Consider the following 71742-nt stretch of genomic DNA (forward strand, 5'->3'; position numbering starts at 1 on the left):
AAAAAAAACGAAGAACCTACATATTACCCTACAATTGGTAAGGGTGTCCTACTCTTGGTCCAAAATTATTAAGGTTTATTGCACTTTTAATCTCTTGTATTTTAATTTGATTTGATTTTATTTTTTTATTTATAATCAATTCATTTATTTAGAATTAAAAATAATTTAAACAGAACACATTCGAACTAAATATATACATCATATATAAATTTTTTATTTTATTATAATTAATTATATTTTAATATATGTTCATGTTTTTAGATTTCTAATAACTATATTAAAAATATTAAATTCAAATCATTAAAAAATAATAACAATTTTTAAAAAAATTATTAAAAAATTTAACACAACCAAACTAAACCTAACCAAACCGGTTTGGTTTGGTTTAAACTTCATTGTCCAGTTTTTTTTTTTTTTTTTTTAAAAAAAAGCAAAAAACAACTGAATCGAACCGACCCCTATCCTCTAATACAATTTGTTTCATATTAGTTTAATTCGTAAATTTACTAACAAAGAGTTAAAAAATTGTGAAAATTAACTAAATGTTCCAATTTGTAAACAAGATGCAAAAAGTATTGATTAATTGATGATGTATGAGAAAACTAGTCAATTTTTTTAAATTTTTAAATTTTTGTTTGTTCAATTTGAAAATCAATTTAGGATTTTGATGAATAAGAAACAAATCATAAATTGAAAGTATACTGTGAAGTGTTTTAAATTTGACAATCCAATATACAAATTGGCCAAAATACAGCATATTGAAGTGCAATTAACCCAAAGTTCTAGTTATTTGTGGGGCCATTTTGATCATGGTTAAAACTCACAACTTTAGGACAACTAAAGAAGATGCATCCAGTTTAATTAAAAATTAGTATTTTAGGTTCAAATAAGGTACAACAAATTTAATATATCTATATATATATATATATATATGTTCAAATAAGATTTGATTTTGTTATTTGAAACAATATATCTAAATGATTTCTATAATATATATATATATATATATTACAAATCAAACTAAACATATTCCGGTGCTTGCTTATGCAACATATGGAGGGTTTTCATTAAATTACTTTAGTAGAGGTATATTTCATCCTTTTTTTCCATAAAACTTTATTCATAGGTCGTAGGAATATGTTCTGATATAGAAGAAACATAGTTATTCATTTATAGGATTTTACTATGTAATCAATAAAGCCATATATTCATTAACATTTATATATATATATATATATATACATATATGTAATTCTGAACTATATTTATTTAGTATTATAAATTATACACATTCTGAAAAACGTCCATATAGACATCTGTTGGTTTATAGATGGATTAAACTTTTCCATCTCTCTTCACTATAATCCAATTTATAGACATCAAATTGTACTTAGGCTTACTGGAATATTGTTTTTCAATAAACATATCAATTTATAGATCAGTTTCTACATATAAAGAACATTTGATAGAAGAAACAAAAGTAAAGAAAAAGAAAAAGTTCGATTAACAAACAAGAGGTCCAAAATAAGAATTTTACATAGAAGAAAAAATAAATAAAACTCATATGTTAGGAACAATCCAGTGAGGTAACGGATATTTGATGCTCTTATCCTGTTGAAACAATGGTTGTTTCATAACATCATCATTAATATGTAACTTGTATAGCCCAAATTCACGTTCATTATCAGCGAAGTAAACCGTATTCTCTTCGCATTCCGGAAAATCTCGGGCACATACCGCCATAATCTGGTGATTAGCAATGAAAAAAGTCCGACCGCACAAATTTTCTTGCTCCTCCCACCTATTCTCACTGAAATTGAACTTAGAAATTCTTATTTCATATGCTCTAATACTAGTAGGGACATTGTAAAAAGTTAATAGATACACATAAAAAAGCTCCCCCAATGATTCCACAATATCTTCATAACATCTAAAGTTCATAGAATTGGGTCGGATTTTCCGAAGAGTAATATGTACAGAAAATTCAATGGTTGAAACTAGTGTTGGAAAAGGATTGCCAATGTTCCAAACATCAATTTTTGATTCATATACAGCATATAGCTTGTCATCATGATATGTAATGCTATTGTAGTTTGCTTTTCTACCATTTTTCACCACATCGATCCATGAATTACTTTCACCATGCTTATAGAATGCAAGTAGTATCGTCCTGTAATGTGAATATAGCATTGCAACTTGAAAGTTTTCAGTACGAGAAGGATCCGACATGAGGATAGCTTTGCGAATTCTCCTGGGTTCTAACAATGCGGTTAACAATGCGCTAGTAGTTTTGATGATTGATGGGAGTTTAATTTTAGTACCTGAAAATGGATTGAGGAGAGATGGGTTATCTTTTTCATCCGAAATTACCAACCACCCATATGATGATCCCACACAAAAAATCCAGCCCCGAAAGCCATCGACAACGTTGTCGAGCTTGTAAACCTTTTTCTCTGAGAGACTGAAGAAGCGGCAAGAGTTGGGTTCGTCTACTTGGTCGCTAGGAAGCATCAGCCATGGTGTTTGAGGTGCAGGAGAGTAAAATGAAGATGAGATATAGGATTTCTGAAGCAACAGAGATGACGTAGAGAGTGCTTTGAAACGGAGGAGGTCAACAAATGGAAGCTTTTTGAGGATTAATTGCACGACTTCCTTCGGAAGATCGGACCACTTTGTATTCTACAAAATTTCAAAGAGGAAATTCATCAAACAGTTTATATGCATCCAAAAATAAATAAACAAGTAACTGTAATTCCTAGTAATTTCACAGAGGAAATTTATCAAAAATTTATCAAACAGTTTATATGCATTTAAAAATTAATAAACAATTAATATAATCTACAACAAAAGAGCATAGGGATTTTGTACGCAATTCAGATTGTCACTCTTGGGCTTCTTGCTTATCGTCTCCATCTGTTTCTCCAACACAAAATCGCTTCCTCTTCTAGTTTTTTAATTCAACCAACCCTACTAAGGGGTGGTTTAGGAGGAGTAGGGGACTCTGCGTAATTAGGGTTAAGTTAAAAGGTTTAAGCCATAATTTGTCATAAAATTGGTATCCAGCACTATTATTCTTTGGAAACAAAATAAAGGCAAAAAAAAAAAAAAAAAAGCTAGCATTATTATTAATAAATATAGATATTTACTAAAAAAAATCTTTTAATTTAATTCTACAATATTTTTGTATAATTCCTCTCAAAGTATCGTTTAGATGAGATTTATTTTTATTTTTTGGCAATTATATGAGCTATGATTTTTATTAATTATTCAAATATAAGTGACAATGTTATAGTTTATAGTTAGATAATAGTAAATGCTTATTTCTAAGTAACAATGTCATTTTAAAATCCCATTTATTTAATTGTAAAATCCTCCTTCTCCATTTGAAAAAATAATAATAATAATATAATATGGTAAATATTATTTATCCAACTTTCAAAATAATAGCCAAACCTAATTCAATATGGCAATAATGATCGATGATAATTTCAATTTTCAAAATAATAATGTCAAATTTAATTAAATATAATAATAATTATTGATGATAACCTTCAAATCTGATAATCATGAGATACAGTTCTCTAAGCTTATGATAAATCGTCTTAACCAACTTATAAAAAAAAATTAATAATTATCTAATATGTAATTTTGCAAAAAAGATAAAATAAAATAAAATTATCCAATGGGTATAGAAGTGTTGACACATTGATATGATCGACTATAATAATAATAATAATAATAATAGAAGAACAATTTCTTTGACATATAAACAATAGAGTATTATTATTGAATTTAACATGAAAACTACGTACCAGTAAAAAAAAAAAAAAAAAAAAAAAAGTATATAAATTTAAAGTATTAAAACTCATACGTTAGCTAGGAACAATCCGAAGGGGAGAGCGATGATCGATATGCTGCACTAAGTACATTTGCATCCAAGGGGTACCTGTACCTTCCAATCCAAAGACCACCCTCTTTACGGCCGGTCATAATCCGAATAGTATATGGAATTTTCTTGGCATCCTTGGATAGAAGGAGCAGAAACTAAAATAGACTGGAAGTGGTCTAAAAACAAAGCTTTACCACCTGAGCTCTTTACATGGTCCCAATTTTTGTTCCTATAATTCAACTTTGAGACGATGAACTCGCTTGATCTCCATGTTGCTCCAAGCCTCAAGACATGAAAAATAACTCCCTCTGATACGAACCAATAATAAATCGAAGGGAATCGACCCATATGTCAAGGTTTGTAAAAACTCTCAACTTTCGTCGGAATTTGACTCCCAAAGTCCCAAACTTCAATTACTGGACTAATGATTGCATAGAGCTGATCATTATGGCGTGCTATTTTTGTGACATGGTTTTATGAGCATGCACATAAGTCCATTTGTTGCTGCTTTCTTCTCCATATCCACGCCTATAAAATGCAATTCGTCCCCATATCGATCTACGTCCTACGGTACCATATAGAATCACCACAACTATGTTTTTATTACGAGATGGATTTGACATTAGAATTGCCTGCTTAACAAATCCAGATCTAAGAGTAGCTTTGGTCGATGGAAGTTGAATTCATCGTACACCGGAAAATTTGCTATTTCATCATCGGAAAATAACGACCAGCCATATGAAGTTCCAACACAAAAGAGCTTGTTCACAATCCCTTTTAACATATTGTTGTTGTTGATGTTGCATTCTCTTTGATCTGCGAGAGTTTGTTCCTTTCCTTAGTAGAAAGGATGAACCATGGAGTTTGAGGCTATGGAAAGTAATCTGGAGATGAGGTATAGGACTTTGCAGCCAAACACCATGAAGGAAAAACTGCCATGAAGCTGATGATATCTACATAACAAAGCTTTTGGAGGATTAATTCTAGGAGTTCCTGTGGAAGCTAGGACCAGTTTGCTTGTAAACATGAAATCTCGGCCATGTTTGTTTCTCTTTTTTTAGGACAGAAATCTCGGCCATGGTTGCTAGAGCCTATAGATCTTTTTCTCCTTCGTATATTAAAGAACCAAATTAGTAAAGTTGTAGCACTATATTAAAGAACCAAATGAGTAAAGTTGAGGAGATAGAGCTTTGCTATTTCATCATCGGAGAATATCAACCACCCATATGAAGTTCCAACGGAGCGAGCTTGTTGGCGAATCCCTTCGAACATGTTGTTATAATTGTTGTTGATGATGATGTTTTCTCTTTTATATGCAACACCGAAGAAGCCGAGTTTGTTCCTTTCCTTGGTAGAAAGATTAATGAATCATGGAGTTTGAGGCAGCAGAGAGTTCTAATCTGGAGAAGAGGTAAAGGAATTTGCAGCCAAAGACCATGAAGGAGGATGATATCTTCTATACAAGAAAGGTTATTTTTGAGGTCTAATTGTAGAAGTTCGTGTGGAAGCTCTGACCAGTTTGCTTGTAAAGATGCAATCTCGGCCATGGTTGCTTGATTCAGTTATTTTTCTCCTTCTTTAATATTTAGAACCAAATTAAATATGTATAACTTATAGGAATAATATCTGCCTGCAACCATTGTGTGGATTTATATATAAAATCCTTAGGAAGGCAAATTTAAGGAAAGAGGATGTTATTTGAATTTATAAAGATGTGTATCTTATATATATATATATATATATACAACTCATCCTAATTTGAACTAGCCAATACTCCCCATTCTCCAATATGAAAAAATAATAACAATAATAATAATAAAATAGTTATGCCCTGTTGCGTGATGAATTTTATCATCCTCTTAATATTCAATCAAATTTAAATTATCCACCGGTCCTATCTGTATACGAGTATTTTATATACATATATAATATATATATATATATATATATATATATATATATATATATATATATATTATCTTCATAATAAATCTTAATTCTAGTAAAATCGATATGAGAGGTTTTACAAGTTATTTTGCTGCTTATGAGGCAAAAATGCAAAATATAGTATAAATGATCAGGTGATAAAAATGTTGCTACAACTATTTTGTTTGTTTTTCCTTTAATCAGTATTTGACCACATATATGTTTTTCCTTTTATCAGTATTTGACTACATATATATATATATATATATATATATGGGTATCATTGTGCTGACGAATATAAATGTATCTAATAAATGATAAATGATGTGTTAATATATTAATTTAGAAATGATGTGTTTTTCCTTTAATCAGTGTTTAACTATATATATATATATATATATATATGGGTATATAAATATATTTAATAAATGATAAATGATGTGTTAATATATTAATTTAGAAATTAATATAAATTAAATGAATAAAATAATATCAAAATATAAGTCAAGAAAATATTGACATATTATTTGATATTTTATTTATTATTATTATTTTTTTTTTTTTTTGTCCCTCGTCTTTCACCTAATATATTTTTATTAAATTAATATCGATTGGTTTTTTTGATAAAATTAATATCGATTGGTTATTTCAAAACAAAGTCGATCCACCACATAAAACTCTAAACTTTTTTTTCCCATTTTTTCCTCCATAAACAATTATGATAATCTGAATAAAAAATGTTCACGCGTCGTTAATAGTTTATCTTGTCTTTCACCTATTATAATATTTTTTTTCATTAATATTATTCGGGCTGGAATGATATGGTTTGGGCTGGTTTTTTTACAAAAGGGTCATAGATTGTCTGGCCCATCGAAGTAAACCCGAATCCATAAAAGGTGATTAGCCCGACTGGCACCAAAACGACCCGATCCTTCGTGGTGTCGCTGACGCGGAGGCTGAGAGAGAGAGATTGGGTAATATGATCATGTGAGGCGCGGTGTATGATATCATCGTCCTCTCAAAACCTTCGTCTTCGATTCGACTCCGTGCCTTTCTCTCTCTGTTTTCGGGTTTTTTGAATCGCCGACAAACACAGTCAGGTATTTTATTCCTTATTTGTATGATTTTTATTTTTATTTTTATTTTTCTAAAAAAATTGATTTTTATTTTTATTTTTATTTTTCTAAAAAAATTAAATTTTTTTTTTTTTTGGTTTTGATTTTGAAATCCATGAATTTTTCAATTTTATTTGGGTCTTTTATTTTTTTCTCGCTGGCTTGTGCGTCTACTTAATTCTTCGTTCCTTTTTGTTTTCTGTAATCAGATTGTCTTTTTTTTTTTTTTTTTTTAATGGGGTTTGTTTATGAGTTTGGAATTTTCTTGTTTGTTCAAGATTTAAATTCCAGTTTTGCTTTTTCATTTTCTAAGATTCGATGATATAATTTCTGATTCAGAGTATTAAGTAATATATATATATATATATATATGTATTATATAATGTATATTATGTACGTATTTAAACATATATTTGTATATTATTTTAAATTTCAAAGTTTTATCTTTATATGATGGATCATAAATATTCGATTCACGTGCATTCATTTCTATTCAGTTCTCATTGAAATTCCTTGTTTCCCTTTTTCCAATGCCATGGAATTTTATCCGCTGCTTGCTTTGATAAGTTAATTATCATTTTTTGTATTTCCAAGCTTTTCTTCAAATTTGGTATGATTTTCTTCCAATAATAGTGAATGGAGAAAAAAAAAAGAAAAGCATCTTTAGCATTCTGTTTTTAGTGGAAATTAATACACTAGTAAATTATGGTTGACATCTATATACAATTATTTCTAACTGAAACTTTGCTGGTTTTAGCTACTTGTTTTGGAGAGGTGCTTGATAAATTGATTGGATGTGAAGGTGGGTTTTGATTGATTGATGCAGAATATGGAGGACATGGACATTGATCAAGTGGTCGACGTGCCGGACACACCTGATAGATTAGCTTCCAGACATATTATTGGCAGGGGTTCTGTTAAAGACTGTAGTTCACCTTTAGCTGGAAATTTTAGGAGTTTGGAGCCTATGAATGGGCTGAGGGGCAAGGGTAAGCTGGTCACTGAAAATGGGCATGGTAGAAAAATGGTTTTCCGTCCACCAAAATTTGGCAATCCTGAGAGACAGGATTGCAGCAACTCTAATGGTTTTTCCTCTGTAGAGAATTCATCTGCTTCCCAACATGGTCACTTATTTAGGAGAGCAGCAGTGGAGAAAATCCATGGTCACAGGTCCAAGCAGCCTATTGGAGCTCAGAATACGGACCAGATGTCTGGTAAATTTCCTTCTAAATCATCCATTGGCCAAGAAGGCACTGCATTTTTTGATTTAACCAAACAGAACGGTCATACCCAACATCCAAGAAAAGCTTTTCCACTTCGTGAATCGAAATATCCTGTGGTCAAAGAAATACCTGATTCTATAAAGATGTCCAGAAATGCCTTTAAGGGGAAGGGAAAGATAGATGATAATACATCTAAAGGTCCTGCTTTTGACATGGTTGATGGAAAAGGGATTGATCTGTCCTCTGATTCTCAATCTAAATCTGGAGAGCAGATGTATGTTTCTCATTCTGTTACCTCACCTAGAGTCAGTGGGCAAAAAAGATTGGTCAGAAATGGGTGTATCTCTCCACTCAATATAGAGACAAAAGCTAAACAATTAGCTGAACAACAAAGTAACAGCTCCAAAAACGTTGAACAAAATCAGGCAGGAAATGCAGGTTCGAATCATCCCCAATATGTAGACATAAGTGATATAGTTACTGAAGATGATAATAGTGAAAGAAGGAAAGGAAAAACAATTGTAATTGATCCTTATACACCAAAGGAGCGCAACACAAAATATGTCCAGACATCTAGCAGGTCAGTAAACAATTTTCATTACTTTCGCATATTATTAATTCATCCACAAAATCCCCTCTAAATAAAGATAGGCTTTTATAGATTTTGAGGTATAAGCTGTGTCTTACCTATGTTTTGCAGGCGTATTTGCTATTAGGCATATTGGGTTTAAAATATGTTCTTCAAATTTTCTGAATTATTGATTTGGTTCTCGAACTAATTGATATATTAAAATATGCTCTTTAAAATATCTCTTAATGCATATGCACATTATTATTAATTCATAACTCTTATCTAATTTATTTATTATTTCGTTTTTGCTCATGGATCATGTGTTTCTTAACTTTGTTAGCAATATCCTATAACCTTATGCTTCTTACGTTTCTTCAGTAGCTCTGTAACTGAAAATGGAAAAGCTAAAGGAACCAGTGATGCCAGTGGAGATGCAATTGGATGCTCTACAGAAAATGGTGGTTGGAGAAGTATACGTAACCCTATGAGGAAAATAAATCCTGCATTGCCTGATTCAGCTAGGCATCTTTCCAGTAGAACAGATCATAATGGAATAAACTTTAGGACCGAATCTGATCATACAGATAGGAATGCAGTTCAAACAGTTTCTTGGCCAGTGTCGGAGGTTGAACAGACAACTGGACCACCTCGTGCTGGAAAGATAATCATCAAGAGGCAAAAGAACCAGGGATCAGCTTCTAGGAATAATGATGAATGTTCTACATCCATTTCTGATGACTCCGATATTATGTTTATTGGCTCATCCAGAGGATCCTCCAATTCAAGATCATCCAGCATTCGGAGCCCTCAATCTCGGGCTACTTTAGGTCCAGTGATTGAAATTGATGAGTTGTCACCTGTAGTAAGAAACACTAGATCACAAAGTATAGATGATATGCATGAGGATGATTTAGATGCCAGGGCAAGACAAGTAGAAGCAGACGAGATGTTGGCACGTGAACTCCAAGAACAATTATATCATGAGGGGCCTATAGTTGGAGGTGGAGAGGTAGGTTTCTTTACATGACTCTTATCAAGATAATTAATACTTATTCTTTTATGTGTCTCTTATTTCTTCATGTTCTAGCAGATTGATGAACATATAGCATGGGCATTGCAGCAGGAGGAAAATGGTATTCATACTTCTGCTGGAAGTCAAAATGAGTCGCATCCTGTGAGTGGACCCTTTTTATTTATGTGATTTTCTGTTAACATGAGATCCATTATGATAACTCTGGTTATATTGTTGCTATATTCATTTTGAGAAATTTTTTTATTCTGCCATGTTGGAGGTCCTGGGCCTTTAGAAGCTGAATGGAAGAGTGTTGACAGCTCGGGCATGTTGCTTGCCTTGCTATTGAGCAAATGCTGCAACTTTTGGATTCAGTGATGGAAATAGAAGTGCCTGTTGTGTCTCTGTGTTTCTTTTCTAATCCCTTTTGTCTTCTTTTTGGAGATTGGGAAGTTGTGCAGAAATGAGTATATTAGTTATTTCTTCAAATATCTATTGATTTTAAATTTCAATACTGGCTTTGTTTATGTTATGTATAAGCCTGACCATAACTACGATTTCTTTTGTGGGACAAACTTGATTTCAATTTCCATTTTTTTTTTTTTTTTTTTAGGGAAAAAAGGAAAAAGAAGAAGAAGAAAGAACTTGATTTAGACTTCTTTTTTAAGCATGAAAATTGTTAAGTCAGGCCAATTTATGGAGTTCTTCGTAAACTGGCCTTGGCAACGTGGTAGAATGATAAAAAAAATTAATAATTGAGAGATTTAGTGGGAGATAATCTTCAATTGAAAGTTCAGGGATAATGGTTTACTAACTGTAGAGTAGAGTCTAAGGGGTTAAATTCTTAAAATGTGTATCTAATTCTTCGTTATTATGGACCATTCTATTAATCTACTGAATTATTTTGTCTCCGTTTTAGAAATTCTCAAAAATAGTTTCAATTTTTATGTTGCAGAGAGGACCAACAATGTCTCATCTATATAGACAACCCCGGTCACGATCTTCTCCAAATCCCTCAAGTAGGAGAGGGAACCAAGGTCGGGTCCCTACATCTACTAGAATGGCACAGTTGAGGAATCGCTTTCACAGGCAGTCTGCTGCTGCATCAACTAGAGCAAGGAATCTACAATTTCCTTTGGACATGGATCTAGACATGGTATCTTTTTCTACTCCTTCATGTTGTTACATTTTTCCTTCTTCAAGCTCTTGTGCATGGTGCAATTGATTTTTTTGATTGGTAAGTATGCTCACAGCCAGGATTGAACCTGAACTGGGACAGTTAATGGGAATGGCCCTACCGTTCCCTAAGGGGCGTGCATGGGGTGATTGATGATGGAATATGATTTGAAGAGATAGGTGAAGTGTAGTTGGCCTGATTATAGTGATGCTAGTATGAAATTTTTATTACCCATGCAATCAATAATTGTGTTTTTCTGTTGCTTCTGGGCTTTTACTAATTATTCTAATAGCATTATATGAAATTGAATGTGCTTAAGGTTTTAATATATGATTACTTCTACAAGACATTATGGTTATGTAGTTGACTTACAAAAATAACTGGAATGTTTTTTTGATACATACTACTATTTGGAATGCAAATTGGGAACCACACATTTTAAAAATAAATTTGTAGATATGGAAGGATGTTTCTATTTTCAAGAAACTCAATAGTGACATCTGCTCCTAGGTTGTTGTGATCCTCTTTCATATTTTTAAGCTAATTTTACTAATATAGTGATGTAATTATCGGGTAAAATAGTTCTTCCTAATTTTTTGAAATAAACTTCTAGTTCTAAGAAAGTAAAGAGAAATCTGCTAAGACAGGGAGAAAAGTTGTACTTTGTTAGTTTCAGTTACAGCTTCTGGATTGGTACTTTGGATATGTTGAAGCACCCTTTGGGATTTGGTTGATATTTTTAGGGACTATAGTTAGGTGGGATTATTGGAGATTATTGCTTTCTCCTAATTTTTTCATGAGGATAAATATCTAGAATTTTCTCCTTGAGATTTGTTTTTTATTCCTTTTCAATTGTAATTTTTCTAAGTATAGTGAGTGTTAGAAAGCCTAGTTTACTGTCAAGGTGCATTTTATTTTTCTGTTTCTGATGCAGAGACTCGATATATTGGAAGCTTTAGAAGCTGCAGCTGGGGACCTTAGTGATGTGGGAAGGGGGCGAAGAGCCAATCAAGTTTTTCAAGCTCAGCGTGATTTTAACGAGTAATACTTTTAGTTTTCTTCGTTCAGTAATCTAAATTTTCTTCTGAATCATTTCTGAACCCACTCCCTGTTGTAGTCGGAAATTGATGTTATTTAACTTATGTATGTTATTTCTGTCTCACTCTTTAAATGGACGGTAGGAGAACAAAAACTCTAATGGCATTAATCCTTCTTAAATTTATCCCAAAGGATGGATAGAGTACAAGTTATTATATTCTTCACATCTGTAGCGTGTCAAACAGTATTCTAAAAGCTGTGTATCACCTCTTGAGAATGGGTTATCTAAGATAAAATTAAATTTGATTTAGGATATGGTATTAATGTTTTCTTTAAATTTCTAATCCAGATCTTTTTTTTTTTTTTTTTTTTTTTTGGCCTTTTTTCAGGAATGATTATGAGATGTTGTTAGCACTTGATGAGAACAATCATAGACATGGTGGTGCATCAGCTAGTCAGATTAACAGCTTGCCTCAATCTACAGTGCAGGTAGTTTTTGGCCTCCTGTGATGTTTGATGCTTCATGCACAAAGCTAAGAAAATCAGCTGATTTATCCGCTATTGATTACTGTTCCCTTTCTCTGTTGTACAGACTGATGCTCTTGAAGAAGCTTGTGCAGTTTGTCTTGAAACTCCCACTATGGGGGAAATTGTTCGCCATCTTCCTTGCTTGCACAAATTTCACAAAGATGTAAGTGGTCATGCTTGTGAAAGGGGTAACTATATATATATATATATTTTTTTTTTTTTTGGGAGAAAAATTAAGTCATAACCATAAATCTGACTTATGTTGCTCTTCATTGATTGTCACTTTCTTATTCAGTGTATCGATCCCTGGCTCAGCCGAAAAACGTCATGCCCGGTTTGCAAGTGCTCCATTACCTAGATTGGCTGTATAATTCCAGTTTCTAGGCCATCCTTTTGATTTTTTTTGGTATACATGTGTTTAGGCCATCCCGCTAAAGCAGATTATTTGAATTCTGCAAAGCATTTTTATTTTGAAGGTCTTTTTTTTTTTTTTTTTGGTTATTATTTTAAGTAATCACAGTTTCAATTTTTTGTCCTCCCAATTTTATAGCAAGAAGAATAACATTAGCCATCCAACTGATTAAATATTAAAGTAAAATGCTTTGGCATTTATGTGATGAAGTTTTTGAGTTTTTCTTTTGAACTGGTTCTAAACGAGGTGAATTATCTCTTTTTCTCATCAAGGCTTTGTTTGGCCTTTGCTTGTTGATTGTCGGGTTAGCTGAAAGAAACTCTCAAAACTCTTAGAAATTAAAATGATCAGTATCCTATTTTTGTGAAATTCATAAAATAATAATAATAATAATAATAATAATGTCAATATGCGGAGTATAAATGGCAAACAAATACAAATACATCCTACAAATTTTATTTTACCAGGGTTGTTTTAACATGGAAAAAGATATATTTCAGTCCCAAAAAAAAAAAGGTGTTCCTGATTAAATCCATGTGCTAAATGTAAGTTTTCAATTTATCAGTTTAATTTTGATATTCACACTTTCTACATAAGCATCCATTATGGTCTTTGTTAATTTGTTCAATATTTATACATAAAATTTTGTAATGATGCGCAACACCATCCATTTTATGGTGAGTGCGTAACGAAATTGTCTGTATATACTATGTATATTTTATTGCGCTCCTTGGTTGGCTTCTTCACTCTCATCCCACCCTTTTTGTCTTCTTTGTTTTTAATATTTGGTTTGTTGGTATTTGGATGATTAATTTGGAGATCTAACATTTATGTGTTGGCATCTCCTGTATTCCCTGGGTTCTTTCTAGAATATACATACCCACCCGGCTATGGAAAAGGAGCAAAAATTGCATAATTCTGGCACTTGGCGATCACTACACACAGTAATCATCACATTCCACACGTGTGTTTCAAATACTTTTGTATCGAAGAACCACCAATTTCAAGTCCATTAAATTTTTTTGACTATGGAAAAGGAAAAATATATGATTTTGGTTTGCTAAGGGAAAAAAAAAAATGGACCTTTTTAAAGAAACACGATCTTCAATGATATACAAGATTAACATGCATGCATAAAAAATCATTTTTTTTTTTTTAATAAGCAAAAAAGGTTATGCATAAAAAATCTATACAAAATGCTTTTAGCTAATTTCTCTTCTCAAAAAAATAACAAAGTATATAAAAAGAAAGAAAGAGACACAGTGTACGTGTGTGTGAAAAGAGAGCCAAAAAAATATTTAATTTGAAAGCAATATTTCTGATAACTATCTAAAATCAAATTAGTTCTCAAAAATATGTTCTAAACATATTTTGGCATCATTAGAATGTTTTGATAGAGTGTGTATGAGATATATGGATAAATAAGGTAAAAGTTTTCCTTAGTAGGGAGATTGAACAAGTGTTTGGTTATTTTGCTGTTTCATGCTCATTTAGATAGCCACGATGATCTTATGGATGCAATTAATGGTTGATACTCAAGCCAATAAAAAAATGAACAAAAGCTCATGAATTTGAAGCCAAAACTAGTATGGCTAGAGGAATCACAGATCAACGTGTTTATCAACGTACTTAGAAAGTAATTTTTGTTCGTAAATTAATTTCCTGGATATTTATGAGTTTTTCATTCAAAAAACATTGAAAATATTATTTGCAAGCAATAAATGAAGTAAAATTGAATTTGCTTGTTAATTTCATGCTTGATTAGCCTACATATATATGTATATATATATATATATATATCAGATTGAAAAAATAAAATAAGATTTTAGGTAACTTGTGCCTTTTCAAAATGAGAAAAAACGAGAGAGAAAAGACACAGAAAGTACTATGTGTCTGAAGAGAAAAAAACAAAATTGAAAGTATATTCCAAAAAATTGTTCTAAATCAAAACTTCAACCATTTGAAAACATACTTCCCGACCAAAAAAGAGATCATTTGAAGACGTACTTGTTTGCATATCATTCATCAGCGACCGCTTTAAAAATATAAAATGTTGTCGTTGGTGTAAACATGTCTAATTATAAAGGGTTACTCATGGACGCAAACTAGTCGATCGAATAGTTTTGGATGAAAATGAAATTAATATTTCTGCATATTAAGCTTAAAGTTTCGGATATATTAGAAGAAAGTAAAAGATTAAATAAACTAAACTTATACGATCCAATCCAATATCTATTACTAGCATATGCATATATTCTTTGACAGGAGAAATTTTTCTCTACTATTTCGAAGTTTTACTCCCTTTTTTTATAAATTGTTTGGAAACTATCTATCTGGATCTTATATGGATCCTATCAAAAGTACAACTTCTTATAATAGAGTAGATTTTTTACTATAATAGATTTAAATATGAAATAGATTTATTAATCTCTTATAAATAAGCGCGGTCAAGTAACAGCTGAGTTGGCAAAGACCATACTTCTTTATCTTTTTCTTTTCAAATTCGAATACATGACAAAACAATAGTGTCGATAATTACCAAAAAAAAAATCTCTTACAAATAAATGAGGCGACACATGTAGGTCTATCTGTTCAATCTGTTTGTAAGAGCCCAAAGTTGTACTCCGGAATTACCAAAAATTTACCCCATACATGGTTCTCACAGTTTTGGTTAAGTAAAGAAGCAACTGGGGTAGACCAGGCAAAGTTGTCTATCCAATCAGGACGAGACTACAGTTTTAAGAAAACATTCTCCAAATTAAATTGGATAGCATTATATTATATGCATATAATTGCTATTACCAAAAAATATATATATGATTTTTCTGAGGATGTATCTCGTTTTAACTTCATGGTTGAGGAATTTTTTGACGTTTTTTGTGGTTCTAAGGCTTTTTCTAAAAAAGATCTGCTCACCTGGCAGCCGTCCCCTGAAGGTTGGTGGAAAATCAACACTGATGCTGCTTTTTGTAATGGAGAAGCCGGTTTGGCTTTTGTGGTGAGAGATTGGAAAGGAAACCTTCATTCTTAGCTTCTAAACGTTTCAGCTGTAGCTCTTCTTTTGAAGCTAAGCTCCAAGCTGTGAGTTGGGCTGCTACTGAAGCTTCTGATCAAAACTGGGGGAAGATCTCTTGGTCTACAGATTCGTTAATGGTGGCTGAAGAAATTTCCAGTTCTGAAGACCCTTCTAGTTGGGACACCAGATACACTCTTATGCATCTCAGACCTGTTTTCTCCAAGCATGGCTGGTTTATTTCCTGGTGCCCAAGAGAGACTAATTCCTTGGCTGATCTTACTGCTAAATTAGCTCTTTATGACAATGTTGTTTTTGATTTGAACCTCTTTTGTCTTGATTCCCTCCCTAAGGAATTGCTTGATTCTATGGCCTCAGATATGCTTAGCTGTCGCCTTGTCTTGCAATCCTCTTTTCTGGAGGTTCTGTTTTGTGTTTTTTCTCTTAATGAATGCTCTTTTTACCCAAAAATATATATATATATATATATATATATATATATATATATATATATATATATATATATTTTTATAATTGCTTAAAGTATTTAAACTATTTGATTACACAAAATGAAAGAAAAATAATTCTCAAAACATTAAAAATAATTCTAGTATCTACATTTTTTTTTTTTTGGGGGCTAGAAATTAGTATCTACATAGTTATTTTCTAATATCCTGATGAGCGGAAAAACACACTTTCTTCTTCCATTATATATATGTATATATAGATAGATAGGTAGGCATTTGGTTTTTCATTATTCCATTATCGATGAAGCTCATCGATGGGAAATTTCTGCATGCAGACAGGTCAATGCAGTGCACAAAGCCTAAAACAGAGGAAAGAAAAGAAATGTAGAAGAATTCTGATTGGACTATCATTTTCTTTCAAGTTTTTCCTCGTTTCTTGCGAAAGAATTATTTCAAACGTAAAAAGACATGTATACTGGATTTTCTCATCACAAATGTTTTTTTCATTTTATGTTTGACATACACATTTCGACTTAATCTTATAAATTAAATATAAAGTTTTATTACATGTCTCCGACTGAAAATATGAATCTCACGCAATGATTTATGTATAGAAATATTCAGCATATCATTATATCTTTTTCGGTTCTTCAATCATTTAAAAACCCTCCTCGTATGCTTCTTTCTCTATTTTTTCAAAAGGCAATGATAGGAAATTACAATAACAAAAGCTGTCAACGGAACATTTCCATCGATCAAACAATTCAGAAGAAAGTTATGAAGCATTCAGGTCAATTTCTTCTTCTTCGCTTTCTTTCACTTTTGACGAAGCTGATAATATTGTGCAGTAAAACAGATAACAATAAAAAATTTCCAGAACTTTTTTAAGACTTGCATCGAAGTAAGCAATAAGCTTTAAAGCTCAAAGTCCATTCAAAAGAAAACAAGCGAAGAGATCTAGGAGGTACATAAAGCAACAACGAACCACAAAAGCACCCTGTACATTAGGCCCGAATAATAAAGAGTTCTCATGTTTTCTATCCAGCTCGCATAATAAGAAACTCGAAGCTCAAAAACGGACTTTCAAAAGAAACTTAATTAAAAATGGCGCAAAACAGAAATATGACACTTCAATAATTATATTGATAAAATGGAAAATTCAAGTCTGAAAAATGCAGTTCTTGATTACAACAATTGTGTTTTCTGTCTGACAAACAGAGTCTATGCTTTGAAATACGACACCAATTTTTCAATAGAAATTATAATATCATCTTATTACATTACTATGATTTCTCCTTTCAACCATCAACATTATTGATACGACTTGCAAGGGAATATTTTTACCGAGCATCCTTTGATAAAAGATTGTTTGTTTCAATCTTCCTAGCATTGCAGAGTTCATCGGTGTGACCCCCCCTTTCAAAAACAGCAGCTGCCCCCATCCCAGTGCCTGCATTTACGTTACAAGACTCGATTGTTAGAGAGAGAGAAAGAGAGAGAGAGAGAAAGAGAGAGAAATAAGGGAAGGGAGGAGTCAGAGAGAGAGAGGTACCTATGCACATTGATATCACTCCAAAGCGACAATCTTTGCCACGGCGCTTCATCTCATGCAATAAAGTAGCAACACAGCGGGCACCTACAACAGGATAAACGATTCATGTCACACTATAGCAACAGATATTAACCGATCCAAACTACATATTTCTACAACTATGCACGATTTGTTGATTGAGTTGACCAATATTTAATGCTCGTCTAGCAACATCAAAAAGTTGTAAACCAAGCGCAATGTGGCTGTTAAGGACTCGCGATAGCTGGAGCCTAATTATAAACTAGCAAAACTTCGTACATCTTGAATATAGCTTATTTGAAATTTAAGCACCATATTTGATCTATAATTTTTCCTTTAATCAGGATTGGCAATTTCTCTTAATATTTTTCATTATTTATAACTAAAAGACAATTACTTTCCCTTGTTAATCAGTATAAAGTCCATAACCGCCTAAAAGGGAAAAGTTAAGAACCAAGGACTTCAAGAAGTACCAAATTGAAGGAATTACTTGCAAATATATCTTTCTGACATTAAAAGACATGATGTATGTTTAAATACGTCAAAGGAGCCAGAGAAGAAAAGATTGGGAAAGGGTAGCTACTAACCAACATACTTCCAATATAACTTTCTGAAATGTTTAAATGTAAGTTTTCCTGTCCTGTATATATGGCTTTATGAAGCATCTTATACGAACAGTTACCAAGTTCCTTCTACATGAATTGGAAAAAGAATTCAAATAATCAAATTAAAGTACAACATGTTTAAGCCATAACTAATCACTTGAAAAGAGAAATTTACCAAGTCAATAAAGCAACCACAGCATACAATTTAGTCTTTAGTAAGACATATGATGGAAGTACCAATTCACATAGCAGATTACATTTTTTAAATCAAGATGCAAGCAATGATGTAGTTGACCTTATCTATTAACAAGGTACAACATGCACGCTAAACATCCAAAGTAACTACAATACTTCAAGTAATACCCTTATCCAAATCATATGGTAGGTCATGTAAAATTGAAATTTTTTCAGTACCTGTTGCCCCCAAAGGATGGCCAATGGCTAATGCACCTCCATTGACGTTGATCTTTTCTGGATCAAGTTCCAGCTTATTACGACAGTATACAAATTGGGAAGCAAATGCCTGTACAGCAAATTTTCAGTCTCAAGCTGTAATAAAGGGGTACCGACAACAAATACATTTTCAATCGCTATTTAGTACCTCATTTATCTCAAAAAGATCAATATCATCCAACTCTAGACCAGCAGCCTTGACTGCAGCCGGAATTGCAACAGCTGGGCCAACACCCATGATGGCAGGGTCCACACCTACAGCAGCAAATGTCCTGCACAGACAACAGGACTTCATATTTGAGCAACGAGGAATTTTACTATATCTACAGTTATTATACAAACAATAATGTCAGATACAGATTGTCAATGAGTTAAGAAAGGGTTTGATAAAGTAGATTAAAAGAAGGGTTGATGTTTAGTTAACAAGGGTAACACCACAAATAAAAACTTGAGATAGAGGTTCTGGACGTTAAGAAAATTAACCTATTTTCACCATGCAAGCTTTTGGATTATAATTTGACCATTCAGACAGACTAGAATACACTCCATTCAGAAAAAGGAAAGCTTAGTAAACAACCATTCTTATTTCAAAAATCCTTAAAATTCCCAACGATATTGAAAACATCTTTTTTTTTTTAAATTTTTATTTACAATGTGGTTATCATGAAAAGATGTTGAGAAACTTCATGGTCGAAACCCAACTCTTTACTAAAATACAGTAGATTTCTGTTTGATGCACTGCTGATGAAAAATATTGGGTGACTATCTCACTTTAATTGTAGGTCCAACGTGGGGTAGATATAGCATACTGTTTCTCTTTCCAAGGAGGGAGCATAACAAATAATTAAAGAGAAGTTAAACACATAAAAATCAGGCTTCTGCATATCCAAGTTAAGTACCTCTATACATGAAATTACTTGGTTCTACCCTATTGCAAAAAGAGGAGGATAAAAAACAAGGAGACAGCCTACCCTCACAGAATTATAACCCTATCATAGGTCAAATCAGAGACTTTCCCCTTTAGAAGGTAGAAATCTTCTTTTGTGCTATGTAGAGTATCTTACTGTCATGACCATACATTAGAACCATTGTTTATTTGTTCTCAGACGGATAAAAATACTGAGGAATCAAGTACCTGAATACACCAAGAATTGGTAATCCCTTTTTCTCCGCAACACTTCTCTTCATGAGAAGAACAGCTCCTGCACCATCACTTACTTGGCTAGAATTACCTAAAACAGAAACACCAGATATTGTTATTTAAAGGCCAACCAAGTGACATAATTTTCCAACATGAGACCATATTCACTCCGCCCAAAAAAAATACCTGCAGTGGTGCTTCCATCTTTCTTAAACACAGGCTTCAGCTTAGCCAGATCAGACAATGATGCATTAGGCCTAAACCCATCATCAACAGAAATTGTAACAGGTTTCTCCTCGCCGGTTTTTGGGTCAACAATCTATTTATATAAATAAATAAATAAATAAAAATCAGAAAAGACAAGAAATATTAATACTTCCTAGCGTATTTATGCGTGGGCAATACAACATTTGCTGAAACGGGAATAAAATAGTCGATACCTTGGTGGCCACAGGAATGATTTCATCCTTAAATTTACCAGCAGCAGTAGCAGCAGCAGCACGTCTATGTGACTCAACCTAACAAAATAAATCAAAGGAAATCAGTATGAGCTCAAGTGTCAGACAACCATCCCCCAAGGGGAAAAAAAAAAAAAAAAAAAAAAAAACATTTTTATTCAACTCACTGCAGCCTGATCTTGTTGCTGTCGTGATACACCAAAACGATGTGCAACATTTTCTGAGGTAATCCCCATAGGAAGAAGGCAATTCTGGGCTTGTTCAAAGATCTTTACCTGTCACATTCAATATGTAATCAAGTCAGAATCTTAAATTAATATATATATATATATATATATTGTGTGTGTGTGTGTGTGTGTGTGCGCGCGCATGCAAGAGATTGAGAGAGAGAGAGAGTACTTTTGGGTTGACTGAGCCTTCCCAGGCCATCGGATTTAATGTCATGGATTCTAACCCAGCTCCAATACCTATATAAAGTAATACAATAGATCAATAAAATAATTAATAAAATATAGTTAAGTATTTGTTTTAACAATGATATAATTGAGGAGGACCCAAAAGACATTACCAATATCATAAAATCCAGCTCTGATAGCAGCAGCTACATCAGCAACTGCCTGGAGCCCAGATGAACATTGCCTGTTCACAGTTCTGACAGGCACAGTTTCTGCAATCAACAAACACTATTTGCATAAGAAATACACTGACCAATACACTGGAAACTCGTTATATATATTAATAATAATGATAAAACTTGCGAAGAAAGCATACCAGGGAAGCCAGCATAGAATGCAGCCATCCTGCATTCACTTGCTCTCTGAGAACCCGGAGCCAAAACTGTACCCACAACAATATCCCCAACCTCATTTGGGTTCAAATTGGTCTTCTCTATCAACGCCTACAAAGTCACAATTTGCAAAATAAGATACAACTACAACAGCTACAAGTGAGCTTTTTTTGACAGAGAAAAAAAAGAAAAACAAACCTTCAAAACAGGTGCAAGAATATCATCAGCATAAGTATCCTTAAACCCACCGCGTTTAGATTTGCAAATTGCAGTCCGATGTGCTCTGCAAAATGATTTTATTTTATCTTTTATTCTTTCTGAATACAAAATTTTAGTCCACCAGTAATCAAATGGTTTCATAAAATTGCCAATTTACCAAATCCAATAAAAGGAAGGAACTTACGCAACTATAACCACATCGTCCCCAAAAACATTCGTCCTATGATATGCAGCACTGTCCCCAGCCAAACATGCCGACGCCTAGAAGTGCCAAATTACAATCACAAATCCATTAACCATTTGGTTTTTTAAATTAAAAAAAAAAATGAAAAGCTTCAATTAAACATCCAAAAAAATAAAAATTAAAAATTAAAAAACCCAGTACATTATTCCATTAAAAAGAACAAAATAATCTACGACGAAATAAAAACTGTCGTCGATTGAGAAATTCGATGTGATCGGAGTGGAAAATAAATCAAAATTCAATCATATATTTCAGCAACGAGAACAAATCCAAGATTAAAAATAAAATAAAATAAAATAAAAAATAAAGAGAGAAGAAGTCTCGAAGCCAAATCGAGGAAATTTTCCCGGTAAATGAATCGAAATTGACAGACAAGCACTGCAAAAATGAAAAAAAAAAAATCTAATAAAATTGGAACTTACTGAGAGAGAAGAAGAATCATCGGAAAAGGAAGAAGAAGAAGAAGGTCGAAGGTGGTCAAGAAGAACCCGCTGTCTGTTAAGCGCTTTCTCCATTTCTACGCTCTTCAAAACTCCTTTTTTTTTTTTTTTTTGTTTTTTGGCTTCAGAAATCCAAACACAGAGACACACAAATAAAGCAAAAATGACGATCCAATAAAAATGGCCTTTAAGCTTTTTATATATATATCTATCTATATGGATATTAAAAATATTCGGATCTGTCTCGATGCTTATTAATTAAATATTAGTTAAATAAAAATTTCAAAAGCAAAATATATATATATATATATATATATTTATATTATGGGGGAGATATTTTTAATTTTATTATTTTTTGTAATTTGCTTTTAAAGGAATTAAAAAAAAAATTGACAATTTGCTGATGGATACGCAAGCGTCACATACAACAACTCTATCCCGTCGTAGCTTCTTTGCTTAACAAAACTCTCAACCTCCGCGCGTGCTTGTTAATTCCCTTTATTTTTACCTTAATTTATTTTCTTTTTTCTTGTCTAAGAAATTCAGAATCCCGTTTCTAATTACTCTGTTCATGCAAATGGTGTTACTATGTTTCTATGTTGATCAATTATGTGCATCTAGTTTTTTTTTTTTTTTTCCTCTCTCTTTTGTTTCATTTTAAGTGTGAATAGGATTTATATAGTTTCATAATTAAAATATTTATGATAAAATTATAAATGTGTTTATTTTTTATAGTGTAAATTGCATTTTTTTTTTGTCAAGTATATGTATTAATTTAATTTTTTGAGTCTAAAATTAATCTTAGTAAAATTACAAATGGAAAAGGAATTTCTAATTTTTTTTAAATGTTTTATTTTATAATTTTTTTTCATAATTTTCTCTAATTCAATTTTTTTATAATATTATGAATTATCATAATAACCCATTGAAAGTTAACCCACAATTAGAATTTTAAAATCTATTAAGAAAAAAGAAAAAGAAGAGAAGAAAAACACCAAACAAAATTTTTTTTAACACATATAGAATTTTCATCTTAAAAATAAATTCTCTTGTAATTAAATAACTTAAGAAATGAAATTTATTTTTTGTTTGAAAAAAAAAAAAAGATACATTTTAATAGTGTTATATGGTTCATGCACCATGCAAACTTAATATGGAACTATTTAAGGCAATAAAAAGTTGCTTAAAATTTAAAATTTAATTTTTAAATTTATAAATATGAAAGTTTCGTTTTTTTTTCCATTAAATTACCAGATGATAATAAAAATGCACGTAAGATTAAACTTAATTTATGAAAATGATACATTTCAACGCTTTATATATTCTGTCCTGGAATAAACAAAGGGCAAAATTATTATTTTCTAAATCAATAATTTAAATTTTAACTAATTCATTGAAATATAATGCATCCAGGACAACGTCGGCCGCAGCAAGTGGCTAACACGCGCTTCGAGAGGGGTGGCTGAGTGTGTGTACAAGGTGGACGGTAGGACATGGAAATGCGTGCCCGCTTGGGGAATAGGAAAATTTTTTAGATGACCGAAGGCTTGGATAAGATTTTATACAGATATTAGCATTTTATAATCTTCACTTTTTTTTTCCTTTTTTCTTAAAAAAAAAAAAAAAATCGATATAACCTTGACTGGTTGATGTAAGAGCAAGACCATTTGATTAGGCTAATTAGGGATTTTCCATCTACATTAAGCAGTGAGAATTGTAATCATCCAAAAATTAAAGTTTTCTAAATAAGGAAAATATACATATATAATATTTTATATTTTTTTATATTCGTTCACTTTCTCATTTTATATATTTCTTTTTTTTTTTTTTTTTACTTGAATTTCACTTGACTTTAGGACGTTAAATCCAGAAATACTGCTATTTTTGCATTTATTTCTTTTTTCTTTTTTTTAGGAAAGTTCAACCAAAGCACCACAATTGGAAATCTTATCAATTAGCAGAATAAAATATGGAACTCTAGACGTAACATTTAGTTCATATGGTAAAAGGAGTTACTTAATCACCAAAAACAAAAATGGGTTCAATCGCTTGAGTTATGGGACTGTTTCAAATTGAAATTCATGCCACCTATATAAGTAACAAAAAAATTTAAAACTAAAAATAAATATTAAATGTTTTAAAAAAGTTTGATTTAAGATTTTAAAAGAAAACACAAAATTTGTTAATTTGGTTTTTAATAAAAAGTAATTTTTTTACCATATGAGTTAAAACCTTTTTATGTTCCTTATCATATGATGCAAATTTGTTAAGACTGTTAATTCAGTCTTTTTTTTTTCTTTTTTCTTTTTTTTTGTTTTTCGAAGTTGTTACATCAAGAATTGCATGATCTTTATATTTAAGATTGGAAGGAAAAAACACAATAATAATATGTAATGGTATACATATCACATTCACATAACATGGTATAAAATAATAATGAAAATATTAGAGTTTTGAATAGGCTTGAACAAAGAGTTGAAGTTCAGGGCCGAGGGTTAAGCCTGAACTTAGCTCAAAGTCCAATCCATAAACCCAACCAAAAGTCCAATTTCAAAACGAAGCACAAAAGCCCAAGATCGAGGTGAAACCCAAGTGTGAAGAACAATGTTATTCTTTGCATAGCATATACCACATTGCTTCATTGGCTTCCGCTTTCCGCAAATTTAATTATTTCGGTAATCTTTCGGAGTGAGCTCGAAACAGAAGCTAAACAAAGTATGAAATAACAAGCAAAAAATTAAATTTCACTTTATTGATTGTTCTCATATTATCAATTAAAGTTTGCATTTAAAACAAGTTTTCCAAAACAATTAGATTTTTGTATCTTAGAAGAGAAAAAAAAAAAGAAAAAAGAAAAAAGAAAACTAATTTGATTTAATAAAAAAAAATTAAAAAAAATCAAAGATTGCTTGTCTATTTGGTTCTCTCACTTCACAATCAGATTAAGGCCACTAGACCTACAATCGAGCCCAATACATGGCTTAAATCCCAATCCATGAACCCAAATGTAAACTCCAATCTAAAGACAAAATTTTAGCCCATTGGAAGCGGTGTAAAATTAATATTCTTCAAAGAGGAATTTTTCATAATTAAAAAAGAAAAAAGAAAAAAAGATGTGATTGTATTATTTTTTATATCTTATATTAGACCAACATGTAATAGACTTATAATCATTTTAATTAGCTAAAGCGAAAAGAACTTTAAAAAAAAAAAAAAAAAATCCAGCAAGATGAAATAACAAGGAATCATTCTACTTAGTGGTAGGAGTAAACAAAAGGTAAGTCCATGCTTAGACAGCCAAGCGTAAAACCATTTTATTTGTAAAACCATTATTTTCCGAAACAATGGTGATCCCAAATTTGAATCCTCTATTTTCGATATGAAATAAATTAATAAAAGTAAATATATATATATATATATATATATATCAACATTATTCTGGAGCAGAATGGGCTTTTTCATATAATTGTGGCCCAATATTCGGTCCAAATTATGTGCCTTATCGAGCCCAAGTGTGAAGAATTGCAATTTCTTTTCTATATCAATATTAAACTCTTTATAATTGGAAAATAATTAATTTCATCCAATTAAGGTTTATATTGTTAGTAGTTTTACTTTTATCATTAGGTCAAACCTACAAATATAGGGAAGAATTATCTTTTTTATTTTTTTTATTTTTTGTAAATGTGAAGAATTACAACTTGAACAGTTTCTGCGATAACCAATCAGGACCAACCTCAGTCTAAACTTCTAAAAACTCAATAAATAAAAGGATATACCCAAACAAAGTGAAAAAAAAAAAAAAAAATTGGACATAAAACTGACACGTGTTAGATGAAGGCCACGTGGTTGACCTTCACCATTTTCAGCATGCGCTGTGCTTTTACCTTATTATTATTATTATTTTTTTTCAATGCAAGTATACCTTCAATTTCATACAAAACAATGTAAACAAGCTAGACTGTTCCCCACGAGTAAACTCTTTATAATTAAAAAACATGTTTGCATTTTTGCATCAATTCATTTATGAATTCCTGGTATTTCCCAATTCCCCAACCCAACCATATAAGATCTCCTTGACTGTCAAAATGAGCTTGAAACATATGCGATACTCAAGCATGAAACAGCTAAAAAACTTAAAACTTGCTCAATCTTGTTAAGGAAAATATTTGCCCTATTTTTCGATATATCTCATTGTTATTCAATCAAAACTTTTCTAATAACGCTGTATTACGAAGTTTAAGGTGATTTTAGAAGAAGAAATAACAAAATCTACTTGAAATTGGTGTAAATTGACTAAGTTCCAATCCAAGAACAATATGGTCATTGATCATGAAATAAGCTTTAATCTGTCCTATATCGAATTTTTTTTTGTATTTTAAAGTAGCGATGATATAATATGCTGACATGTACATATATATATATATATATATATATATATGTATGTGCTTAGATAGTTGGAGAGCTTGTACTTATAATGATATTTGTTCTAGTCTCTATCTCTACTCAAGCAGGAAACTGATTGAGTAGAGATAGAGACTAGAACAAATGCCATTAATATATTCAATATATATATATATTGTACGGTCCCTCTGTATACCCAGATTATAGAACAAAGGCACATAATATATATATATATATATATATATATTCAATATTTATATAAAAGAAAATGCCATTAATGTACGGTCCCTCTGTATACCCAGATTATATCATTAATGTTCTAACTGAGAGTCTTAGCAAGTCCATTTGCCAGAAAAACATCTGAAGTGTGTTGATGTTGCTAGTCTTGCCCTTTAATCATGTTCTTTCAATCAGATAACACTTCTAGGTTAGCATGTAAAAGAAGAAAGTTCAAACATCAACTTTGTGTAAAATAACATGGCACTTGCTCTATCCTTCGATCAAATATTTCTAATATGATGCCATGGTATTATAAGTTTAATTTAAATTTATTTTTAGTTTTAGTTTTATTTTTATTTTTTTTAAAAAAAAAAATCTAACTCATGAAACCAGAATAAATTGATCAAATTTCAAAAACTCAATGTCAAATTTCATCGATTACAAAATTAGCTGTAAATGATGTATTCAATTTAGAGTTTAATGGATATAAAATAAGTTATACATTTTAAATGATTTGATGGATTATTGTGAAATTCCATAGATTTCATAAAAAATTTATAAAAATCCAACGAAATCTTAAAGATTAATGCTAAATTTCATATTAACAATTTTATTCACAATTTCATTATTAAATCCTTTCCAATGCATTACAATTTATCATTTTTTAAAATATTTTTAAATCAATGACTTTTAAATGACACTAGATTTTAAAAGAATTCTACAAAATTTTAATTGAATATACCTAGATTTTAATAGACTTTTATAAAATCCATTAAAATCTGAATTAATTATCATTAGACTTGTATAGATTCTTTTAAAATTTAAATTGAATACCTTTAAATTTCTAAATACTTTTAAAATTTTTCAAATTCTAAATTAAATTTATCTCCCTTTATATATTCTGCATCGAATTTTTAATAATTTTAATGCGGCGTTAAGATAATATGCTAATAAATATTTGTTTAGTTCAATAATAAAAGTTTGTAACTAGAACAAACTTTTGGAATTAATTTTATGTTAAAAACATGTCAAAAATGTTGCTTGTAGTGGTGTTCTCTCTCTTTTACACACACAAAGACACACTTTAGCTCTTTTTAACTTTTTCCCCCTTCCGAGAAGGTAAATTAAAAATAGTTTTATAGATTTGCTAATTAACATGCATGTGAGAATCTTATATTTATTTTATTTGGATTTTATTGTACATATATATATAGACAGTTAATTGCATGTAAAGTTGGTTTTATATTATTAAATTAAGATACATCATTAATGACTATTAGATCATATCAATAGTTAGAATTTAAAATTAATTAAAAAATAATCAGATATGAATTTAATGAGATATTAAAACCATATTTAAATAAAATAAATCTTATCGAAATTTGATAATTAATAAATATAATTTTTAATTTTCAAACTTTTATAATATTAAAGATTAATAAAAAAAAATCTCATATTAATTTTGATATTAAAAATCTTATTTGAGCATATTATATATATAATTTAATTTGTGATTCTCTCTAATAAGGATGATTTTTTTATCGTTGCAATAATTTTTTTACCAGGATATATATTATATATAAATTTGATATAAAATGTTCCACCAGCATTGATGGAAGTTGTTTGTTAGCAAAAAGAAAGAAAGTATTGATGGAAGTCGTTCCTATATAATCCTAGACAAAACTAAAATTCTTCGATAAGAGAATTTTAGTTTCCTATATTATAAATTCTCTTTTGCCCTTAGAAACCAAATTCAAATCACCTCCTCATAATTAGATCGGTATATTCTCTCCTGCAGGGTCAGGTCAAGAATCCCTGGGAATCCAAGAGATACCAATTACTGATACAACGATGTTAAGAACTCCAAATCATCCAAATATTCAAACAAAAAAAGACAAAAGAAAAAATGGGATCGGATTGAAGAATCCAAGAAATGAGAAAATAATAATAACAATATATATATATATATATACACGTAATTTCTCATACATCCTTGTATGGTGTACACCATGTGGGTTCCGTACTCCCATAAAAGACACGTGGAAGAATGGTCGTCTTTTAGGGCACGTAAGTGCTGTAATGCAACAAAAATCAAGGTTTAAATTTCACATTCTCCTCGTCTGATGGGAAAATAAAAATAGCTAGATGCTGAAATTAAGGAAAGCCAGAGGGAAAATAAAAGGAAGGGGTGTACGTAGGCATGTTAATTTGCCTCGTATATCCCAAAAATTGAGGTGCATCACTTTTAATGAAATGATTTTTTTTTAAGATTATAATCGAGAACAGGCCGGGCTCGAAAAACAAAAACCGTATATATTTATTTATTTTATATTTTATATATTTGAATTATTAAATCTTTTTAAAAATATATTTTATTATAATATTAAATTTAGATTTTAATATATTTTATTATATTTTAGTTATTTTATTTATAAAAATATTTATATAAATTTTTTTAAAAAATTACATCAATTATTAAAAAAAAATTAAACGAAAAAAACCGTCTTATTTCATTTTTGATTGGAAAATCTTCGTCCCCATTCTATCTGTAAAAAAACAAAACATACCATGAAAATGAGATAAAAAAATTTCTACAACGGATATGGAATCTTAAAAACCGGTCCCGTTCCACCGTTGACATTCCTACGTAGCATAGAGAAGTGGAAAATGATATTATCTATATGCAGACAACTTTGAGCACCGTAAACATTATCTGCCACTGCATGCGTTGGGGTTATTGAGATCATACATCATGATGAGCTCCTCAGCCACGTGCAATCTTTACTTCTTCACTTCATTATCTGCTTCATGTGTTTTATTTCTTTTATTTTTACCCTTAACCCATCATTATATATATAGTCGTTTTTTACTTGGCGATCCCCGACATGTTAGCCTATTGATTATTCGCAACCAATGATGATTTTTTAAGAAAATATTTCTAATACAAGGAAGGAAATATTAAGAAAATATTTCTAATACAAGGAAGGAAATATAGCAACATGTTAAATATTAAAAATGTTATATCAATTAGAACCTATCTAAGATTGATTCTTAAAAATTACTTAGAATAATTTATTAAGAAATACTAAATTGGTACTTCTTTAAGAATTATTAAAAATGTAACTTTTCAACAACAAAATCACTAAAAAGTGTTTTTGCATTTTACTGTCAAATATTATATAAAACGTTTCTATTTATTTGAAAGTTATTTTAAGGATTTTAAAATCACTCCCAAATAGATATATAATAATTTAAAATTAAAATTCTAATTAGAAAAATTGCAATTTAACAATTACTATGTCAATAGATATTCAACAAAGATAGGAACTTTTGTATTCAAAAAAAAAAAAGAAAAAAAGATAGGAACTATAATTTACCATGATGGACAGTGTAGCTAGCCCAATATATGTCGGGTGCTATCAATTTATGTCGGGGATATAGCACTTGACCACGTATGTATAATTTACGTTACAGGAGTACTTACATGTGTATATAGTATGTCGGATACCAAACACCTGATATAACCTATGCACAGTATCCACCATGACAAAATTTTATATACATATATATATATCTATATTGACGAATAGAAAATTATCTATCACGCTTATCTTGGGATGCCTATGTTTGATTAGTTCTAAAATCTGGTTAAATAATCAATAAATTAGGTACCCAGTATAAATCGGGAGGCGTGCGGTGCCCACCAGATTATTTATGTATATGTATGTGTTTATGTAGCACTAGAGATTAAACTGCAATGGAATTAATTAAGAGTAGTTCTGCTTATAAAACTGCATGCCTGTTGAAATTAATTAATATCAATGGAAAACCAATAGTACTTGGTTCAGATTTTTATAAAACAAATGTCAATTTACGTTTACTTGATGGAAATGTTAATAAGGAGAGACTGTTTAATTTGGTCTGCTAAAACAGCAACGAATAAAAAAACTAAACTTGATTTGTGACAATTTTACTAATCTTAATTATTTAGCGTTAATATCATATAAATCCCATGTATTTTATCTTTATTTCAAACAATGCCTTATAATTTAAAACAATTCAGAAATATTCCTTGTCATTAGTCAATTTTCATTAAATTTAACTGAAATAGGGTAAATTAGTAAATGAATATTTTTAAAATCTGAAAAAGCTAAATTTTTGTTTTATATATATTAGAAAAAGGGATATAAAATATAAAGGAATAAAAAAATTAAATAAATTAAATAAATAAATAATTAATTGTTATATAAAATAAAATAAAAAAAGAAAAAGAATAAACAATAAAGCGTTGCTAGATCTAGGAGAGTATATTCAATCTATAATTTAAAGGATTTTAAAAATGTTAAAATGTTTGGAGGTATTCAATTTAAATTTTAAAAGAATCTATACAAATCTAATGATATTCAATTCACATTTTAATGGATTTTATAAAATTTCATTAAAATCCAAGTGTATTCAATTAGGACTTTGTAGAATTTTTTTAAAAAAAATAATTGATTTTAAAAGATTTTAAAAAATAATATATTTTAATAAATTTGAAAGAATTTTAATAGTAAAATTGTGAAAAAAATTGTTAATATGAAATCCAACCTTAATCCCAAAGACTTCATTGGATTCTTATAAATTTTTTATGAAATTTATGGAATTTCAATACAATCCATCAAATCTTTTAAAATTCATAATTCATTTTAAATCCATTAAACTCTAAATTGAATACATCCTTTTAGATTTTTTTGGATCTTCTCATTCTCTTCTTCTTCTTCTTTTTTAAGTTTTTTTTTTTTCTTCTTTTTGGATTTCTTCTTCTTCTTCTTCTGTTTTATTTGCATTTTTTTGGGCTTTTCTTTTGGGTTTCCTCTTCTTTTTCTTCTTCTACGTCCATTTTTACATTTGTTTTTGGGATTTTATTTTTCTTATTCTTTTTCTAATCTAAAGCAAAAAGAGGAATACGGGGCAAGCTAATGTTTTGAATTCACACCCCTTATGTCAATATCTTTTCCACATTTTTTATGGGTCAATCATTTTTTTTGTTCTGTAATTGATTTTGATTTTTTTTTTTTTGGGTTATTTTTTTTAGATATAGATTTAGATGCAGAAGTGGTGGTAATTGGTAATTAGTCATCCTTTATTATTACTATTCAAATTTAGTCATTTTTGGTAATTGCTCACTAGTTATAAGTCCTCCTTCACAAGTGGTTTTTTTTTTTTTTTTTTTTTTCCCCAAATACAATACTGAGGAAATCGGTTTCATTTTGGAGTCTTGAACCCGAGTTGCAGACTCAAATGGAGCTAAATTGGAGAACTTTTCCTTTTCTTTTTAGTTTTACTTTTGTTTTTTTTTTTTTTATGATCTTGAATTCTTCTTTACTGTTTATTTTTATTCTTCTATATATGTTGGGTGAAGAATTTAGTAGAATTGTAGGCTTGTATTATGGAGCAGGGATGGATGGGGGAAATTTGGCTAATTCTTTCTGGGTATTAAGAACAGTTTTTTTTTCCTTTTTCTTCTTTGTTTTTATTTTTGTATGTGGTTGATCTCAACTAGGTAAGAAAATGTTGTGGTTGATATCCCCTTTTTTCTTTTTCTAGATTTTTCTTATTACTAATCAATTTTTTCCCTGCATTTTCTCATATCTTATATATTCCCTATCTCTATAAACAAATTAGATCATTAACCAAAATAAATAAATAAATCATAATAGAGTTTTTTTGGGTAAAAAATTGTGATGGAATTTTATAAATAATAAACAAAAGGAAACTAAAAAAAATTAATGGAAATTTTACATTTAAAAAAATGCTAAGAGAAAAAGAAATAATAGTTAGTGAAAAAATAAGTTAAAACAAAGTAAAAATAAGTTGAAAGAAGGAAACTAAAAAAATAAGTGACGAGAGAGAGAGAGAAAGAGAGAGAGAGAGAGAGAAATAAGTAGTGAAAAATTTGAAATTTACAATTTATTTCCTTTGTAAATGGCACAAAATGGAAATTAAGTATTAAATTTTCAAATAATGTAATAAAACATGAGAATAGGAAATTAATAAAATTAAATAAGTAATTTTTTTATTATAATGGTATTTGTTAAAATATTAATAAATAAAAGTCTGTATATATGATATTAAATGTATAAGTAATTATAAAGGTTTTTTTTTTTTTTTTTTTTTTTGTGGTTCCAAAGAAATTTAAGTCATTCTATAATACTATGTAAACTTTTTTTTTTTTTGATGAAAATTAACTGCGTAAGAGCTGTTCCTAAATTGTTTCAAATACAGGATGCTATGTAAGAAAGAAATTTTTTCTGATGGAAATTAACTGCATAAGAGATCTTTTAAACTGTTTCAAATCACATAATACTAAGTGATCTATATGATATTACGCCTAGTTATTTTTATTTTTTTGGATCTTTGTGCATTTTAAAACATACTTTTCATGATCATTGGTTGATCTATTAATTATTATAAATATGAGTTGGCCCGCATTTAAAATCTTGGATTCAAGTTGATAGCAAATGATGATTTATATACTTAATATGAACTTTTTCAATCCATTATTACGTATGCATGAGCTTATAATAGATAAATATATAATCTTATTAAAGAGTAAATTGAGAGGACGATATACGTGCTTAAGGTTTCTTTTATTGCGGTTCCTTTAATTGCCTTATGAGCATATAATTACATTAATTGTTGTTCTATAAAAATGGACAAAATATTTTAAAACCTTTTTTTTTCCTTTATTTCACATTTAACTTTTAAATTTGACTTGTCATTAGACCCAATTAACTCACTACAATTGGATATAGAAGATAAATTAAAGAAAACAAATATTTTTCATTTCCTTCTTGCTTAGCAAGCTGTTTTACGATTCTCCAATGGTTTACAATTTACATTACTGAGCTCAAAAGATCCCAAGAGTTACCAAACTATAAAAGAAAAAAAAATGGTAGATCGTAAAAGCGAGCAAATGAAAAAAGTGCTTTTAACTTGGTTAATGTTCTTCTACTAAAATTGTTAACTGCTTGAATTTACTTTCTATCTAAACTAACTAATGGGTAAGAAAAAAAGCAAAACAAAAAAATCCAACTCCAAATCTCCATAAAATAATTTAGAAAACTAATTCTCAAATACCTCTTGAATATTTTCTTTTCAAATCTGACGATCATTTTCTAGTCAGCCAGCCAATCTAATTTTCCAAACGCATAAACTTACGTGTCAACCTCTTGTCTCTCCAGCTGTAGTAGTAGTAAATTAGAGTCTCTCAACAATCATATCCTTCTCTACCGCTTTTCCTCCACGCTTATATAAAACCCACCTCTTCTCTCAACATCTTTGCTCATCAAACTTTGTCTATATTTTCTTTCTCTTTCTCAGTAGCCATGCAAGTCTCTCATCAATATTTCACCGCCACACCTTCTAATTATAATCTCACAAACTCCATAGAAATTCACAAACCCATTACGTGCAAAATCCTTATAAATCCTTCCAAGAAAACCCTTCACCGGAAAACCAAGAAACTTCATCCACGGCGAAAAAAATTCACCAAACCGGTGCCAAAACCTGACCCAGAATTCAACCCGAAAGATGACCCATCTCGTCTGAACCCGTGTCAAACTCTTGCTGCCTCTTTGCTTGACGCAATTGAGGCTTCGATAATAGTTCCATTCGAGAAGAATCGCAAACTGAGGAAAACGGTCGACCCGGTGGTTCAAATGTCGGGTAATTTCGCTCCGGTTCGTGAATGCCCCGTTGAGCATGGGCTTGAAGTGGCGGGTCAAATACCCGACTGTCTACACGGCGTTTACGTCAGAAATGGAGGCAATCCTATGTTCGCTCCCTCCGGTGGTTACCATTTGTTCGATGGCGACGGTATGATTCACTCCGTTAAGCTGGGCCCACTTAACCGAGCCAGTTATTGTTGTAGGTACACGCGCACGAGCCGGCTCGTGCAAGAGGCTAAGCTGGGGAGGCCGGTTTTTCCCAAGCCGATTGGTGAATTACATGGTCATTCCGGACTGGCTCGGCTAGCTCTGTTTTTCGCTCGAGCCTCGATCGGCTTGCTCGACGGCAGGCGAGGTATCGGCGTGGCTAACGCCGGGCTTGTATACTTCAACGGTCGGTTATTAGCCATGTCAGAGGATGATCTTCCATACCATGTGCTGATCAAGGGTGATGGTGATCTTTCAACAATCGGACGGTTCAATTTTGATGATCAGCTTCATTGTTCCATGATCGCTCACCCTAAGGTGGACCCCATCACGGCTGAACTACACACTCTGAGCTACGACGTCGTAAAGAGACCGTACCTTAAGTATTTCAAATTCGACAAGTACGGAAAGAAGTCACGTGACGTGGAAATTACACTTGACCAGCCTACGATGATACATGACTTTGCTATAACTAAGGACCACGTTGTAATTCCGGACCACCAAGTGGTATTCAAGTTATCAGAAATTATTCGGGGCGGGTCGCCCGTAATCTACGATCGGAGCAAGACTTCGAGGTTCGGGATTTTGTCGAAAACCGACGTTGATGAATCGGGAATTCGATGGATCCACGTGCCGAATTGTTTTTGTTTTCATTTGTGGAATGCATGGGAGGAAAATGATGAAAATGGTGATAATATCATTGTTGTACTCGGGTCATGCATGGATCCACCGGACTCGATTTTCAACGAACACAAAAACGACCCGATTCGAAGCGAACTATGTGAGATCCGGATGAATATGAATACCCGAGAATCAACCCGTCGGGTCATAGTACCGGATTTGAATTTGGAAGCGGGTCAAGTGAACAGGCAAATGGTAGGAAGGAAGACCCGGCATGTGTACTTAGCCATAGCCGAGCCATGGCCAAAGTGTTCAGGCATTGCTAAGGTGGATTTAGAAACCGAAAAAGTCACCAAATTCTTATATGGTTCTGGGAGGTTCGGTGGTGAACCGTTTTACGTGCCGGAAAATGAGAATATTAATGATGATGATGGTGGGTATATAGTAGGTTTTGTGAGGGATGAGGTTGAGCAAAGTTCAGAGCTGGCGATAATAAAAGCTTCAAACATGAAGAAAGTGGGTTCAGTGAAGTTGCCTTCTAGGGTTCCTTATGGATTCCACGGTACATTTGTTAGTGCACAAGCATTGAAAGAACAAGCGTTGTCCTAATTAATTATTAGTTTTTTATGGTTTAGGAATGTGTGTGAATATATAACCAATATATACAAAGTAATATATTCTATAAATGTTTTCAGTTAAGTGATTTGTGTGATAAGAGAGATTCTATTTATTGTATACTTTATGTATAACCAATACAAAATCTTTGCTACGAATAAAAAGTTTCCAGTAATTATTATCTACATATATATGTATAATATATTTCAACATTGAGATGGGATTCGAATTCAAAATTATAGTCGAAAAATATAATAGTTTTATCAGTGTATTTTCTGACCATTATCTCCAGCTAGAAGAAACAATGTGATTTAATCAATCTATTAATTGAATAAAAAAAATTAATGCACTAATTGTCTAATACGGTAGCGTAGATGAGGTTGAAGTTTTAGTATAGACAAATCCTACGTCCTACAACACATGGAAGACCAAGTAGTCTACTAAAGGACACATGCTGTATAATATGCTAAAGGACACATGCTGCAGTTAAGGGCAAACCCTTTTCATAAAAAAATCAATTTTTCTTTTCAAATTTGCCATTCATTTTCTTACATTATAGAATTTAAACTCTAGTGCATTTATATTTTTTTCTTTGATATTCAATATGAGTATACTAATTTATTCAATTAATTTGTTTCTATTTTAGTTTACAGAATTTTTATTATTTTAAGGTATAGGAAAATTAAAAATTAAACCTCAAATAATTTCAGATTTTCTGGCTTTTCGTTCAATTATTTTGATGAAAAGTAGGATTTTTCAGCCGAGTAATGGCTCAAACGAAGATCGCATTAATGCTTAAAATTTGCCTTAAAACTTACGCTGGGTCAAGATTTTACGTTCAAGCAATAATTATCATATAACAGTGGATTGCGTCTAACACAAAAAGACAAAAGTGAAAGAGAAATATATATATATATATATATATATAACTAATGTGGTTCCATGCATTGAAGTTCCATAAACATATATATTATATATATATATATATATAAAGTTGGAAATTTCCCATAAGATAAAAATCTCGCATATAGAAGTTCATTCAGGTCCATTTGATTTGAAAAGAGTCGAAATTTTCGAAATATTTTAATTTTCAAAAATTAATTTTTTGTAAATTATTTTTCAAACTGTTTAATTTATAATAAGAGATTTAGGATTTACGAGTGCTTACCTAATCGGATTAAAATGGGTCCTGCCAAAGAGCTTTATGATGTTCAGAATCGGCAAGAGCCGTTGAACAATGAATTTTATCAGTCTTAGTACATATAAAGGTGGTGTTATTCTTCCTAAGGCAGTGTTCTTTTATATGATGATGAAATGCATCGAACATGTAATACCTATATAGATATAGTGAAGTATTCAACAGCTGGCCATGGTTTGTATATTTGTGGTAAACGATCGATGTGTGAAGATGATTTTATATACACCACTCGCAATGCAATGAATATAGATCATTTTTTGAGCCAAAAAGAATATAGATGATTTTGAAATCTACTTCAAATTCAGCATCTTCTTAATGAAGAAAATATTGATGTTGTCGTACCATATAGTTCCCTTGTGATTTGATCATTTTCCCCTATTTACAACATTTTATATGCATAAAAATATAAAAGATATTTTTTTCAAGTAACATGCAAAAGGATCCAATTCAATGTATGACAAAGATGATGCAATTTTTTTATTTTTTTTGGGGAAAAAATAAATAAATAAACTTTCAATAATGTCCGTTTAAGAACTATAAAATTTGTTTTATATATATATATATACATATGTCGCTTATCAGATTAATGTAGTAGTATCATGTTAAGGTTTTTATCACAAACATTGAATCTGTCTTGTTATATGGAACACTCTCCTAATGTAAATATCTTGTTCCATTATCAAAGAAAAAAAAAAAAAAACATTTATGTGTGAAGAACTTTTTATTTTTTATTTTTGCTGCCAAGTCCTTATATATAGTTAGACTAGAGACAAACCATTAAAAGACAACATACAAAATGTAAAAAGAAGAAAAAATAAAACAAAAACAAAACAGGCAGATTATTGGAAATGACAGTAACCAAAAAATTCCTTTTTTTTTTATTTTTTTTTTTAATATTTAACACTTGCTATATTTCCTGTAGCCACAGACTTCTATGCATACATATATATATATATATATATATATATTATAATTAATTATTATATTAAATATTCTAATTTTATAAAATTAAGATATAATATAAATCATATTCGAATTTTGACATAATAAAGACTCCATACATATATATATATATATATTATAAATTTTAATCTTTTGAAAACTATATGTATTTCTTGCTGTGCTCCATTTGCCAATGCTTAACTTTCTTATTCATTATCCTTGATATTTTGATCGTGCCCTTCAAAATTACATTTGACCAATTAACAGCCAAAAAAAAAAATTTGTTTATAAAAAATCAAAGTTGAAGAAAGAATAATCTAAAACCCTTTTTGACTTTTGACACCCAAGAAAACACTAAACAGTTGACACGCTTAATAATTAATTTTATTTCCTCATGAAATCATAGAAAAGAAACAAAAAAGGAAAAAGTTTTCCAAAATGGTACACTTCTAAAAGCCTTTAACCCTACAAATCCTACTTGCCAGAATAATAATAATAATAATAATAATAATAAAGGTGATTGAACTACATATGCACACCATGCTTTATTGCATCATTTGGACACCAACAGTGTGCATAATACATTGATCCAAAATCCAATTGGTAAATGCCAAATCACATCAGCCAATTAGTTAACCGCATAACCCAAGCCAATAATTCATTCATTACATCATTTTGCACGTAACGTGTTAGCATTCTAGTCGCACCATGGCAGTCACAAGAGATTTTGTTTATGTTTAGGTTACTACCATCTAATGTGGTGAAACGACGTGTAATTATTTTAAAAAATTATTTAAAATAATATATAATATGTCGGTTTGCATATTAGCTTATAAACAATTTTATACCCATACTATTATTAATATATATGTATATACGGTTTTACCCAAAAAAAATCTGTCATTCCATAATATAAGTATCCAATTATAATTTTTTTTTTCCTTCTTTCATGTAATTTTCGTAAATTTTAATCTATACACTTGAATAGCACTTGAGAATTATATATATATATATATATATATATAAAAGAGAAAAACAATTTCATATTGGATCTATGAAGTAAACAGATCCTCTCTATATCATAATCGGCATTATGATAAACTTTAAGACTCAACTCTCCACCATAGTTAATGGTTAAAAAAGGTTGTTTGTTTATTGGGCTCGAAATGACAAATGATGAAGAGCCGTATGTGTTAAGGGCCTAAAGTGTTGACTTGCTACGTCATGTTTCAACTCTAAAATCTAAGCCGAAGAACAAAAAAATTATAATATTTAAAGATTGTTACCCATCGACTCGAGATTGAATGAACAAACTATAAAAAATTAATGAGGACTGAGTAAACTTTCCTTGACAAAAGATTAATGCTTGAAATGTTTTTGTTATTAATTAATATTAAAGAGCCAAACTCCTCAAAGACACATGTAAGTAATGGATTTGGGAAACCTATAGCACAAATAAGTTTAATCATTTCAAGCAAGGAAAATAGAATTGAACAAATCTATAAAATGAATTGGGTTTTCTTTAATATATTCGACTTTAGTGGGAGGAACAATACAAAGTATCACTACTAGACTATAAATTTAATCACAAAGCTAATTAATTAATTTAATCACGAAGCCAATTAATGTGAAACATAGAAATCCTACTTCGTGGGGAAAAAGGGTGAGACAAGATAGAGATTGAAATGATAACCATATAGTTGGGTCGCTGAGTTATTGCTAAGCTTTTATAATGGGGAAAGACATAATGGTCGCATATGAAAGATAGGGCTAGCCACTAAGCTTTGCTTGCAAGTATTTTCTTCTCTTTTTGTGCTCAAAATCATAAAGCCGAGTAGACAATTGAATAGGACAGATCAGAAAGGGCGGTGAGATATATGCTTCAATTTTCATCAACATCTGAAAGATAATTTTTTGTTTTTTGTTTTTCTCCTTTAGTTTTTGTTTTCGTTTGTGTTCTGGTTCTGTTTTTGTTTGTTTGCTAGGTGTCCTCTACCAGGGTATTAGTGAAATTAAGGTCAACATTTTTGGGGGGTCCTATATCTCCTCATAGCTAATGGAACATGTGCACAATAATTTTGATTCAATTTTCATAGAAAGGTATGATGAGGATAAAGAATAAGGGAAAATTAGCACCCATGTCGAGGAAAATTAGCACCCATGTCGACGAGGTAATTACTTGTTTTGCTTATATACTCAAAGGGTTACTTAAAAGTGGTTTAACCATAAATGCATAGATTTTTATCCACAAATATTTAACCATAAATGCATAGATTTTTATCCACAATTATCTTTCACAAGACCCTAATTTTTTTCAACATGTTATTTGCAAATTTTAGTCCTCTAATTATAGGTGTGTTATTTTTGCCCCTGATTTTTTCTTTGATATTTTTGCCTCTTAACTACAGTGTTCATCTCACCATTATGTGCATTTTGTTCCTAATCTGTCAAAAAATGCATCTGACATACACGTCTATCCAAAGTAAGGAGACTAAAAGTGCAAATACTATTTTGTTATAACGAAAGTCCTTGAATGCAAATGAGGTACTTTTGCATCACCAAAATATAAACTGATATGCAAAATATATGAAATCGGACTTTGTAGTGTTAATCACTCTATTCTCAAACTTAAGAAGATTAGGCTTAATGCATATCATATATGCATATTAGTGGGATTATTTAGAATTAGGGCCTTCCATTTGTAAGATAAAACTTTCATCATTTACAAATGATCCATAGCTTTAATATAACAGAGAGCTGAAAGATTTAACAACAAATACAGGAATATGCTATGTATTTCTATTCACAATTTCAATCTTAGAAGTTCAAATCTTTACATGAATTTTTTTAATGTTTGTATATGTGTGGATATTACTTACATGAGGATTTTTAGACTCTTCTACTTGTAACATTCTGTCGCTTTTTTGGCAGCGCCATTGACATATCCCGTAGCCTGTTTGTAATTTCTGTGAATGATGGCCGGGATGCAGGGTCAGCTGACCAGCACTCTTCCATTAACTTTTTCCATTCAGAATCACAACGTTTTGGAATAGGAGGCCTTAGTGTGTTATTTACAATTCCCCCTTCAAAATAGATCAACAAAAGCCAAAAGTGAATTCGAAACAGAATATCACTAAAACATGGTAAAGTTAATGGAAATGTGGTCTTTTTATACCAATGAAGTATGTGTTAGAAGACTATGAAACATACAAAGAAAAGCTGTTATAAAATTTTTTTCCAATCTTCAGATACTTTAACTAGCTGCTTGTAGCAATTGATATGTAAATTAAAACATGGCTCTGGTTGAAAAAAGATCTTAAAGATGTTCTATAGTCAATTTGATCCATTTTCATATTTCAATATTGTTATATGAGGACTTTCTTCTATATTAAGCGTTACCTACAGTTCAAAACTTATTAGACTGTAAGTGATTCTTTTATCAAAGTCTAATGTAAGACCCTAAAATAGGCTACTGAATGTTGTAACTGTTAGAACTTTGACTAACATTTACTCTTTCCAAAAGCACCTAAAACTCATACATATGGAAAGTTGTATTCTGGGAAAGCTTAAGAACAAACTTGAATGTAACAAAAATACATATGGCAAGCCAAAAATTTACCTATAATAGCACCACAGTGCATGTTAGCATATGGTTCTTCCCCAGTCAGGATCTCCCACATCACAATACCAAATGAGAAAACATCAACCTGCAAATAACAAGAATAGCCAAAGGATCATGTTAAAATAATCTCTCTGGTTTATTTCACACTTTTGCTGGAACTCCACATTGAAAATGATAGATTTTGCATGAGGTTCATAACCTTCTCAGACACCCGGTTACTGCTACCACTTAATAACTCTGGTGCCATCCATGGAAGGGTTCCTCTCACACCACCAGATACTAGCGTGTTGCGTTTAATTCTCGACAACCCAAAATCTCCAACCTGACAAGCAGATTACCGGTACTGATGATGAACTTTTTTATGGTGTTAAGAAGTTAATCTAAATGGTGAATGATGAAAAACTATTCTTTTGTAATAGAAAACTAGAAAGTTATTGTCTCTGCAACAAATTACCTTGCATATGGGTCGCTCAGAATCCCTTAAGTTCACTAGCAAATTGTCACATTTTAAATCAAAATGAACTATATTTTTCAAATGCAAATATTCCATGCCAAAAGCTGTGTCCATCGCAATTAGGAGCCTCTTTCGACGATCAAGCACTCTGCAGAAAGAATTCTACAGATTTGATAAATCTAACTCTGATTATGATATATAAAAAACAAAGGAAATATGGATTCAACTCACATATCTTTCTTTAGTAGGACATGCCTCAATGAGCCATTGACCATAAACTCAGTTACAGTTGCCAATGTTGTCTCTGGTCCATCAGGAACAACCCCATAAAATGCTACGACATTTGGATGGTGAAGATTTGACAGTATACGTGCTTCTCGCCAAAAGTCTTTGATCTGTTCAAACAGGTAGAGTTTCAGTTTCATTCAGTAAACTTCTTAAACCAAAATTTTGAAAATGTAGGAAATGCATTTTTAAAACCAAGTTAATTTTATATGGCCAAGTTATTCAGAATCATTTTACATTCCTTTTCCAAAATAGATAAAATACCTTGTAGAATATGAGAAAATTTATATAGACATGACCATCATGATTAAGCTGTAAAAGATAGGATCTTCATAAGTGCAAACACTAGTTAATTGGAGACCTACCAGCCGCTCTTGCTCCGATGATCTGCCTGAAAAGCAACTCTTTTTAATTCTCTTAATAGCAACATCTGTTCCTCTCCACTTCCCATGGTAAACAGTTCCAAATGTACCAGATCCTAGCTCTTGCAGTTCTTCAAGATCATCATTCTTTATGATCTGCATATCAGCATCTGAAGCATTCAGTTAAATTTTCTTGACCATATTGTTCCATTTTTCAAATGAAAAACGAGGTACATGTCCACAAAGTGAAATGGGAAACCAGTTGCAAATAACAAATAGTTTTGGAACATATAGATTGCCTATATGCCACGACCATGCACTAAAAGCCCATATTATATTTCTTTGATTATATTCAAATGCATTCAGCCAAATATACTAATTTGGGCATAAGTTGGTTAACTTGTTAGCACCTTAATAGATGCACACATTAAGTCATAATATTTTTTTTCCCCTCTACTTGTCTTGCTTGTCAAATATACAAATGTTAAGTCCAAGTGACCTAAATAATTTTGAGAAATTTCATTATCTCACTTAAATCTATGAGAATATAACATCCAGTGGAAACTAAATTTTAAGATTTGAAAAGAATAATCCTGTGTTTATTATGTCCCCATGAGCAATAAACCATGGTGTTGAATGCAGAAAATACATATATATATATATATAAGAGCCTTTAGCATTTTTAATTCCCACAAGTCGATAGGAATTTGAAGTTGGCATATATCAGTTTGCATACAGAGTTGCCATAACTGGAAAAAAAAATTATATATATATATATATATATATATATATATTATATTGCTATTAATGAGAGCGAAACAGAACAAAAAAGAAAGAAAACAACGCAGAACAGTTGAGAGAGAAACTGTTATCAAATCATAAATGAATTCATCAAGATGTTTGTTCTGAACCTGCAAACCGTAAACTCCTGCTTCAATCTCCGCTATAGCTGCATCACTCATACTTATAGATTCATCCCTACCGTCAGCACTATCATTCTCAACCTATAATAATACAGGAAAGGAGCTCAAATGAACCACCAAATAGTACCATCAAAAAAGGGAAAAAAAGATAAAAAGAAAATACATATATACATATATATTTTAGTGGCAACATAGTTTACCTCTCCAGAAGATTCCTGAATGCTACTGTCTGCTTTTGTTTCTCTAGGAGATGTACATTCATCATCACTACATGTGTATTCTACATATGCAACCGCTCGAGAGGAGGAAGGAATGCCAGGAGTTGCTATGCCAGTTATGTCTTCAACAATAATCGGTGATTCCATTGCCTCATTGTCATGATAATCATCTAAAGGCTGTGATTGGACAGAGATGGCATATTCAAACTTAGGCACTTCAATAGCTTCTCCGCTAAAACTTAATATTTCAATCTCATTGTAAGCACGATTCATAGCTTCCTTATCATGAAGAGATGCTTCACTATCTGAACTGACAGTTGAAGCCACTTTCTGAAACAATGATCCAGAAGGGGAGTGTTATTCCTATTCAAGTTTTTAGAACATGCTTTAAATATATCCAACAAGGGGAAATGTACTTACAGAGCTTGTAGCTAGAGATTCAAAGCCAACAAATTCATCAGATGCAGCAGGTGTTTTTCGTCTGAGGGATCTTTGACAACTTATCCTCTGAGTGGTAGAACTTTGCTGATCATGCATAGAATTTAGGCTCCTAGTATCCAACAAATTTTCTAATGGTGTCACTGGGGAAGCAGAAACCATTCCTTCAGGGATTTGCAACTCTTGTGAGGATACACAATTTTTATGCATGTAGTTGATATTTGGTAAGTTGCTACTTTCAAGAGAATTATTCTTTGATTTAACATCAACATTTCCTTCATGGTGATTCCAATTTTTCTGATCACCAGAACTGTTTTTCCTGTGTGTCCACTTCAACAACTCCTCACTCCCCTTTCCCCTGGAATGGCTTGGTTTCTTGACTGTGAATTGATTTTCATGCACAGCTACTTGGGATTCAGCTTTCTCAACACCTTGCATTACACATTCTCTTGATGAACTAGACCTTGTTATTGGAAGCAACTTGTCTCTCTTAATTTTTGATGACGACAGGGGCATAAATCCATCTGAGGGTCTGTCATAATGTTCTTGCAGCAGAGAGTCAGAAAGGGCATGCATCATTTTGTTGTGAGGAACATCTTTGATCTCAGTTCCGGACAACAAAGTTGGTAGGTGATCTTGGTGAGAACCAGAATTGTTAGAATGGAATGAGCTCTCCCTAGGCATCACTCTCTCAAAGCGTACACCAGTTTGAACATTTTGCGCAGAAGACACAAAGTTTCCTCCTGGCCCAGGATGGTGAAAGCAGATGTCGGACGCCCTATTCGCCCAATCAGCCTCTACCAAATACTTGGTCTGATTATGGTTATCTGTGAGTGGAAGCCCATGACAACGACTCAAAGCATCAACGTTACAGGAATCTTGACATGGAAGTTTTCCCATAAGAAAGGAAGAACTCCCTTCATCACCGCCAGCGTATGGTCGATCTATCACATCAGAATTCTTGGGATCCCTACCCTGAAGTACAGTTGTATACTGAGCAGGAGGTCTTGGACTATGATCCTTATTCTCCAAAATATATGTAGATGTAGGTGAGTCCCTATGAAATCTTGGACTATGTTCTAAGGTATTGCCCAATTGGCTAGTCTGGCTTGTCAAACTGTGCCCACTTGAACTCTTCTTGGGACTTGGTTCCAACATCCCATTAACAGCAACAACATACTGATTTTCAACATCATTTGTCTGGGTAGCCCTTGCTTCAACAGAACTTGGGCTTTCAGATTCATTTAAAGGTATAAGAAAAAGCCTTAATCTTTGAGAACCCTCGGTTCTTTCCTGCTCTAGATATTCCTCTAACATATGATGAAGGTCCTCATCGGAACAAATGGATATAAGAGCATCCAGATCCTCACCTGGAAGTTGGTACTTGATAGTGTGTGGTTGGCTAAAAATTGTGCTAGTCTTCTTCACTAGTTCCTCCCAGGTAATGTTCTTCCTGATGGATATGATTCGTGTTTCTCCGCCAACATATCTAAGCTTCCCATCACTTGGTCTTGGTAATATTCTTCCCCCAAAGCTGCAGAGAAATCTCATCTTGCTAGACACAGAACCGTCAGAAAACCCTTGCACATAAGGATGGTATGCCTGAGGCGAATCGAGTACATAAAACGGTGGAGCAGTTGGTAGTACTGGCGGAACACGATCACGGTTATCAACGTGCTTACTTGGTACTTGTCCAATAGCAGCACCATATTCCCAATGATATCTGTTTATATTATTAGGATGCACCTTGTAATCTACTTCAGCAGGAAAATATCCTGAACCATGAACAAAATCTGATACTTCCGAGCTGCATTCAGAGTCCACTCTTCTTAACCCAAGAATGCCACTGAGATCCTCATATGCCAGCTGCTGATGGTTTTGATTATAATTTAAACCAGATCTTGTTGGCAGGCGCTGATTGACATTAGTCATGACCGGTGCTAATCTCCTTAGCCCAGCACGATCCTGCAGAAACTCTGTCGAGAATTCCTCACCGGTCTGTATACAAAAGTTATCTACATCTCTATCTGCTGCAGCTCTGTTGTTTGACACAACATTTGGTGTATCTTTGTAGAACTGTTGGCTGGAAGTACCAGCTCGAGCCTCCTTGGTCATTTTTTCAGAAGAAGTTCCTCTTCATTGAAATTTTCGATGAACATTCTATAGTGTTTCCAACCTTAAAGGCCCTTCCTTCGAAAAGGTTGAAGTTTCAAAAGATCATAGCCTAATTTATTCCTTTACGAACTCAATCCCAAAATGTGTACAATTAGACTCCTAAAACTTTCTCTCAAATGCTTTTATTTTTGTATCAAACACCAAGATGAATAACAATGTACAAATTATTCTATGGTCATTTCACCATCAGCAAAATTATAAAACATTGCCCATGAATCTGCACTCTCTTATCCATACAAAACCTTCCCTACATCATATATGAAACACAAGTCCCAGCCTCTCAGTTTTCCTGTATTCCACAATAAAATAAAGGTTAATACTCAAGCAACAATTTTCATCAAACCCACAATTCAAAATTGATTCTGTTTCAATCCCATTGGGGGCAGAAAACAAAAACAAAGAAGGCAATTTTTCAATGGGTATACAGCAAATTTCAAAGGCAACAAATGACAGCAAAGTAATCAAAAAAAAAAAAAAAATTTCCTGAGAATTGTAGAACATACAAAAAGTACAAAAGACATTAAAAGGAGAGACATAGCAAAATGGGTACCTTCTTGATTGTTGAGAATTTTCTTTTCCGGTTATGAATTGAAGCTGCAAAGGTGGTTTGCATTGGAAAAATATTGAAGAAGAATAATGTTGGTATGGAAGAAGAGGAAGGCAAAAGAGGAAAATGATTTTTGAGTTTGGGTTTTGTTTGTGAGGGTGAGGTTTGAGAGAGAGAGAGAGAGAGAGAAGATAGAGAGAAGATAGAGAGAAGGCTTTGCATAAGCTTCGGAGCTCTAATCGAGAGAGAGAGAGAGAGAGAGAGAGAGAGAGAGAGAGAGAGAGAGGATGACGTGGCACCAAACCATAGAAATGGAGGGAAGGAAATGGGGCCTTTAAACTGCAAAAACTGATTTATGAAATATCTCATCCTCTACCAAAATAAACCCAACCCCCCACAACAATAACAAAAATAATATGATTAAAAAACAAAAAAAAAAAAACAATAACAAAAATAATAATAATAAATCATAATTTTTTTTTATATTTTAATTAGTTGAAGGTTATTATGCATACTGAAATTATTAGATACTAATTCTAAAAAGTAAACTCTTCCTTTTAACATTTATTTGAAAAAATATTATTTGTTATAATGGGTACCATCATAATGTTATCTGTATATTCATTTTGGAATTCAATTTACTATCATTATTGGCTCACTTTTCCCTTTTACATTTTCAGTTCAAAAATTTTTTTAAAAATTAAATGTAGCGAATATATTATGGCCACATTATCTACAAGATGATCATACTTCTTTATATTAATTTTTATTTTCTTTTTCTTCCCAAATAATTTTTTTTTATTCCTGTTCATTTCAACCCTTAAGCCTGTAAAGCTAAAAATATCACCAAGAAATTTGTTCTTATCAAATATAATATAATTTCATGCATGTTTGCGGACCATACTCACAAATATTAAATATAAAAATATAATTTTTTTTTTTTTGGTTATTTTGGGACATTGTTTTGCTTTTTTTTGAATTGTTTGTTTCTCAATCAAAGGAAAAATCTTAACGAGAACTTACATAATATGAAATGTCAAAACTATAATTTATATGCTAAGAAAAAGTAGGGCAACTTTTCATATATCTTTCACTCACGGATATTTCTAGAATTGGTGAACATTAGGAAGGAATTTATTCTTACTTTTCGCAATAAAGGACAAAATATAAGTTGCATTAAAATTTAGAATAAGGCATTCAAGTTTGAGTAATGCTAGTGATTGTTTACAATACATTGACTAATAAAGAATGTGGTGTTATTTTATTGACTAAATAATATAAACTGAATAATAGAAAAACAAGCAAAACAACACAAATCAATAAAAAATGAACATACTAATTGCTATATTATTTAATAAATAGTTTTTCTTTTGAAAGTATAAATAAATAAAGTTGATAAACATTTTGATAAGGATAATAAAGTATTATTATTCAAAATTTTACTAAAAATAATCAAAATTTGTTACTTTTTTTTTTCCCCTCAATTGCCAAATAACTTCAAAACCAATAAAATATTATTTTCCAAATTATGGTATAAAATAATGTCATTTATTTGGATCTTTGTGTATTGGTTGGTAGAGACTAATTAAAAAAGGCAGAAAGAAATTGATAAAAAAAAAAAGAAAGTTAAAAAATATTAAAGCCAAATATAAAAATAATAGAAAATTTCATTTAGATCTATTTAATTTTATTTTAATTACATTTAGATCATATATTTTTGAAAAATTATCATTTACCTCCCTTTAGTTTTTTATATCTCAAAAAGATTATTTTGTTAGTTTTTACCAAATAATTTTAATAGCTAAAGATCAAAATTGTATTTTTACAATATTATTCAATTACAAAATATTTATTTCGAACTTCCATTTTGATTATTAATTCTTAAAATTAATAGATAAAAAATAAAAAAGAGCAATCAACTATCTGCTTAACCCATTCCTAAATGAAGGAAGCCTTTTGTTCAATTCGAATTTTGATTTTTATTGGACTTTGGATTCTAGTCAGATTTTTGCCCCTTAGCCAGGATGATGAAGAAGATGCCAGCCAAAATAAAACCCTAAAAATCAATTTGAAAAAAGAAAAAAAGAAAATCAAGTGTTTTTTAGTAATTTAAATAAATTTACAGTGGAAAGGAATTGTGTAAATCGCAACACTTTTTAATGAAAATGTTCACAATTCATTTTATTTAGTTTTAAGGCCCAGAAATTTTTAAGACCTCAAATTGGTCAATAGCTGCAGCAAATATTTGTCTGTTATTGTTGAATTAATAATTTAAGGAAGTTTTATTTACAATGTCAAAGATCTCAATACAGTTTCTAAATTTTTTTATTTTTTAAACTATTCTTTTATCTGTTCTTTCTTATTTTTTCTTCTAGATATTTTTTTTTCCTCTTAAAATCTATTTTCTCTTTTACCTGTTCACCATATTAAATGATAAAGAAAGAGTTGCCAACCATGTAAGTCTCTGGTGCTCTATTGATGGTGATTTCTATTTATTTTTTTTTTTCTTTCTTTTTAAAAGTTTTCAAACTATTTTTTTATTACATGCTTTGCCACCACCACCTTCTGCTTTTTCTCCTCTCTCCTGCAAACCTTCAATGATAATCTTGATCAATATGGAACGGTTTGAAAAACTTTTTGAGCGAGATTCTAAAGGACATGTTTAATGGATAAATGGAAATCCAACATCACATATCTAAAGAACTGATTTGGTTAAAAGATGGGATTTTTCACGGGAGCAAGTTGTCTTGCAGATAAAGCATGTATAAATGGCAAAGCTACCAGAAACATAGTAGTGGCAAAGCAACTAATGAATAAAAAGATCTTGATCCTAAAATAAATTTAAAAAAATATAAAAAATAAAAGGAAGGAAGATGAATTGGGCTTTTAGATAAATTTAATATTAAATGTATAAGTTAATTTAGAAGTGTGAAAAGAACTTTTAATTAGTTTAGTGGACCACAATTTAAAAATCTAATTAAATATTACAGATTGTTAATTAATATTAAAATGGATTGTTTTAAATAAATTAAATATGTCTAATAAAATCAAATAATTTTTTTTAAAATTTAAACATTAATTCGTTTTCAACCAATCAAAATATAAGGTTGCAAATTAAATTAATTTTGACATACAATTAAAATAAAGGTCAAATAAATTAATGGAGTATTAATTTTCAAAGATTTTAGTAGTCCAATAAAATTAAAAAGATTACCAAATATTAATAATAATAATAATAATAATCCAGAAAATGTTTTAAAATAAATAGTAATTTCAAATAAATTACTATCAAATAAAACTTTTTTTAATGGGGAAGGAGGTAGTAGTTGCAAGGGACTTGGTTGGACTCCAAATATAAAAATCCTTACTACTCTAGCCAAGTTGTGACATCTTAATCTTGCTCCCTGAAAAACTCCTCCTAGCCTTGATACTTTTTGGATGCAGCTGTTTATTAAGATGATTCAATTAGAAAGAAGATTAAGGGCAAGAAAGGAGAGAGACATAATAATATATTTTTATTTTTATTTTTTAAAATGTGTAATTATTTATTAAAAAATTCTACATTGTAGCCGGAATGCATTTACAATATTGATGAAGGTTTTAAAAGAAAACATTATTAATATTATTTTTGTGTGATAATATTGATAAAATTTTTTTCAAAAACCATCATAATATTGTAGGATTGCAGGCAGACGATCCACACCATAGGAAAATTCACTATTTATTTACCCTTTGATGGTTAAATCAAAGAAATATTCCAAACGGCCAAGGCTGCAACTGAAATATTGAAAAAAAAAAAAAAAGACCTTTTAATTTAAAGCAAACCTTGTACATTTTGTGGTAAATTTATATTTTTTTTTTCTTCGTAATTTGTTTATCATACAACACATGGAATTTGGGCTGTTTTTCCTAAGGTAGTAATAATCATATTTTAGGTTAATATTTTTTATGGTACTGATATTAAATAGCACCAGCTTTCAATAAAGAAAACCACAAAGTTAGCAATGCCCTTTTTTTTCTTTTTTCTTTTTTGGTTGGTGTGTGTGTGTGTGTGTGTGAGTATAATTATGAAGCACATTAAAATATAACCTGCCAAGTAAAATAAATTCAACACATTCTCGAAAAAGTCTATACAGAGATCCGTGGGTAATTTTGAGTGATGATGAAATTTTCTGGTAAGAAGAAGAAAAAAAAAAAAATATATATATATATATATATATGAAATTTCATAACCTAACTTTTTAAATAAAATAATAATAATAATAAACAACTAATTGCAACACTTTCTCCTTCCACAAATCGGTCTCTCCCTAACCTAACCTACCAAAAAAACGAAGAAAAATATGCAAATTTATAACCTAACTTTCTACCTGTTGGGTTTGCTGTTATTTTGAGTGATGGTGGATCTCTAATAGCCTGTTCTGCTTTTAATATATATTTACTTCTTTGACAACCAAGAATAATAATAATAATAATAATAATAAAACTTCGAAATAATCCATTCCAAAAGGGTCGTGGAAAAAATTATTAAGATGTAACTTAGTAATCTACTCCAGCAGGTAAATTTACTGAGAAAACTCGGTTGAGAATTCCTCACCGCTCCGTATGCAAAGGTTATTCACATCTCTCTTGGTAATATATACATATATATATATATATATATATATATATTTTTTTTTTTCTTGAAGGTTAATAGTGCATATTAAAATTTTGAGATACTAGTATTTATTTTGAAAAAAAAAATTATTTGTCATATAGGATGATTAACATCCAGAATTATATGTTCACATTGCAAATTTATTCAGTGGAGTACATTTTTATAATCATTTGTTCTTCAAAAAATAAATAAACGTTAAAATATTTTATTATATAAAATAAAAACTATTTTTAAATTTATTTTTAATAATTTTATATTTTAATTAATCTTATTTTTTAAAATGTCGTAGCACTTATTTGGAAATGCACCACCTTTGATCTTTCACTATTTCTCTTAAAAAGATGTAAAGTGTTTGTAAAGCACTAACAAATATGCTCTCTTTATTACCATTATTAAATCACTTTTCTATATTAAATCTTTAGTTTAATACGTTCTTATATGTGGATCCCTACATGAGCAAAAATTGGATGATTCGAGAATTTTGTGGTCTCTTTAAAAAAAAAAAAAAAAAAAATCATATCAAGTAAATTCCACATGTGGTCTCATATATTTTTTTGTTAAGCAAAAATTTCATGAATTCGAAATCACATGGTCTTTACTCATAACAATGAATTGTAACACATGTGAGAGATCCATTCATTTTTGTAAGTAGGGATCACATAGCCCCAGATATATGTAATTTTTTATATTTTTAATTTAGAGATTATAGAATTTAAAATCCACGTGATTTTTTTAAATGTATATATATTTGATGTACTGATTTTTTTTTTAATTTTTTTTAATGAGTAATTGACTATATTTAACCTTTTTAAAAATCATCAGTACACCCATACGCCCCATATCAACAATGGATTTCATTGGAGATGATTCCTTATACCTGAAAAGTTTAAAATATCACCAAGAAATTTTATTTTATTTTATTTAAACCTTTTTTTTTTTTTTTTTGGTAGTAACCAAATTTTTATGAATTATATATAATATATTTCATTCATGCTTGCTGACCCTACTCACAGATATTAAATGTATAAAAAGTACATTTTTGTTATTACTTTGTGGACATCGATTATCATCTTTACCTTTTGAATTGTTTGTTCTTCAATCCAAGGAAATATCTTAACGAGAATTTACATAATATGAAAAGTTAATAAGTATAATTTACATGCTAAGAAAAAGTTGGGCATCTTTTCACATAATGCTGTATCTTCCACTCACGGAAGTTTCCAGATTTGTTTAACACAAATAAAAGTGAGAAAAGAATTTATCCTTCCTTTCCACAATAAAGGACAAAAAAAATAATAATAATAATAAATAAATAAGTTGCGTGAATAATATAGAATAAGACATTCAAGTTTTGTTTACAAATGATGTGATATTATTTTAGTGGCTAATTAATTAATTAATATAAATTTAGTGGCTGTTGAAATGGTAAACAAAACAAACCAATAAGGTAATTACATATTATTTGCTATATTAATTGATAACCACAGTTGGCAAACATTTTGGTGTTGACAATATAGTACTATTATTCAAATTTTCACTAAAAAGAATCAAAATTTGTTACTTCTTCATTTCTTTCCCCCATTAACCTGTTGGAGTTTTCAAGTTCAACTTCTGAGCTTTGGCTTGTAGCTTTAGTTTCTCTATATACCTTGACCCATTTAAGAGATTGTAACCATTTTAAATTTTCACTACTATTTCTTTAATCAAATCTTATTTTTTTAGATTTTAGATTACAATGAAAAAAAGTGATTTAGTAGAGTTATTATTTAAAAAACAAATAGACGAGGAAAGTTCATCATTTAAAATGAATTGTATTCCCATATTTTAGAAGTTATGGTATGCGTTGTAGATTCTTTAATTAACTTAATTCTTTTATGTTCATTTCTTATTGAACATAAAATTTTTTGAGGGCCACACAATAATGTGGATTTTTAAATTAGTTAATTTGTTTTTGTTTATAATACGATCTACAAATTTAAATTGATAAGTTGTTAATAACATTCATATTTCAGAATTATTACAATGAAATATAAGCTTCTATAAAGCAAACTCTTCGTGTATATTAAAAAAATTAAAAGAATAATATTCTTCCTAATATGGGCAAATAAAAAATAAAATTATATATAATAGAGAAAAGAAAATTATCTTAGGTGAAGAAAATAGAGGGGAAAATGAAAGACGTATTAGTTTCTTAATAGATTATATAGGTATGATACTTCAATCGTTTCTGGTTAAGGAAATAGCTATTGTCTTTCTGAATAAACAATGAGTGAGTAATGGAGTGACCTTGATCTTTAATTAGGTACCGAATAAAAAAATTATTAAAAAAAAAAAAAAAAAAAAAAAAGGAAGAAGAAAAGGCCAAGTCATAACAATCAAGACATATGAATTTCACAAAGCAACAGGCACCAAACAATTGCACTGTTACATCAATTCAGTATCTGTAATAATCAAAGTATCTTTAACCCTTCCTCATAAACATGACATCACATTCATATACCCTTTTTAAGGGGAAAAACAAATCCCATGACCTAATAACTAGCTAGCAATGCATTATCATAGTACACCAACACGAAATAAACCAAATGGGGCACAAGTGAGAGGGGGGGGGGGGAAAAAAAATCCTACAAGGCATGAGTTTGTGTTCCTGAATGTTGGAAGAATGGAGTCTGTGTAATGTGCAGAAATGTGACGGATGTAATCGGAAATATCCAGCATTCACCTATATGAATCCGGACGCTTTGGCTTGTTTTGAACAACAGCGTCGATCTTTTCCAACACAGCAGGAGTCAGCAAAGGGATTACATCAACAGCTTTCATGTTCTCTTGAATCTGCATGCATAACAGAGTAAACCAACTATTAAGTTCACTCTAAAGACAAAGTAGAAACACAAACTGATCAAACATTCACCAAATCTTTTGGAAATTGGATTCTATTATAGAAAGGCAAAAAGGGGAAAAAGGAATGCTCACGCAAAAATTTAACATTTATAGAACGCATACATTTTGTTAAGCATTTTCTCTAATCCTTCCCCCCTACCATAATGCTCCTCTAATAGAATTCACTACCACTCTTAAAGTTTCATGCAATAATAGCCACAGCCCTCATGCATGTGCCTTGTCTTGAATATCAGGCTCTGCAAATCTAAGAGAACCCAATAACCATCAAGCTGATCCACAATTTACAAAGCTGATGTCTCTAACCTTGCAGGAACAGAGTTTAAGAGTTCAAAAAAATGATCTCGCCTCATCTTATTCTAATCTTATATAATATGAACATCAATGGAAATTCTGGTAATTTGATAATTAAAATTAGCACATCCTAACCGTATTTTCCTTGCATGTTATACATTGCACACGCAGAATATTACAGTTTTATACTCTTTCATATTAAAGTTAAATGAAAGAAGCACAATGAGAATAAACAAACGCACAGGAACAGCACCCAAGCCTAACGACCTATTGGCCTAATAGATATTTTACTGAATTACAGACACATAATGCAATTAAACTAACCTGAGACTCTTTTGTAGCTCCAGTGATAACTGATGAGACATTAGGGTTTGAAGCACACCATGCAATTGCAAGTTGAGACAATGGTACACCTAACTCGTCTGCAATTGGTTTCAGACTATTAACTTTCCTCAGCACGTCATCAACTAATGTTCGGTTAGCAAGGTTCTGCCACGCATAGAAAGTACACTTCATTATGGCAATCATAGAAAAGAATAGGATTAAGTTTATAATAAAGTAATGCTTATTAAAGAACTGAAAAAAATTTAAGATCTGCTTAAAGTTCTTTAGCATAACATTAAATGAGAATTATTAATTCCTAAAACCTCTTAACAATTATCCATAATCTACGGACAAGCACCCACTACAAATTAATAACTACAATATTCAGATGCTCATGAAGAACTTGTTCTATAAATGGTAGTACTTATGCAAGGCATGCACATATAATCATGATGAAAATTCTGAAAAAGGAAACCAATCATCTTAAAAATACCACTCTTGATTCATTGTGTGCAATTAACATTTCAAGCCTGTGAATGATATGTCAGGCACAGTTATCTCAAAAGCTATGCATAAAAGGGGAAATAGTGAAACAAATATAAAACAAGTGAAAACAACATTCAACGTTGCCTAGCAATGATAAATAACAATTTAAACAGATCAACAGTGACTGCATGAGAGAACATAGATTTACCAAAGTCATAAAACAAAATAAGAATTACTTTGTAATTTTCCAATGCAAATCTGCTGTCAGGTGGTATATTTCCCTTGGTGTATTTTCCAGTGAGCACTCCAGATGCAAGTGGACTCCAGGTTGTAAGACCCAGGCCATAGTTGGCATAGAGAGGGAGGTACTCGCTCTCAACCTGAATCCATAAAACATATGAGATCATGAACAGGGTCACGCAGCATGTGAGAGAAAAAGAAAGACAGAGCAAGTTGCTTTATTATATGCTTGCTACAAAAAAAAAAAAATAAAATAAAGACAGATCAAGTTGCATTATGATATGCTTGCTACAAAAAATAAAATAAAACTATCATGACCACGGCTCAATTTCTTTGATCCAATTAGACTAAGGTAGCAAGAACTTCCATAAGAAACTGTACTGCCAGTCACCATGATGAAGTTTTGCTTTATAAAACCCCATTATTGATATTTAGTAATGCCATGGTAATAAGAAATCCAATGAAGTGATAATAGGTTAAAAAACCAAAAAAATTGAAAGATTACCAATCAACAACGAACTATCCAACAAATTAAGGTTCAATACACGAAACTGAAAGACCATGCTAGAAAAATGAAGGAAAAAAGGTAAAACCAAAACTATGAGCAAGGTTAAGTTAAAATGGATCCCAAATATTAATGAGGTACTCTAATAGCCATTACTGGAAAAAATTACATCATCATACTCGGTTCCATCTTTATGCATCACCCACATGTCTCATAAATAAGAAATTTATGATCAATCATCTTCCTTCTACAACTACACTGATGATCAACCGAATCTCATTTCCCCTGGCACAGGAGATTCACAATCGAATCCACAAATTTTCAGCATGAAAAACAAAATCATCCCCACCTAAATGCTAAACCTTACCTTCACCTAAGAAAAAGAATTTCAAGCTCCCAATCATATACGTTGAGAAAAATAATTTATATATATATATTTGCATGTGTATATATATAAATACTATTAGACCCATAAATTCAACCCCCCCCAAAAAAAATATATAAATATATATATATATATAAATAATAAAAGTACCAATCAACAAATACAATCACGATTTCAATTAAATGAGCTTCATACTTCAGAAGTAAGCATCAAAACTCTGTTCATAAATCACAAAAATCCTGTTCATAAATCATCCATGTACTTATATCAAAACAGTAAAAAAAAAAAAAGGGTCTAATCTGGGTATTAATCAAAACAGTAAAAAACAAAAAAATGTATGACCTTGTGCCTAGACAACAAATTGTACTCCGGCTGTTCGACAATAGGCCCGAGTAGATCCAACCTCTCAGCCACACCCCAAGCCTCGGTGATCTGCTGAGCGGACCACTCACTTGTACCCCAGTAGAAAGCCCAACCCTTATCAATCACATAGTTCATAGCCCTCACCGTCTCTTCGATCGGAGTCGAAGAATCCGGACGGTGGCAGTACAAAACGTCGACGTATTCCATATCCAACCTCTTCAGCGAAGCTTTTGTCCCTTCCACGATGTGTTTCCTCGACAATCCCTTGTCATTCGGACCGGGACCTCCCCAGAAGATCTTGGTTGAGATGACGATGTCGGAACGACGCCAACCCAGTTCCCTTATTGCCTGACCCATGATCTCCTCGGCTCGGCCATTGGCGTAGACCTCGGCGTTGTCGAAGAAATTAACGCCGTTATCACGGCAGCACTGCAAGAGCGACTTCGCTTCCTTCACATCTAGCTGGTTCCCGAAGCTGACCCACGCTCCGTACGACAGCTGGCTCACCTTCAAGCCCGACCGACCCAAGTTCTTGTACTGCATCGTCGTCGAAATGGATCTGTTTTTTTAGAGAGAGAATGTGAGCTTGGTAGTGAGAGAAAGTGTGATCTTTTTTCTGGTCTGAGTTTTGTGACTCAGTGAGTTGTGTGAGAGAGAGAGAGAGAGTGTCTACTGTGATATAGAGCGGTTGAGGGAGAGAACGACGATGCGTGGGTGAGGTCCGAACCACGTGAATCCGTCTGATCTGGCAGCGTGAGAAAATGCCACGTAATTGGATGTTAAAATACTGAAAATAGGATGATAATCAAAGCAATGGCGGTGGTGTCCCTGGTTGTATTTAGTAAAAAATGGAGGCTGTTTGTTGGACTACGTCTCTTTCTCTGACACTGTACGGACAATACTGTTCTTGAAAATTCTTGGGAATGGCGGTATGATTTTTTTACGTGGTGTGGGGTCCATGTTGTTTTTGTTAACTCGATAAAATAATCTGGTCCGTTGGAATTATTGAACTACTTTGAGCAAGAGATTAGTCTAAGCCGTGTTGTAGGTGATCATATGGAAAAGTTCCAACCTAGAACATTGTTCTTTTCTTTAACGGTCACATCATGTGCAGGCTAGCGTGACAAACCCAAAGACCATTTTTATGATTCTCCTGCGTAAATAAATATCCTTCTATATTTAACCTTTTTAAATTGTTGTTTTTTTCTATTTTTGTTTTTTAGCCTCAAAAAATATGTTTTTTCTGTTTTTTGAAAAAGTTTTATTTAGACCTTTGAATATTATTCGGTTAAATTAATTTTGTTTGAAAAATCATTATTTATATTTTATGTGTTAGTTTTTGAAATTTTAATCATTAAAAACTATAATTAAAATTTTTTAGTATTATTTTATTATAAATATTAATTTTTAATTTAAAATATTATTTAAATATATTATTTTATCTTAATTATAGTTGAATTTATTTTTTTGAATTATTATTTAAACATCATTTATCAATTTTTAACAGTTTAATCGCTAAAGATTATGATTGAATTTTTATAATATTATTTAATTATAAAATATTAATTAATTGTAAAAATAATTAATAATTTAATAATTTATTTATTTTGATAAATATAAAAAAGAAATAAATAAATGGAGGTTACCGAAAAATTCTGTAAATGCATAAATTCTACAAATTTACATTTTACAAGATCCTGTCTGATTCTAAATACTTTTCGGTTTTTTGGTTAATTAAAATATTTTTGTATTATTGTCTAAACATGAAATTATTGCATCATAAATAGTATGTAAGTATTTTTTATTTATTTTTGGATCTTGAAACTAAATTGGAAATCAGTATCTTTACCTACTTCATTGTCCTAAAAGGATTATGGAATTTATGTTCTATTTTTCTTTCCATATGGTAATATAGATGTCATTTCATTTTAAAATTATAGTAAGAAGACATAGTAAGCAAAGCAAATTTAAAAAATAACAAATTATTTGAATTAGATTATTAGTCGAGCATGAATTAGGACAAGCAAAAATAGTTCCATTTAAGAAAAAACTAGCATGTAATGCTAAGTAATGTGGATAATATCTTTGGCATTCAACCATTTTCTTATAACAATCTTACCGTAATTATCTCAAAAAAAAAAAAAATCTTGTAGTAATAGTTTGATTGATATTCTAAGATGGGAGGAGAAATTTAGATAATCATGGCCTAGAATTTTTTTTTTTTACATAACTTTTATGCAATAAAGAGCTTTGTATTTCAATAGAAATAAATCATTTCGCTATCTATTTGTCCCATTAGATTCCCCTATATACATAAATGTTTTATTGATAAATAATACTTTCGTCTAAAAGTATATCACTTTTTGAGAATAATGCTTTTTTTTTTTAATAAAAGAAGAATTTTTTTTTTTAGTTGAATATTCTTTTGGATTTCATGATGTTCAATTGATTACAGGGAAAGTGTTCTAATCCATACACTAATAGAATACTCTTTTAACTAAAATCATGGTTTTATAATTATTATATTGTGTTTTGAAATAAAATAATTATTGCTTATTATTATTTTGAATCAAAAGAGAACTTTCATTAATCAAAAAGAAGAAAGAGAACTATTATTATATGTTTAGTGTGCATGGAAATCTATTTCATAATTGCTATTTAATCTCTAATTCTATAGATTAGAATAGAAAGTGGCAACGTCAACATCTGTACTAAGAAATCGCAATTTACTGATGTTTCCCAGTCATATTATTTTTTGTTGGATGAATATGCTTAAATTGGAATAAGTATAATATAATATAATAAAAATTCTCCTAAAAATCAATAATATAATATAATAAAAATTCTCCTAAAAATCAACTGTTGATATTATCTTAAATTGGACCAAAAGTAAATATGCAATCTTTGTCCCAACAGACAACACTATTAAAAAAATAAAAAAATAAAAAGAAGAAGAAAAAGAACCAACAATTTTTCATAGCCCAACAATTATACTATAACAAAATTATATTTTCCATACTAGCCAATTGCACGACTGGCTCTTTATTATTTGTAAAATTATATTAAAAAAAAAAAGGGGGCTTTAGTACCTGTATCCCTGTTTTTTTTTTTTTTTTTTTTTTGGTATTTTGATCTTTAAAATTTAATTTTTGATATATTGTTGGTTCTTAAAATATTTGTCTACTATTTAGTAATTTTTGGACCATGAAATATGCTCACTACAATAACAAAACAATAAAATTATAAAATCAGGCAATTTCACAAAACTTTTTTTTATATTAGATCAAATGCACTACACACGTAAAAATATATTAGAAAATAGATAAAAACCTGTTTAATGTCAAAATGCATAAAAAATTGAATTTCAAAGACCAAAATGCAAAAAAGGAAAAAAGTAAGTGCAAAAGCTTAATAATCCAGACAACATAAAGTGTTAAATACCTAAAATAAATAAATAACAAGAAATAAATGTATAGCCATTGGGGCGGCTTTATATAATTATTATAAAAAAAAAATTAAAAAAAAAAAAAACTTGCACCAGATCTGTGTGTCAAGAATTTTTTATTTAAAAAAAATAAAAAAATTTATATTAAATGACTTTTACCTTATTATTTATTATACTTTTGTAAAAATGTATCTAAAAAAAAAAGGGATGAAAGTTAATGAATACATATTTATATATCTAGTTGTTATGAAAGTTAGAAAGGTGAATGCCTTTGCACGTATAAGCTTAGTTGGCAACACCCACCGCTAATAACTCTGCAATTTTGGGTTCAAAGCCTGGTGAGAAGAAATTCCCTTCCCCATGTTTTTATGTTTATTATTATTTTTTTTATATAAAATATCCCTAGAAAATTATAGTAAAGAAACTAATAAATAGGATAGTAATATTGTTGAATTAAACTATATTTATTTATAATCCATGTCAAAATTATTACAAAAGATGCACTTTCATGCTAAGATCAATTACAATAATATGCTACAATATATCCCTAATACTTTTTATTTTATTTTGTTTTATTTTTTTGAAATGGAGTTCATTACTTTATTGCATAAAGGTGTGAAACCCATATGTGAAAGTTGTAAAACCAATTCCAATTTCAGTTTTATTTCCACTTTATCTATAAAATTGTGTCCAAGTTCATTCTGAAGTCAAAAAAATATTCACTGTATGATCAAGGATCAAAAAAACTGTAAAAACTGTAGTATATTTTTACCTGAACATAGACTCAAAGAATACAAAATGTACACCAAAACAGTAAAAAAACAATTGCCAACTTCTTCAAAGGTGTTGCCTCTTTCCTGCATTAACAAAATAATAATAATAATAAAATAAAAAGTAGACAAGAATTTACACAGATATCCACAAAAGTTTTCCATCACATATAATGTAGGAAACTTTTTGGCCCAAAATAAAAATAAACAAGTCCATAGATTCTGTCAAGAATATCATAAACTGAGGAAGGAATGGATAAAAAAGAAAGATCAACCAAGTGAGTAATATTACCTTAGAGTTGGGAAAATTGAGCTGACATGGAAAAAAGAGGTTACCTAATGTACAATTACGCTGGAAAAAGTCCCCAAATATCAAATGAGATCAAAGATTTTAGCTTAACAAAGACTAGATATACATAAAAACACGCTGAGAAAAGTGAGAAAGATTACCAAAGAGACATTAGGAGAGAAAAAACTCCCAAGAATGGCAAGGCAAGAGAGTGCACCTAGGATATCAAATTTTGAAATTAGGAGTACACTTTTTGTTTATTTATTTATTTAATCAGAATAACATCCAGGTAAATGGTGGATTGAGGGAGCTTACCATAGAATGGCAGTGAGACACCGGAGACAGTGTGGTGGGCAAAGTGTGATTAACCGAGGACTGTTAAGAGTCAAAACAGAATGAGAGTGAGTGACATATTAGGTTTTGAAATCTTGAATAAAGGTATGAAAGACTTCATGCAGCCACAGTCAAGTAGGCATTAAAAAGTCTGATATGCTAACAAAGTAGTCATAAGCAGTAGCAATTTGGCCATAATACGCCCTCTACACGGTATGCATTGAGCAGTAGCACTCACCATGAACAATACACGCACCTCTTAAAAGGTACACGCCTGTGTTTTTCATTTTAATTTTCCCTGAATGGCTAACAAATCTGGAAAAGATTATTAAGGAATCCCTAATTTTCTACCAAAGGCTTTTTTTCGCTGCAAGAACAATAAATTTGTGGACAGTTTCTTGAAGTTGAGACTGTTATTCCAACTTCACACATTCTCACATTGTATAGCAGAAATAAACGATATGATAAATTACAGCCACAAAACTTCAAGTATGTTTCAATCACCCATAACAATTTCTACATTGTCGTCTACAATAAGAAGAGCTAATGAAACATCAGTACGTAAATGGTTCAGTGATGAATTAAGAAATTACACTTAAAGTTGAAAAGCATAGTTCAGGTTGTCGAACAATGTATATTTGATCGCCATGGCTATCTTCCTCGTATATATCTTGATTCCTATGCCAGGTCCACAGTGCATATGTAGAGTTCACAACCTGCATCAAGATAAATAAATTTTAACAAAGAGAAAACAACTATAAACAAATTTAGACAGACAGTACTGAAGATCATCGGATGGTGAACTTTCGCAGATAGCACCTCCACATTCATACATAAACATAACGAATCCAAAATACACAACCAAACAAATTATTGAACCTTTTGAGTGCATAAATGTGCTAGGAAAATGGATAAGATACTAAAAAGTGCACTTCATTATAAGCTAAGATTGTACCTCAAGTATTCCATGCCCAAAGCTGCTTTCTCTGAATGCACTCCACTCTGGCTGCTCGTTCCAACAAAACTGTCCTTTAGCAGGGCCAGAAGAAAAATTAATATGGCATACCCCTCCAATTTCTGGTATGTTGTCTCCAGCCGACGGACATTTTCCCGGGTCATCTGCATGTTCAACATCCACCTTCTCAATATTTCCTCCATCTCCAACCGTTATGTAAACAGGTCCACATGGATCCAATGTATAGTTAAAGACTCTATTCATCCGCTCATACGCATGCACCTGCAAAGTAGCCAAAACTCAGTCTAAAAATACAGTTTTCTTCTTCTACTTCTTCTTTTCTTTTCTTTTTCTTTTTTTTTTTTTTCCCTTTTTTTGGTGGTTAAAAAAAGGGATCAAAAAAAGTGCCTCCAGGTCAAAGAATACAAAAGTATACAATTATTTCTACCATTTCCTATGTTAAATAATTATGGTAAGCTAAACTTACATGGCCAGTAAAAACTATATCGACACCATATTGGTATAGGAGTGCTTCCATTTCCTGCCTCATGCATTCAAATTCCTGGTAGTGAGAAGAATAACTATTATACCAAGGAGGATGCCATGCAGCTACCAACCATGGGGTCACAGTGCGGTCTACTTTCCTCAGATCTTTCTTTAGCCAAGCATATTGAGCACCTGAATGAAGATTGAAGAAATTTTATATATGATATAAACAGAACTTAGTACTTGTAAAGCATTTTGAATGCTTGTTTTTACAAAAGAAGGAATCAGGATATCACTTGCCAGTAGCATTGTAGTCAACATATGCTCCCAGCATGATAAGATGTACTCCTCCAGCATCAAAAGAGTAGTAAAAGTTACTTCCAGAGTCAGACTCCTTCGAGGGCACTGCAAATCTTGTCACATAGGATTGGAAAGTGATTCCAGAAACCTGAGGTTCAATCTCATGGTTTCCTTCAATAACCATCATAGGCACTCTCGAGGTTAAAGGCTCCATGAACCTGAACTTCCATTTTAACCATGTTAATAATAAAACCAGCTAAATCTGTACAAGTTAGTAAACACTAATCTTTCAAACAATCAACTACTCTACGTTTAAGGGCATTTGTATATCATGCTTGTAGCAACCTCGCTATCACTAGCATCTGTAAGTAATAAAACCAAACTAATTAATACATATATAGATAGGTAAGCCACAAGCATTATTGGATTAACTGGTTAGAGAAATCATTGATATCACGAACACATCAACAGAACAGCAGTCTGGACATCAGAATACTTTAAAAGTTGACAATCACTTTGTTAAAAGGAAAGGGTGGGGGAGGGGGAGGCAAGGAATAGAAAAGACAGACCATCAAGATAAATACTTAAGCTACAAAAATTTGGTTGGTGTATGGTTATACAAGTTGAGACGAGAGAGCATCAAAAGCCCAATTCATACTCATAGCTTTCCACTTACAACAGAATCATTAGAATTCATTGCCATTGAACCACAGAGAATGATTACAACTTAATAATTATTACCTTCCCCACCCATCCCAGCGGGGTTGATATGTCTCTCTTATAGGGGCATCCGGGAATGCACATGAGAAGCATGGAGCTCCTTTTCCACCAGTTGTGAGGTACTGGTTAGCATAGCTCAAGTCTCCAACCATTAAAATCATTGATGGATCATTTTGAATTAAATGATCAATGGTTGTGGTGGTATTGCTAGTGAGACCCAAATCTCCAATAACAGCAATTCGAGAAGGATAGGCATTTGGGCTAGGGATTGGTAAAGTCTCAAAGGAATGCTCTTCACTCATAGCTGGAAAAGAGCTATCTCCACACTTGTAAAAATATTTTGTTCCAGGTTCAAGACCTACAACGAAGAAAAAAAGGTCTTACTCCACCATTATACTAGACCCTTTTATACTCTTCTAGGTGTCCAAAATCTTATAATCCATCATATTCTGTTTCAACAACTCAAATTGAAGTAAATTTATTGTAGCACAAAAGGATCCCGCTCAAACAGAATAATTCTAACTTGTAATAATAAAAGGAGTTATTCAAAACTCATTCTAAGTTCCATCCAATTGAATTTTTTTCTTCATTTTAGTTATAATAAACTCCAATAATCAAAAAAGAATTCCCTTACCATCAAGCCTGACATGGTGAATAATCCCAGAGGTGTAATTCAAAAGGCCTTCAAATGGATACAACTGATTATAAACAGTGGAAACCCCTCTCTGCAATTTCGTATACTTGCCACTTTTCTTGCCACACCACACCTCACTTGCAACCTTCGAAGGATCAAGTGGCTTCACATTTGAACCAATTTGTGCATCCCCTGAACCATTACAAAACAAACCCAATTCAAAAATTCTAGTAAATCAAACAAATGAGAGAAAAACAAAGACATATTTTGAGAATTTGCAAAAGTACCAGTAACCCAAGAAACCCACATTGAAGTTGGTGAAGATATTGCCAAAGCTATCTGCTCTGGGAAATTTGAGGTGACATTCTTCTTCAACCTTGGATGATTCATAGGCAAATCATCACTACCTCTACGCAGTGATGGATCAAAGCGGCGAGTTACAGGCGGAAATGGACCTTCTAGAGTAGTGGGTATGCGACTTTCAGTCACCAAAATCCTTGTTAGGACTAAACAAATGCTCACAGGAATCCATGGAGCAAAGTTCTTCATTGGCTTGTTGTATGTTTTCTGTCTTCCTCACCTATTGAAGATGGTTCAACAATGGAGGAAGTTATATAAAACCAGATTGATCAATTTCATTTTTGGTTGGCAAAGTCTCACATCCTTTATTGGAATCTGAGGAATGGGTAATTGGAATATGCTATTTGTTTTCTGGGTTCATGAGTATATATATATGTATTCTTCAATAAGCCCTTTGAAGTGGGGCTCTCCACCTAGTACGGTGAGATTTCAGTGTCAGCTATTTTAAAGAAAATAGTTGCCTTTAAACGAAGTTTGAAATTGAAGGGATTCCATAGTCCCATTTGATGAGAAGTACCATGTTTTGTAGTATGTATCAATTAATTCAAAAAGATATTCAACGCTAGAAGACAGTACTGAGTATCAAAGAGACACATCGAACACAAACCCGTTAAACTATTTTATTTTATTTTATTATTATTTTTTTTTTAAATTCTCCAATCTTCAACCAAAAACTTTAAAAATAAATTATCTTCCCCTTTTTGTTTTTATGAGAATACCGGATGAAGTATTTACCAAAAAAAAAAAAAAGAATACCGGATGAAGTAACATCTATCAAGATGCGGTAAAACAGCTTACTTTTACTTAGAAGTAAAAGTTAAAAAATTAATATACCTGACAGCATTTCCAACGTGGTCAGTTAAAAATAAAAGATTATTTTTGAATCTCCAAGATATATATTCAGACAATAGCTTGATTGTCTGCAGGTGGTATCAACTATATAATAAACATTTGTGAAAGAACTTTTTTAAAATGATTTTTTTATTGAATACCTATCAATTAAAAATTAGACATGGAAGCACGATAACAGTATTTCAGAAAAATTGTTCTTCGATATCTATTTGTATAAAAAACGTTATAATTTTTCCTAAGTATAAAAAAAAATAATAAAATATGTAATTAATTAATAATTAATAGTAGTCATCATCAGTCATTTATATATTATTTAGATCTGACAATGTATCATGTTAAATAGTATTCGTATCGTATTATATTATGTTGATGTACAATTAAGTTAACCCAAATATTATTCATCAAGCTTTCGTGTGAAAATCGATAAATCCGAATTCATTCGATAAATTTCTGTATAATCCGTCATCCAATCCATTAGCCCATTAATAATAAATATAAATTTAAAAATTTTAATTTCACTTAACTTGAAATAATAAAATAATATTTTTTTAAAAATTACAAAATTTCTTGTTTACTTTTAGATTTTTTAAAAATTAAATTAAAAAATAATAAATTAATACATATTTAACAATAAATTAAATAATTTTAATATTATAAAACTTATATAATTATTAAAATATTTCTTTTTAATAGGTCTAATGGGTTTATTATGTTTATTGTATTTCACCTTTTAAAATTCGTTAATTTATTAAATTTAATTAGATGATATTAATATAAATCCGATTCGATATCATCAATCTAAATCTCCGTAAATTATCATATGAATTTGTATCATGTTATCATATGAGATTTTACCTTATCTAATATTACTATTAGAAACCATTTTTTATTTAACTGTATATTAGTGGTCCCTCTTTCCGAAACTATGTACAATCAGACGTACAACCCAGTACAATCCGTAAAACATGGGATGTGTCATCAGTCCCATGGAGATTTCACCTGGCTCAGGTTGTTGACCAATGTGCTGAGAGATTTCTTCAATGCAAGCACCATTAGAAATTTTAAGGATATGGTGATAATGACAAAGAACCATGAGTGATTGGATAGGTAACAACATCTTTAACTAATTAATTGAGATAGAGCGCATGTATCTTAATATAGATTGGATTGTTTAGTTTATGGTAATTTTCATTATTTTGTACTAGTTTGCATTTGGCTTATGATTGGTGTTTTTTTTTTTTTTTTTTTTTTTTTAGCTCTCCTACATTCACATTCCTAACTATTATGTCCTTTAGTTAATATATATTATTGTTATGTATTAAAATACTTTTTTTAGATTTTCATTAAACAAATAAGGTGATAGAGTAGGTTTATTGAATGAATTTGTATATATTACATATTTATACGAATTAAGAATCTTATCTTAGAGTAACTGTTTGATGCCATGTACATATAACAGATTTAATGGTTGAATTTGTACCATATCAGTATAGTCATTAAATTGAAAAGTATTATACATTAAATTGATTTTCTTTTATTTTTCTTAAATTTTTGCCACACCAGTATATTTCAATTATAGAAAATATTAAAATATAATTTTTTCCACCAATATTGTCTACTTAAAGATTTAACTTAACAAATAAGTGATACTTTTCTAAATAAGTGCTTCAAGACACACACACACACACTCAAATATATATATATATATATAAAATTAATGCATTAATTAAAAAAATTTTAAATATCAAAAATAAATGTAAAAGTGTTTTATATTATATATAGTCAAACATCCTAATATTTATTTTATAAAATACTTATTAACAAAATTATTGCAATAAATGCTCATAAAAAAGCACTCCTAAGAATTCCCTAAGTGCATGTGCCATGTACATAAAGAGATCCATTTTCCTAAACATAGTACAATTATAATGAAATTTTTGTTATAATTGGTATGAATTAGTAGTTAAAAAGTCATGATAAAAAGGTGTAACACTTTAGAGCATCTTCAACAAAGATGTAGATTGTGAAAATAAACATGGCAAGTATAAAATATTGACAACATTTTTAAAAAATTGCTTTCCAATAGCAATGTTTATAATTATTATCAAGATTAATGTTTATTTTTTACTATGTTAGACATTTTAAAATTTTTGAAAAGTCAAAATTTCTTAAAAAGTTAATTTTTTTTAAATTTAATAAAATATATAATTAATTAATAATCATAAATAGTTTTTGTGCATATTACTATTAAAAAACAATTTTATATTTGACTATGCATTTATGCCATATACGTTTAGCCAATATCAATTTTTATGTCATATAAAAAACAATCCACATTTATTATTGAAAATACTTTTATACTACCATTATTTACAAATTTCAAAGGGTGTTATTGATATTGATACTACAAAGATAGTGTAAAAATTATATAATTACACGCTTGGTTTAAAAAATTGAAAATATTCTTGATTTTTTTTTTCACCATATAAAAAGGAAACTTAATTTTCAAATGGAAATGACAATTTCCATAATATCCATAAAATATTTTATATTTCTCTGTAATTTTTATAGAAATTTTTATCAAAATATCTATATTAGTTTATTTACAATTTAATTAAAAAAATCCTTAATATTCATGGAAATTAAATTTCCATATAAATTTTGAAAATATTTATTAAATTTATGTTTTTAGTTTTAATTTTTTTTAAAAAAATTATAATTATTATTAATGTTTAGTAATTTTTTGGGGGGACAAATTAACCTTATTGGGAGGTATTTTTAACCTTTTAATCACCTTCCAAAAATTAAGCAAATAAAAAAAATCATATTAAACAAATAATGTCCAAACACAGGACAAATCTACCACTTTAGAGAAAATTGATGTGATAAGTCATTGATCTACTTACCAATCATTGTATTTTTTTTACAATAATAAATTTAATATTTATACAAATATTAGAAATTAGATAAAAATCAGAATGTTAACAAAAATTGAAATATATGTAAGAAATATATTCTCTGCAAACTCAATCATAAGAGAATAACAATAACTATTATCATAAAAGATAATCACATTTAATATAACTTTATATGGTTGGAATATTAACAATTACATATAAAATTATCAAGTGAATATATCTCTTAATAATTATTTTTTACATTTTATATTTAAAAATGAAAATAAAAGACCAATAATTTGCAATCACCTAGAAAATATGATGTTGAAATGATATTTGTAAAATATAATATAATTGTAATAATTGTTTTATATATTTTGATTAATAAACAATTTTATCAAATATGAATTTTTTTTTTGCATATTTTTATAAATAATAGTATATTTTTGAATTACTATAAATTGAATCATTAAGAGAAGTATCCATTCAATATTTTTGTAATTTTTATAGTCTATTTGATAATTAATTGATTAAATAAACTAATTTTAATATTTCAATAAAAAATTTTATTTTTTAAATAAATTTTTATAATATTTTTATGAATTTTTATCAATATTGAATAATTTATGATATTTTTATGAATATTTTCATATTTTGAATTCTTAATATTGAAATTTTAGACCTTGATTATTTAGAATAAATTGAGGAATATAAAAATAGATTAAAAACATTTTAAAATAATTAAATCGAAAAATATTATTTATCACCACAAAAAATAAAATATTGGTAGGACCATGTGTAACATAGCAATTTAATTGGTTATGGCTAAAAAATTTACTTTCCATATTAGGTTTTTAAAACCAAAAATCAACACAATTTATTTTTTTAGCTCAGTGAACAAACAAATTAACGTATTTGGTCGATATTTATTTTCCATCTTAACATAGGCCAAATTATTGCTAATCAATAGTTGAAACAAATAGCAAAACCTTATTAAAATACTTTCATTTTAAAGGCATCACTTTGCATATATCTTAACTATATTGATATAACATAAAATAACGGAGATAAATTGAGATATGTTATTTCTAAACAAATATTAAAAAAAAAAAAAGAAAGAAAGAAAAAAAGAAGAAGAGAAAGTCTTATTATTTTTATATAATAGCTTATGAGATGAAGTTTTATAGATGGTATTTAATTTTATTATTTTTTATTTTAAGAAATTAAAAATAAATCATGTAATAATAACAATTTAAAGTTTTATTTGGTATATAAATTTTATAGATGATCTCCACTAATTGTGGCAAATCATACAAAACAAATGTAGAAATATTTGAATCCTTCTTTAAAATAATAATAATAACATTATTATAATAATACAATAGCCGTAACCAACCAAACAACCATTGCATTTAAATTTTACAGACTTACAGTCATGAACAACAACTGCCCTTGAAAGCTGCAGCCTCCAAATGGTCATTAGTCTGGATTGTGGGCTTCATTTGGATCACCCAAAGTGTTTGGGTCTTATGGGCCAATTAATTTAATTTAGATAATTGGCCTTAGTCTGGATGAGAGACTGATATTATTGGAAGGCTTTTTGGGTCATAAAAGGACTAAAACAGCTTCTATCAATTAGAGTTTCACAAAGCATATTAATAATTAATCCACCAACCCATCTTCTGGATCACTGGATGGGAAGGTCGATACCTGGACTGTTTTATGAGAAGGCAAGGGATTCAAGAATCACCATCTCATGAATCATAAATTCTTAAATCATATTCACAAATGTATAAAATAGATATTATACACCGATCCACTATTCAAGATTTACATTATTAATTGTTTGACTAGTGATTTGATGCCACTTTATTTAAAAAGCAATAGAAAAGCTAAAATAATGGGATCTTGGACTCCTCCATCTTCATATAACTATACTGTATAACTTGTGGACAAGTTAATAAAGCTTGAGAAAAATATTGCTGGCCAATCTTATACTAGATGATTGATAGGATTTTATTCCATATCTCTCAAAATAATTCCAAAAAGTTGTGTGGCTTAATTTTAGAAAAATTGATTCCATCAATCCCACATCAAGAATTGGATCGGCCCTGCCCATAAATTTAACATGCAATATAATATATTAAGCCATTTTCTTGCCATGATTTATCTACCACATAGATAAATGTATAGATATACATATACAAATGAAGGATGTAGGTTGTGCAAATGAAGCTGGATATAAAAGGACGTATAGAAATCTATATACAGTACGATTGAAATAATATATGCATGAAGCAATGGCAATTGTACATATAT

At 30.4% G+C, this 71742-nt stretch overlaps 7 protein-coding genes across 14 annotated transcripts; 2 read left to right on the plus strand and 5 right to left on the minus strand.

The window, feature by feature from the left end:
• Positions 1 to 1482: 1482 nt before the first annotated feature.
• LOC107422568 (putative F-box protein At4g17565) lies at positions 1483 to 3068 on the minus strand. Its single transcript, XM_016032031.4, has 2 exons — positions 2869 to 3068; positions 1483 to 2679 (listed from the first exon to the last, which is right to left on the minus strand). The coding sequence occupies exons 1-2, from the start codon at positions 2911 to 2913 to the stop codon at positions 1561 to 1563; spliced, it is 1164 nt and encodes a 387-aa protein (XP_015887517.3). The 5' UTR covers positions 2914 to 3068; the 3' UTR covers positions 1483 to 1560.
• Positions 3069 to 6737: 3669 nt separating this feature from the next.
• Positions 6738 to 13100, plus strand: LOC107422571 (uncharacterized). Of its 7 annotated transcripts, none has more exons than XM_060815714.1 (9): positions 6738 to 6915; positions 7733 to 8733; positions 9103 to 9733; positions 9815 to 9898; positions 10692 to 10892; positions 11848 to 11954; positions 12341 to 12440; positions 12544 to 12642; positions 12775 to 13100. In XM_060815714.1, exons 2-9 carry the CDS (start codon positions 7751 to 7753, stop codon positions 12835 to 12837), a joined length of 2268 nt encoding a protein of 755 aa, XP_060671697.1. In that variant the 5' UTR covers positions 6738 to 6915; positions 7733 to 7750; the 3' UTR covers positions 12838 to 13100. The 7 variants fall into 7 exon arrangements, 6 of the variants coding, with proteins under 6 accessions (XP_060671697.1, XP_060671700.1, XP_060671699.1 ...); XM_016032034.4 differs by having other exon boundaries at positions 6739 to 6915; positions 7688 to 8733; XM_060815715.1 differs by having other exon boundaries at positions 6739 to 6915; positions 7757 to 8733.
• A 4383-nt stretch (positions 13101 to 17483) lies between these two features.
• LOC107422570 (3-ketoacyl-CoA thiolase 2, peroxisomal) lies at positions 17484 to 22472 on the minus strand. The gene is made up of 14 exons (XM_016032032.4): positions 22271 to 22472; positions 21789 to 21865; positions 21584 to 21668; positions 21370 to 21496; positions 21167 to 21265; positions 20998 to 21065; positions 20766 to 20873; positions 20581 to 20658; positions 20327 to 20459; positions 20135 to 20231; positions 19148 to 19271; positions 18961 to 19069; positions 17924 to 18007; positions 17484 to 17821 (listed from the first exon to the last, which is right to left on the minus strand). Exons 1-14 carry the CDS (start codon positions 22361 to 22363, stop codon positions 17712 to 17714), a joined length of 1392 nt encoding a protein of 463 aa, XP_015887518.3. The 5' UTR covers positions 22364 to 22472; the 3' UTR covers positions 17484 to 17711.
• Positions 22473 to 34225: 11753 nt separating this feature from the next.
• LOC107422564 (9-cis-epoxycarotenoid dioxygenase NCED6, chloroplastic) lies at positions 34226 to 36251 on the plus strand. The gene has a single exon (XM_016032027.4). The coding sequence runs from the start codon at positions 34282 to 34284 to the stop codon at positions 36058 to 36060; it is 1779 nt and encodes a 592-aa protein (XP_015887513.3). The 5' UTR covers positions 34226 to 34281; the 3' UTR covers positions 36061 to 36251.
• Positions 36252 to 40981: 4730 nt separating this feature from the next.
• On the minus strand, positions 40982 to 47539 carry LOC107422567 (uncharacterized). The gene is made up of 10 exons (XM_016032030.4): positions 47234 to 47539; positions 44491 to 46972; positions 44053 to 44400; positions 43841 to 43933; positions 42933 to 43085; positions 42514 to 42677; positions 42283 to 42430; positions 42028 to 42150; positions 41826 to 41913; positions 40982 to 41289 (listed from the first exon to the last, which is right to left on the minus strand). Exons 2-10 carry the CDS (start codon positions 46621 to 46623, stop codon positions 41096 to 41098), a joined length of 3444 nt encoding a protein of 1147 aa, XP_015887516.3. The 5' UTR covers positions 46624 to 46972; positions 47234 to 47539; the 3' UTR covers positions 40982 to 41095.
• A 6717-nt stretch (positions 47540 to 54256) lies between these two features.
• On the minus strand, positions 54257 to 58037 carry LOC107422545 (probable voltage-gated potassium channel subunit beta). Of its 2 annotated transcripts, XM_048477731.2 has the most exons (4): positions 57362 to 58034; positions 56126 to 56269; positions 55404 to 55568; positions 54257 to 54719 (listed from the first exon to the last, which is right to left on the minus strand). In XM_048477731.2, exons 1-4 carry the CDS (start codon positions 57923 to 57925, stop codon positions 54606 to 54608), a joined length of 987 nt encoding a protein of 328 aa, XP_048333688.1. In that variant the 5' UTR covers positions 57926 to 58034; the 3' UTR covers positions 54257 to 54605. The 2 variants fall into 2 exon arrangements, with proteins under 2 accessions (XP_048333688.1, XP_048333689.1); XM_048477732.2 differs by lacking the exon at positions 55404 to 55568 and having other exon boundaries at positions 57362 to 58037.
• Positions 58038 to 61462: 3425 nt separating this feature from the next.
• LOC107422563 (purple acid phosphatase 23) lies at positions 61463 to 66201 on the minus strand. The gene is made up of 11 exons (XM_048476732.2): positions 65602 to 66201; positions 65315 to 65506; positions 64702 to 65038; positions 63961 to 64178; positions 63662 to 63852; positions 63175 to 63456; positions 62813 to 62935; positions 62202 to 62261; positions 62048 to 62103; positions 61890 to 61949; positions 61463 to 61684 (listed from the first exon to the last, which is right to left on the minus strand). The coding sequence occupies exons 1-10, from the start codon at positions 65861 to 65863 to the stop codon at positions 61934 to 61936; spliced, it is 1737 nt and encodes a 578-aa protein (XP_048332689.2). The 5' UTR covers positions 65864 to 66201; the 3' UTR covers positions 61463 to 61684; positions 61890 to 61933.
• Between the last annotated feature and the right edge of the window lie 5541 nt (positions 66202 to 71742).

Source organism: Ziziphus jujuba, chromosome 3 (genome assembly GCF_031755915.1).
Source record: "Ziziphus jujuba cultivar Dongzao chromosome 3, ASM3175591v1".
NCBI classification, from domain to species: Eukaryota; Viridiplantae; Streptophyta; class Magnoliopsida; order Rosales; family Rhamnaceae; genus Ziziphus; species Ziziphus jujuba.

What these genes read in the sequence shown, in the direction of transcription:
- LOC107422568 (XM_016032031.4), bottom strand. Translation starts at nt 2,913, where the DNA reads ATGGAGACGATAAGCAAGAAGCCCAAGAGTGACAATCTGAATTGC. An exon ending in AGAGTGACAATCTGAATTGC is followed by an intron (nt 2,680 to 2,868) that starts GTACAAAATCCC and finishes GAAATTTTGTAG; the next exon opens with AATACAAAGTGGTCCGATCT.
- LOC107422545 (XM_048477731.2), bottom strand. Translation starts at nt 57,925, where the DNA reads ATGCAGTACAAGAACTTGGGTCGGTCGGGCTTGAAGGTGAGCCAGCTG. An exon ending in TTGCATTGGAAAATTACAAA is followed by an intron (nt 55,569 to 56,125) that starts GTAATTCTTATT and finishes TATGCGTGGCAG; the next exon opens with AACCTTGCTAACCGAACATT. An exon ending in GAGCTACAAAAGAGTCTCAG is followed by an intron (nt 54,720 to 55,403) that starts GTTAGTTTAATT and finishes TTATGCATGCAG; the next exon opens with ATTCAAGAGAACATGAAAGC.
- LOC107422567 (XM_016032030.4), bottom strand. Translation starts at nt 46,623, where the DNA reads ATGACCAAGGAGGCTCGAGCTGGTACTTCCAGCCAACAGTTCTACAAA. An exon ending in CAGGAGTTTACGGTTTGCAG is followed by an intron (nt 43,086 to 43,840) that starts GTTCAGAACAAA and finishes GCTGATATGCAG; the next exon opens with ATCATAAAGAATGATGATCT. An exon ending in GTAACCGGGTGTCTGAGAAG is followed by an intron (nt 41,914 to 42,027) that starts GTTATGAACCTC and finishes TGTTATTTGCAG; the next exon opens with GTTGATGTTTTCTCATTTGG.
- LOC107422564 (XM_016032027.4), top strand. Translation starts at nt 34,282, where the DNA reads ATGCAAGTCTCTCATCAATATTTCACCGCCACACCTTCTAATTATAAT.
- LOC107422563 (XM_048476732.2), bottom strand. Translation starts at nt 65,863, where the DNA reads ATGAAGAACTTTGCTCCATGGATTCCTGTGAGCATTTGTTTAGTCCTA. An exon ending in TCACCATGTCAGGCTTGATG is followed by an intron (nt 65,039 to 65,314) that starts GTAAGGGAATTC and finishes TCTTCGTTGTAG; the next exon opens with GTCTTGAACCTGGAACAAAA. An exon ending in TGTTGACTACAATGCTACTG is followed by an intron (nt 63,853 to 63,960) that starts GCAAGTGATATC and finishes ATCTTCATTCAG; the next exon opens with GTGCTCAATATGCTTGGCTA.
- LOC107422571 (XM_060815714.1), top strand. Translation starts at nt 7,751, where the DNA reads ATGCAGAATATGGAGGACATGGACATTGATCAAGTGGTCGACGTGCCG. An exon ending in GCTCAGCGTGATTTTAACGA is followed by an intron (nt 11,955 to 12,340) that starts GTAATACTTTTA and finishes GCCTTTTTTCAG; the next exon opens with GAATGATTATGAGATGTTGT. An exon ending in TGCCTCAATCTACAGTGCAG is followed by an intron (nt 12,441 to 12,543) that starts GTAGTTTTTGGC and finishes TCTGTTGTACAG; the next exon opens with ACTGATGCTCTTGAAGAAGC.
- LOC107422570 (XM_016032032.4), bottom strand. Translation starts at nt 22,363, where the DNA reads ATGGAGAAAGCGCTTAACAGACAGCGGGTTCTTCTTGACCACCTTCGA. An exon ending in ATTCTATGCTGGCTTCCCTG is followed by an intron (nt 21,266 to 21,369) that starts GTATGCTTTCTT and finishes TGTTGATTGCAG; the next exon opens with AAACTGTGCCTGTCAGAACT. An exon ending in AGCTGGATTTTATGATATTG is followed by an intron (nt 21,066 to 21,166) that starts GTAATGTCTTTT and finishes TACTTTATATAG; the next exon opens with GTATTGGAGCTGGGTTAGAA.